This window comes from Vitis riparia, chromosome 10 (assembly GCF_004353265.1).
Source record: "Vitis riparia cultivar Riparia Gloire de Montpellier isolate 1030 chromosome 10, EGFV_Vit.rip_1.0, whole genome shotgun sequence".
In the NCBI taxonomy this organism is placed as follows: Eukaryota; Viridiplantae; Streptophyta; class Magnoliopsida; order Vitales; family Vitaceae; genus Vitis; species Vitis riparia.
The window spans coordinates 5,813,989-5,886,077 of record NC_048440.1 but is presented as its reverse complement, the minus strand read 5'-3'; the positions used below and the strand labels follow the sequence as shown (position 1 = coordinate 5,886,077).

At 32.1% G+C, this 72,089-nt stretch overlaps 2 protein-coding genes across 4 annotated transcripts; one reads left to right on the top strand and one right to left on the bottom strand.

Annotated features, from left to right (window-relative positions):
• Positions 1-28,101: 28,101 nt before the first annotated feature.
• Positions 28,102-44,096, bottom strand: LOC117924331. Of its 2 annotated transcripts, XM_034842943.1 has the most exons (4): positions 43,907-44,096; positions 43,184-43,286; positions 37,055-37,238; positions 28,102-28,675 (listed from the first exon to the last, which is right to left on the bottom strand). In XM_034842943.1, exons 1-4 carry the CDS (start codon positions 43,982-43,984, stop codon positions 28,597-28,599), a joined length of 444 nt encoding a protein of 147 aa, XP_034698834.1. In that variant the 5' UTR covers positions 43,985-44,096; the 3' UTR covers positions 28,102-28,596. The 2 variants fall into 2 exon arrangements, with proteins under 2 accessions (XP_034698834.1, XP_034698835.1); XM_034842944.1 differs by lacking the exon at positions 37,055-37,238.
• Positions 44,097-68,171: 24,075 nt separating this feature from the next.
• Positions 68,172-68,965, top strand: LOC117924359. Of its 2 annotated transcripts, XR_004652758.1 has the most exons (4): positions 68,172-68,315; positions 68,407-68,594; positions 68,754-68,846; positions 68,930-68,965. XR_004652758.1 is itself a non-coding variant. In XM_034842974.1 (3 exons), the coding sequence occupies exons 1-3, from the start codon at positions 68,214-68,216 to the stop codon at positions 68,794-68,796; spliced, it is 333 nt and encodes a 110-aa protein (XP_034698865.1). In that variant the 5' UTR covers positions 68,172-68,213; the 3' UTR covers positions 68,797-68,847. The 2 variants fall into 2 exon arrangements, 1 of the variants encoding a protein (XP_034698865.1); XM_034842974.1 differs by lacking the exon at positions 68,930-68,965 and having other exon boundaries at positions 68,754-68,847.
• The last annotated feature ends 3,124 nt before the right edge of the window (positions 68,966-72,089 follow it).

Below are 72,089 nucleotides of genomic sequence, written 5' to 3'. Positions count from 1 at the left end.
TTACATCTTATTGATCAATAGGAGACTCTCAACACCATTGAATTATAGAATCCCATAAGAGGTTTGAATAGCTAAAGAGGTAAACCTTTCTTATATTCATATTAACTCTACTACAAGAAGTAAACTAAATCCAAAATATAAGAAGTGTTTTTTTATTGTTTATGGTGATATTGAGTTTGGTTATTACTTTTGGGATGACCAAAATTGAAAGATTATCAAGAGCAGGGATGTTATTTTCAATGAACAAGAGATGTACAAGGGCAAATTGAGCATAAAGTCTAAAAGAGAATGTCTTGAATTTAGAAAAAATAGTTTAGTTGCAAGATTTTCTAATGAATGAGTTATATAATAGTGATTGAGAAGATCAAGAAAATATAACTATAGATATGAACCATAAACTCCTTTGATTGAACTTAGGAGATCTTTTAGGAACATCTGATAATGGAAATTTTGCATCGGTAGAGTGGATGTAACTCTCACATTGAGAATGAACCATTATAGATCTTGTGTGCTTTAACTATTTTTTCTTGTGTTTTATTACTCTTATAAATAGGGATTTTCTTCTAATAAAAAGAAGATATATTATTAATGATAACACTATTTGATAATATATTTTTCTTGAAATTTACATAACTAATAGAAATATCTTTAGTTTCAGTTATGTATATTTCTTTATGGTTATTATTCAAGTTAGGGTTTATTACACTTTACCCCGTCAACCTATAACGTGTTTTGCATATTGCCCTCTCGAGTTCAAAATCGAGCAATGTACCCTCCATCCTTTATAATTGCATGCAATGTGAATTTTTTTAAAGATGACGTTATTTTTTTGGGACGGAAAGGCACGCTCTCCATGTGCTCGAGGGCAAAATTGTCTTTTTTTTTTCCATAAACCCCAAATTTGTAACCCTTCTCTTCCTCGTTCTTCTTCACTTCCATCAAAACCCTAAAATCCCAATCCCACAAAGATGGGTCTTCTCAAGAAGTGGAAAACAAACATTATATATTTGGTTAAATGTTTTTATTAGTCTAAGAATCAAATACAATACTTGAATGAACACCCTTATCTTCGTACAAATTATTCTACTCAAAACCTAGAAATCATTGAAGAACAAAATCAATCAAGCAATGCCTTGCCAGGAGCTAAACATGTCATATACCAAAAACAAGCTATTTCTTCATTCAATTCTCAACCCAGAAAAAGCATACAAAAAAAAAAAAAAAAAAAAAAACAAGTTGAGAAATAGGGCTGACAACACCTCTCAGCTTCCCACCACTCCCTCTTTCCCAAACCTCTCCTTCCTCACTGCCAGCTTCATCGGCACCTTTCATTCCCACACCTTGGGCATCATCATAACCAACTCTCCATCCACATAGTGCTGGCCATCCACAACCGTGTCGTCGTTGAAAGCCTAAACCTCTACATATCAAGTTCAAGCTCATCCATCGCCAATTCAACATCACTTTCTTTAATCACAATCTTGGTAACCCCATGATGGATCTCAACCATGTGTGCCCTAATATTGTCGATATCATCTGTGACTGCCACAAATCAGAAGCAGTTGGAGTTAGCGTTTGGGATTCTAGGGCCTAGAAGGAAGGAATGAAGGAAGGAAGAACAGGGAAAGAGATAGGCTGCAATTTGGGATTCCTCAAATCGAAAGCAATCGAAGCATTCCTCAATGGTGATTGGGATTCTAGGGTTTCAAATGAAGGAATGAAGAACAAAGGAAGAGACTTTGCAATTTGGGATTCCAAAAAAGGGTTGCAAATTGGGGGTTTATAGCAAAAAAGACATTTTTGCCCTCAGACACACGGAAATGATGTGCCTTGTCATCCAAAAAAATAACGTCATCTTTAAAAAAAATGCATATTGCATGCAATTATAAAGGATGGAGGGTACATTGCTTGATTTTGAACTCGATGGGGCAATGTGCAAAACACACTATAGGTTAAGAAAGTCAAGTGTAATAAACCCTTCAAGTTATTTCTCTTTTGAGACTATTTGTTCTAAAAATAATTTTAATCAATTTTAAAAGTAATTTGATTAATCAGTAATCAAAATTCTGAAAATAATTTGAGTAGATTCTTTATTTGATAATCTCATAAAAAAGATAAAAGAAACCTAGTATTTTCATATTGTTTTCAATATTTGTAACCCGTAATTTTTAACATTAAATTCTAACATATAAGTCAATTTTTTTTTCTACATAAGAATTTTTTTTTTTTTTGTACATGCTTCTTAGAATATTTAGAAATAGAACTTGAGTACAAACATAAAAAATTATTCTTTAAAGTTTCCAAAATATAAGTAAATGTTGTCCAAAAGTTTTAACTTTTTATACAAATAACACACTTATTTCAACATTATATATATCACTCTCAAATATTGAAAAACAAAGATTAAAACTAATTTCAGCCTAGAAATTAAGTTCATAATCAATAGAAGTCTTAAAACCAAAAATGTAAAGATAATAGTAAAGGAGTTTTTGGTTGACGTTAGCCTCGTATTGATAACATATTGTTTTATCATTAGCAAGTCACCCTTTTATTGATAGCTAAAAGGAGATTTACATTAATTATCTATACCGAGAATAATGATATTTTTGTTTATCTACAAATTCCCATAACACGACTTCCAATTTTATATCGTCCTCTAACTTTTCAAACATATTTATATAATAATGTTATCCATAAGTTACAAATTCATATTAATAATTCCATTTTTCTTATCCTAAAATAAGAAACTATTATTATATTTGAAGGAATTACTTTTTGTCCTATAGTTTACTTTTTGTTTTTTATATAAAAAAAGTGTTAATATAAAATAACATTGACTAATTGCCTATTGGATCCCTTAACATTGTTCGAAAATTAAATATTAGAAATTAGAAAGAAAATCCTCAAATCAGACATAATAAAAAGCAAAGCTCATGATGAGATGCTCAATGGTAAAAGATCTCAAAGTTGGTGGTCCAAGTAATGATTTAATAGTCTATGGTGGGTCTACTTGTAGTTTCTCAATCAATATGCATGCTTAAAAAATACTCATTGGAATTCCACCAGACCCTAAACAAAGGGAAAATGATAAGATCTCACCAGTTCTCAATTGAAATGGAAAATAATATGGCACTTTGAGGGTCTCAAAGCCTCCCAGTTCAAACTAATTGTTTGACAAAAAAAAAACTTTGTTATTTTCCATTCCTTTCTTAGCTTTAAATACATAACAAATTGTGGAACTTAAAACCTTGAAATTAAAACTTATGCATTAAAACATAAACTTGAAATCATACATCTTAAAGGAGGGATAACTTACAATAGGAGGGAAAGAAATGGAAGAAGGGGAAAGCTTGCACCTAAAGGCTTACATTTGGAAATTCTTGAGAGATAAAAAAAAGAGAATTACAAAGGTAGAATGAGATTTAGAATAAGTGATGATTACAAATGTCAAACGAGCCTCCTTAAAAAGGCAAACTAAGAATCTTAAACAACACAAAGCAATCAATGACTCACTATTGACTTTTTCACTTCTTGCATGAATAGTAACCACTCGTGATAGTGAATAGTAAACAATAAAAATGACTTTTTACTATAGTACTTTTGACTATTGCAGTAGAATCTTACTTTTGGTTGATCATTGTGTTGCTTTTGACTACTTTTGATTGGAATCTTGACTATAGCATCACATTTTAGAGACAAACTTACTTTCGGTGCAAAGTTGACTTAAAGATGAGTTGACAAGGATTGTTACTTTCTTGACTTAGCAAACTTGATTTTGGTGAAATAACTTGCATGATTATCTTGATTTCTGGATGAGAGAGAGAATACCTTCACAACCGTCTCTGTTATCCAAGAGATAGTTGGTGGAAGAATCATTTGATTCATTAGCACCACGATCATTTTCAGAGAAACTTGAGTTACTCATTTATAAAATCTACTGGAACTCTTGAGAAGTCTTGGCCACAACAAGCATCACTTGAAGTTGTTGCTTCTTGAGAAGGAATTGAGACATTCCATCTAAAGTTGGAGCTTGTGATGTATGCTTATGAAAATATTGTTGCATAGTTGGGATGGATACATCATTTTTTAAGTCATCCCACCACTTATTTTAAAATTTCTTCCAAGAGAGGGAAAATTTGCTAAATCATTAGCAATTATGATATAATCCCATTGGATTATCCAAACAAAGGTAAATTCACTGAAAAAGAATAATGAGGGGGAGAAAGCTGAAAGGTCTTTGGGGGAAACAAAGGATTTTTTAAATAACTTAAAACCCTCAAGAATAGGTATTGGAAGGATCTTGATGGTAGGGCCAAAATAAATCCACCAACTATAAAACTAAAAGGAAAATGAAAGTTGATGTTTTGACTGAAAATAGAACATTCAAGAATGTTGGAAGTTCTTGTTTTGAATAAGAAAAACATTGAATTAGGCTCTCTGGTAATCCCAATAGTTATAAAATCTTAGTCTAGAAGGTTTGGAAAATTCCCTCGATACATTAAGGCTACCATCTCACTACTTAACTGTGAGAATCTTATAGATATGGTAATTAGAATATGCCAATTTTGAATTACTGAATTTATCTAGATTATGTTTTATCTTAACTGAACCAATATCCACAAGGATTTGTTCATAAAATTTCATTGTTCTTAAAAGATCACCAAAGGGATAATGAAAATTTTCATGAAAAGTTTTTCTAACTATCTGTCTAGGGTTTTCATTGAAAAATTCTTTCTCAATAACTATAATAGGTCGATTGAGATTTTTTTGCCAACAATGTAATTTTAAAGAAAGTGGTGTAGGGTTTGCAGCCTCCACTACTTGATTTTTTTGAAAAATATGAGCTTGAAGTCACTCCTTGATGAGAAGAAAAAGCTTTAGTAACCTACTTGAAGGTCTAAGACCGAAAAATTACTAGAAAATGTGCAACCTTAATTGGTTTTGAAGGATCCAAAGGATCATAATAAAAGGACAACATTCGATTAGAGAGGGTTGGAATACTACTACAAGGAGAGGGGATAGAAAAAGAATGATGTATTACTTTTTCTTTTTTTTGCTCAACCTATTGACTCTAAATGAGTTTTTTAGGAAATGAGACTTGACTATTCTTGGAGGATTGGGATTGTTATGGCTTATTAGAGGTCTTAGAAGTTTAGGTAGCCTTTTTAGGGGCCATGATCCCTTGAATCCTACAAAATTCAAGAGTTAGGAAATCAGGGATCGAATTATTTTCTCATTTGATAGATTCGATTTGAAAATCAAAATGACTTAAAATAACTTGTCATTGTGCAAAAATATGCTTAGAACCTATGTTCTTAACATCCTTTTGCAAAATGAATTTTATTGATTTGCAATCAACTCTTACAAAAAACTTTTGATTTAAAATATCATGTTGAAATTTTGAAATGCATAAAACAATGCTTAAAATTTATTTTTTGATGGTACTATAGTTGAGTTCAGACTTTAGTGAGAAAAATATTCCCACTAAAGCAAGACCAATCTAGATGAATTAAGAATTGTTAATATATTGTGAAAAAAAATCAAGATTTTCTTGATAATAAGTTAATAACAAAATCCAAGTCTCCTTGGAGTTGTCCAGCCTTCAATATTAAAAAACAAACAGAACTAGAAAAAGTAACATCTAAGCTTGTAATTAACTACAAACCTCCTAATAATGCATTAAGATGGATTAAATATCCTATTCCAAATAAGAAAGACCTTCTCCAAAGGTTAGATAAGTCCAAGATATTCTCCAAGTTTGAAATGAAGTCAGGATTTTGACAAATCCAGATTGTTGAGAAAAATAGGTATAAAACAACCTTTGTAGTGCCATTTGGACATTATAAATAGAATGTAATGCCCTTTGGACTTAAGAATGCCCCTTTAGAATTACAAAACATAGTGAATGAAATCTTTAACCCGTTTTCAAATTTCATCATTGCCTATATTGATGATGTTTTGGTGTATTCTATATTTGTTGAAAAACATTGGAAATATCTCAATAAGCTCATCCAAAATGTCAAGAAAAATGGATTAAGTTTGTCTACTTCTAAGATTAATATTTTCCAGACTAATATAAGATTCCTAAGTCATCATACTTACCAAGGAACCATAACTCCTATTCAAAGGTCAATCCAATTAGCTGATAAGTTTCCAGAAGAAGCAATTGCAACGTTTCTTAGGAAGCCTTAATATTGTGTCAGATTTCCTTAGGGAAATAAGTTAGTTTTATGCCCCATTTAGGCAAAGACTCTTGAAAAACCTCATACCATGGAATGAGGAACACACCAAGATTATCAATATTATTAAGTCTAGAGTTAAGACTTTACCATGTCTAGCCTTAGCCAATCCCGAAGCCTTTAAGATTGTTATAACCGATGCTTCAAATATAGGTTATGGTGGGATCCCTAAGCAAAATGGTGGTAACTAGGATATATATAGAGTTCAAATTTTGACACAATTCGATACCAAATAGTGCAATGGGGAGCTATATTGGGTATGTCTTCTCATTACTAAGAAAACTATCCATAAATTTTTGAAATTTTTGAATGGTCGAATGATTTTGAGGCTTAGATTGATGAATAGCTAGTGCTTTCACCATCTTCTTCTTTCATTTATTCAACACATATGAAAAAAAAGAAGGAATGTCAATAATATATGCTCCTAAATAATAAAATACCAAGTTACAATCAAATCTACTACAAGCATAAAATACATAAAAAAAAAAGGATGTTCATTTTCCCAATAGCATCCCCAACATTGATAGTCTCATATAGATTTGGAAGTGGGATTTTAGCATTTAGATTGTGTGCAATATTTATTGCAACCAACCTATTTGATCATTTTCTTATATTAGTGTACCGATTGAAACAACATTTCATTTTCTTTCCACTACTAATTTACATTTAATTACCTTCAATACAACAAATAATATCATTTATACAGGTTGTATATCACTTATATCAATCTTGTATTATTAGTAAGTGGATATATAACTTGCATTTAAGTGGGAGTTCTAATGGTTGAGGTTCCCCCATCACTTTAAACATTGGTTTATGTGCTACAATAATGGGGTATGAAGGACATAACTTGTCTTATTGCAGCATCTTGCATCTCCTCCCACATCATTTCCCACTCTTCTCTAAGTTTTTTCATGTCATATGATAGTTGATGGAATTATGAGTTAGGCCTAACCAAGTGGTCTTGAACGCGTACACATCTTAGATGATTAGACTTACCCAATATTTAACATAATATATCATGTAGACCAGGTGTAGGTAGCCCAGTCTCTATAATAAGTTATTGAAGACAAGTTACATATCTATAAAAAATGACCAATTCAAGGTAACTAGAAAATGAATTGTTTTAATATAAAGGATAATATACATATTGATATATACTGTTTCAAAATTAATGTTCAAATTAGACTACTACATTTGCCCCAATATAACATGACTACTTATAAAAATAATAACATTAAGCTTGTTCCTTGTTAACACCTAATGATATCATTATATACCATAACCGTTAGGGTAAAGCCCTTAAAAGCATGACATGACATAGCAAATTTGGAATTTATTATTCAATTGATGATATTCCAGGTTCACTTTTATCTATCCTTATTTCATGCGTTATACTTTATGAGAATTCTAGTCTAACATATCTTTCATTGTACATGACTTAGGTGCATTAAGAATTGTATAGAAGATCCAAGTCATGAGTTCCTTGCAAGTAGATGATTTGTTCACAACCAATTCATGGACTTAGCCGATCAATTTAAGGCTATAGAAAATCACTTCCTAATTGAAGGGATGATTAGTCTTAACAATCAAGATGAGGTTCCTATGGTGAGTGCACTAATGTGTATAGTTACACATTGGACAAGACTTATAGTGAGTTATGACATAAGACTATTAGGTAATCATGACTTCACAAAGTTGCTACACTGTATTGTCTCTCAACCTTGAGAGAATATTGAGTTTGTGTAGACGTTAGTAGCGACTTTGACCTACGGATGAGATCGTAAGCTGATTACATGTTCCTTATGGATTGGATTATTGTTGATGGAAGTTAGCCGCAATAAGTATTCTCCATAGAGACACCATGATATCTTATGGATTTTGAGACAATGTGTCCCCTTTGGTGGTCCTAAGGATGTGTGATCATGAAATTTGTGGGCTCGTAGTAATTCATTTACTAGAATTTGACATATGCTTTTATTAAGTTAGAGTATGTCAATTGATCACATATTAAGAGGATTTGAACTTAATGATTGTAGAGGTAGTCTTGAAAGGTTGATAACTTTCACTTTATTAGACTATAGATGACCAGGTCATAGGGAGATTATATATAGTGGATAGCAAGTTACGAATTCGAGCACATGGTGTCTTGTTGTGGTATATATAGGGTATTGGAATGCAATTAACTTTCTGTAGTGGGATGTTGAGTCAAATTCAAAATTGGATTATGAAGGAGCTAGTATTGTCCTATGAGTTCCAATGGTCTCCGTTTAAGCTCATATTGCTTGATAGCATAGTTTATGAGGGTTTGATGAGTTTTTAGTTTACTTGTGTGCATAAGGGTGTTTTGATAATTACATAAGTTTGCACATGGGTAAGTGATCAGTACCTCTAGGTTGAGCTTATTAATTAATTAGAGTCATATTGGGTTAATTAATCAATTAGCAACCTTTTTAGGTTATATTAAATGACCCAAGTCCATGGTGGGCTCAAGTCACTTAACCCTAATAGGAAGCCTATAAATACCCCACTTAGTGGTTAGGATTTTAAGTCTTATCATTCTCTCACTACAATCTAGAGAGAAAACCTTAGCCTCCAACCTTGAGATCTCCATGATCTTAGTACCTAGACTCAAAGAGGAATCATCGGGTAGATGATTACTAAGTTTACGAGATCGTTTGTAGATTTGGAGTATTCTACACTAACAAGAATTGATCCGGGAATATTTAGATCACAAATATGACACGTTTTCTAGATCTTTGGTTTGTTTTTGGTTTTTGAATACCAAAGTTTTTCACTGTGCTTAGATTTAGAAAGCCTAGGATAGGATTGCATGCTCCTTAATGATCTAGGGCTTGGGAATAGAGTAATTCAAGGTTTCCCAATAATAACCACATAGACATGTTAACATTATAGGCTCTAAAAGGCATAAATATGCTAACTTTCTATCATATTAATCACTAGCTCTATAACCTTATTAAGCTTTGCTTTCTTCTCAATGCTTTCTTCCATAAAACACTTCCATCAATCATACCAATAGCTCCTTCTGCTTGTAATTATAAGATTTTTAACAATAAAACTTATTGGTGCAATATGATCAAGTTAATAAATTATACTAAAAAATTGGAGTCATTTTTCTATGAACAAAATATATACTTCATTTTTTATTGATATTGATAACTTACATCTTGCTCAAGAAGTGCATATCCTTTTCTTCCAAGATAGTGATTGTAAACATGTTTATCTCTTATAGATTTTTGAACCTTGTAATATTCCTACAAAGTATAGACACGAAATTAGTACATTGGCCAAACTGCGTAAATGTGAAAATTGAAGATGTAATAAAAATAATGCTTAACATTAAAATATTTGAAAAGTCTATCTTTAACAAACTGTATTCCAATGATCCTCTTGTATTAATGGGTAGATAGTAGGTGGCTTTTTCAAAATTTCTGGGTTATTCTTGAAAGGCAATATATATTTCTTTGTCAACTTGTGCTTAAAGATGAGAAACCTAATTCCCATTAATAAGAAACATTTTTTTTTTTTTTGGAATTTTGATCCACATTAAAGCTTGTCTACACAATAGCAACTCATGATAATGAATGTATACAATAATTATATATTAAAGCTATAGATGGACTTACTTGATCAAATCCTACAACTTCTCATTAGTCTCTTTAGGGAGTTTCCTCCAACTCTCACTAATTATAGGCACATGGGTTCTAGTTTTTCTACCAAGATAAATACTTAGTTCAACTTAATTTTCCTCAATATGACTCCTAAGACTATTGTATTCAATCTTCAGCTTTATCGTTTTGCTTTGATTTTTTGCAATCTTTGATTTCAATGTACTATTATGACAACATTGAGATTGTCACATTTTAGTGAAGCCATTCCATGATTTCAAATAGAAGTTATCAATCAATTATGGAATATCATTGCAATTTCATTACAGAAAGAACCTCTCAGAAGTGTGATAAGGCAATGAATTATGCTATAAACCATGAGTTTAGAGACATTGATCAATACAACATTTACACACCATCTTACATGGCATTTCCAAATAGTACTAAAAGTAGTATATGATCTCTATGCCTCAAGAACAATCTTGTACGTAAATGGATTTCTAGACACGATCCGTGTACTCAGAATTATGCGAATAAATACTATAATCAACTTGAAGTGTATTACACCATGCATGCACATTGTATTGAAATTCCTTACAAATGGACTACTTGTAGATTGTTTTCACAAATTGACTCGATCTTTTTGAATTTCTTATGAGAAATCTTAGCACGTGATTTATATATAGAAGCCACCCCCTTTTTGTTTTGTGTGTATGTTGGGCAAAGATGCTCTTATTAAGAACTTAAATGACTCTCAAGGCTCCATGTTACCTACATACAAGGAGCTAATTGAAGTTGGTCTCAAGATTTGGGTTTTCAAGTACACATCTCATAAATTCCAACTACAAAGAAATAAGATTATTTGAAAATAATTCAAAATAGTAAGAAATTATTAATAATTTTATCTAATACATGTTATAGGTAGGTGTGTCTTTCTAGGTGTTTAAAAAATTAATTTAGCAAAAACTAGTGTATTTTAATTTTCAACTACTTATTTTTGGTATAAACTTAGTAAAATTTGATATAAATATTCTTCAATTTTATATTAAAACAAATTAGAAACAATATGCCCCTAAAGTGACCCAAAATGCAACAAAGGTGAGTTGCAACTTGCTACAAGGCAGTACCATCATGAGGATTGGTATCCTATAGGGTTAAGTCCTTAAGGGTAGAGTGAATCCAAAATAATCCAAAAAGTAAAAGATTGAACGAGGAATTTTCATAGAGTTTAGTGCACTTGTCCTAACAAGGGGAGTTACAAAAGACATTGGATTTTGAGAGGAAGAAACAATGTCCGATTACATGAATTTTTATACATGATTCTTATTCTTACTATTCATGAACCAAACGAACTCTTAGAGCTTAAAATTAAGTTTACTTCTCATATAAGCTTTATTTTTGTTTATGCATAAAATTATTTTATATTTAACAAAATGTTTATAATACCAATATTATCTTTTAAAAATGATAGTTTTTTTTTTCTTCAACCCTAATTAAAGAAAAAAAAATACTATCTCAATTGGTGCCATGGTGCTTCATGAAACTTATATAATATAAACCTTGCCCTTTTAAAAATTATTACTTTGACATTGACTTTAATTTGTATTTATGTCATTAAAATATTATTATTTGTGTAAGTTTTATTTTTATTTATAAATTATTTTATTTTAATTAAAATTTTATAATATTAATATTTCGTACATCCGATTGAACTTCTGCTTTAAGTTAAAACTAAAAAAGCAAAAAACAAAAAACGAAAACAAATATATATTAGAACTGTGGAATCTTATACATATATCATGGTGCAATATATATTAATATTTTGTTTATATGATAACTTTATATATATATATATATATATATATATATATATATATATATATATCATGGTGCAATATATTTATCAAGGGGTGAGCTTGCCCTAGTGGTGGGCAAAGTTTATTTCAAACCTTTTGTTTGGGGTTCAAATCCACTTATCTGTAGCTAAAAAAATTAAGGTATTTTGAGCTTTGACCGTTGACCGTGTCCGACCCACATTGCAGTTTGCACCTAGGCAACCTTTTTTTACTGAAATTTTATCGCAAAATGCCAGTAGCTATAGATATTTTTCCTATTTCATTGATTAATCAGAAAATGCTGAAATTTCGCCAATTAATAGGCAAATGCTGAAATTTTACCGAAACTCACTGATTTTTCGCCTACCTGTTTCATGTCACCGATCGCTAATATGCGAAATTTCAATGAACTTTCATCGAAATTATCCCAAATTTTCATCCCTGCATCTAACTACCCTAATCGAAGATTTCTTTATATGATGTGTCCCCTTTATGAATTTTAAGCCTTATGTTGTCATTATTTTAAAAGCAACACCATAAATTATTTTTATCATAGCGGTTGGTCTCAAATTTTCAGAATTTCCATAAATTGGAAGTTTTCTATTACACTAGAGTTTCAAAATTGGAAAATCAATATATTGAAAATTTTCACAAAAGATAATTTAACCTTAAAGGACATTATTAAAAAGGTTTAAGGAAATTTAGTAATTTGATGGAAATAAATTTCTTTAAAAATATTTTCAAGATAAAACATTTGTTAAAATTGGAATTGTGTAAAGGAGAATTTTATGAAAATAGATTTTAAAATTTGAAAGTAGAGATTTTACCTCATTACTTTTTAGATAAAATACTCATAGAAATTGTAAATTCTTCATTTTTATATTCTCCAATTACATTAAGCTTCCAATTTACAAATAGATATTTTTTGAAAATTCTCATTGAAAATAATTTATTTGTCAAGATAATTACTAAAGTTTTAAAAACTCTTAATTATCTCAAAAGATTAAGTGGGAGATGGTCATAGGGAAACCCATAGCACCTAAGATCAATTTCATTCTGATTTCAGTCATCACCACCCCAATGGTGGGTTAGTCCAAGGAATCCAAGGATGCGAACTTTTATTCTTTGTTATATATATCATGTCGCTTAATTATTATCACTCTCATTCTCACAAATAATTAATGGACCAAGCCCAATTGTATGGATTGGAAAATAATATGGATATAGTAATTGACAACAAAAAAGCTAAAATAGGTAATACTTAGAGCCAATTATTCCATTTTGAACAATCCTAACATGAAGAAAGAGAAGTATATCAAAGGTGACATAAGATGGATCGAAAGACTAAGTGTTTCATACTTGGGTCTTTAGATAATGTATTGCAACAACAACACTTGTCTAATGTCATGGTGTATGATAGTTTCTTTAAGTTTGAAAGTAATATTTTATGATACCAACAAGTCAACTAGATAAGTTAACCTTATGACTATTATGAATACCAAGGTTGTAAGGTCTTAGAGAGCTTATTAGATTCCTTCAAGATGGCAACAAGGATTCTTAAAGATCAGGGGGTGTTTATATGGGAGTAAATGGTTTTTTAGTCTCTTCCACCAAGAAGAAGAAGAAGAATAACACCACATAAGGAAAGCTAAAAAGAGAGAATGAGAGAGCAAGCACAAGGGGAAGTGATTTCTTTATGACCTTTTAGGGCATTGGAAAATGAAAACTCAGATTACTTGAGAAAAAGGAAAGTCCACATTATATTATAATTATCGAATATATAGTTGTGGACACAATCTAGACTCACTATTTGTAATTCTTTACATAATTTTCAATAAGTGCGAAGGTTACATGATGGGGATGTACTTGTCTTAACTTCAGTTACAAGGTTAATTGTGAAACCTAGTGAGAGATATTACTTTTTCTATGGATTACTTTATTATCACTTTTGTCAAGTAATGAGAATAGTTAGATCTCACTAAAATGAAATAACCTAGCCCTAATCAAACATTTGGTTTCTAGACTTAGGTCATATTAATCTAAATAAGATTCAAAGATTGGATGTCTAGGACATTGGACGATTACAAAAGAATTTCTAGTTTGGGAATCCTATATAGAAGATAAAATGGCCAAAAGGATCTTTACCATTAAAGGACATATAACAAAAAAATATTGGAAATTAGAACATGTCGATATGTATGGACCTTTTAGTGTCATGCATGAGGGTATGAGTACTCTATCACTTTTACTAATGATTATTGTAGGTTTAAATATATGTATCTAATACATAGGTATCTAATACATAGGAAATTTGATGCCTTACATAAATTCACTGAACTTAAGAGGGAATTGGAAAACAATTGGATAAATATATTAAGGCATTTTGATCATATCAAGGTGGTGAGTGTATGTTTAGTAGATTTTTTTTTTCCCTTAGGGAGTATAGGATTATATCTCAATTTAGTGCACCTAGAACTCCATTACAAAATAGAGTAGAGGAAAGAAACAAATCAAAATTTGATGAACATGTCGACTTCAAAATGTTATCTCCAACAAATAATAGTCATAGTAGTAGTACTAACAGAAAAAATAATAATAATGTTAATAAAAATTATTATGACGGTGATGATGATAACAACAATAACAACAACAATAATAGTAATAATAATAAAAGTTATTATTTTTATTAATAATGAAATAAAAACTCATCAAAGCGATTATAGAAGATCAAAGAGAGAGAGAAAGAGAAAAGGAGTTCCTTCACTTTGCTATAGATTTTTTTGCCTATTTGGGAGAGAGTAGGACTCTGTTAAGAAGATGGACATTTTGAAAGTTTCACTAAACCTCAAATAAATTTCTCATGTTTTAGAAAAAATTAGGCCTCCCGATACTTCTGAAATATGGCTAAATAACGACTTATCATCTTATATTTAAGAAAGATTTTCATCTTTATAATGTCTTAATCTTATGCTTAAGTCATAAGGAGCTTTTAGGTCATTATGAAAAAACAAAATTCAAATCTTTTGAAAATTGCCTCCATATAATGCATGTGCTCGACATATAGGAAAAAAAAAAAATCTTTCAACCAAGTTTTGACATTCTTACAAGTAAGATATTATTTTCTCACCAAGGACTTTCATATACATCGACTCAAAGACAAAAAAAAAAAAAAGGAAAAATAAACAAATTAATACCTATAATAAGAACATTATTAATATAATCAAACACAAAATAAAATATGCATCTATCACTATTTTTACTATATATATGCCCAAGTATTTTCATTATTTACCATAACAAGTATAAAATTGATTTTTTTTTTCTTATTCTTTCTCATAAAATCATAATAATAATGATAATAATAATTTAACTGGTTTACAAATTTATTCAACTCGTATCCATATTACCATTTTTACTTCTTTACAAACTTTACTCTCTTCTTCAAGAAACTCGTATCAGTCTCATTAGCAAAGGGTCAACTAGCCCCCATGTTAGATAATTATTTTCTTTGAAAACCTGAGGCCAGGGGTAAAATTTCACCAACTGTCGCATTCTGAATGGGCCATGGGGGTGGTTAAGTGGAATTGACTTTAGTAATATGGACAACCACTCACCTTTGTAGAGGCAGCAAACAGAATCCAATTTGGCAGGTAAATTAGGTGAGGGGGAGCAAGTTACAACCAACATTTATGATGTTTGACTATATATATATATATATATATATATATATATATATATATATATATATATATATATATATATGTTTCAATTAATTTTTTCTAATTTACATAATCTTAATGAGTTATATAATAAGTAATTTTATATAGAAATAAAGATGTTGGTAGTTATATCCATCTTATATACGCTTTACAAGTCTATAAAAAAAATATTGATCTTACGATGATACTGAATGATTAATCAAAATCCAATAACTATGATCGGTTATATAAAAATATACGACAGGATGAAAATTTTAAGATGGTCAACTTACAAAAGAAGAAGAAGCGTTTTAGAAAGAGAGACATTCGCTTTCGGTTGATAAAGAAATGGGGGGAAGGAGAGAAGAAATAATTCCAAAATAGAAGGCAAAAGAGGCAAAAAATTCAAAAGAAAGGGGGTCCCAATTTAGAAGAAATAGTGCACTTTATGTCCCCCTCAAACACCTTCCACAATAACAAAGGGTTTCATTTTAATTATTATAGGGAATGGACAAGGAGGGGGCATATATTACTGTTGGGGATTTGGAAATGCCTCAATGTAGAGGCATGAGTAGAAGTAGCCTTAGGATGTTCTTTTGTGAGGAAAAAAGACTAAAAGTCATTCCAACGTATTTAGTCTTTTGTTTGGATTTGTGTCTTCATGCTCATGTTACATGTCATATTTTTTTAAATATTTCAATAATAAAAAATCATGCATGCCATGTCATCTTTCTTGCTATTTTCCTTTTTTTTTTTTTATAAAAAAAAACCTTAATTTATATGTAAAAATTTTAAAAAATAATCCTCTATTGGACCTACTGCTAACATGGTGGTCATCTGATTTACATGTAAGTTTATTTTAATATTATTTAAACTTTTCACAAGACCAATGAGGCCAGGTGAAACATTTTGTCAAAATTTTATCTAAATTTTCTTCCATCCTTTCTTCCTATTCAAACACTGTTTTTTAGGGTTTATGAGGTAATATTTTGTCATTTTCTCAATTATAAATTATTTGAAATTCAATTTTGACCGTTAAGATTCAATAATTAAATAAAAAAATTAAGCATAAAAATATTCTTTATTGGGTTTTTGTGTACTTGGAATTCATTGTGAAAAATTTGGGATTAATTGATTAAAAAGATGAAAAAAATCTCAAATTTGTAAAATTAGTCTCTCTCATTTTTTTTTTAATTTGAAAAGTAACTTATTTTTTAAAATAAATATCCTTTAATATTTTTATTATTTATATATGTATTTTAAAAGAAAATATTATTTTTGTAAAAAAAAAAAAGAGGGTATTCTTCTCCAAAATGAAGATTTTTTTAGTAAAAAAAAAAAAAAGAAAAGGATAGATTTATAATTTCATATTTCTTTTGACCATTTTAATTGGTTATCCCAAAAAATTGTACAAAGAAAAGTTGAGCAGAGGAGGCATTTTGTCAAACTTTGAGTACATTAAAATCAAAATTTTGTTAACATTTTTCTATTCAAACTTTGATTATCTTGCAACTGATAGGAGTAGGACAATTTTGTCTTTTTCTAATCATAAAATATTTGAAAATAAATTTTAAGGATTAAAGCAAATTTCAAGCATCCAAGAATAGTGATTCAAACACTATGATACCATAAAAATGACATGAAACTTTCTTAAAGTTGTAGATCCAATCATTTTTATGAATTTATCTAGTACAATTTACTATTTTTCTTTTTTCTTTAATTTTTTTTAAATTAAGATTTTGTTTAAGAAGTATTTTTGAAAACAGTTTTAAAAAATTGTTTTTTGATATTTTATAGAATAAAAGTTTATTTAAAAATTTAAAATATTCTTAACACGTTTTTTTATGATTTAATAATAAAATTTATATGTAATGTTTTATTTTTAATTATTTTTTGTATTTGTATAATTATCTTTTTAAAATTTTGTCAGAAAAAACAAATGAAAATAATTAAAAGATATTTTTTGAAAACATTATATTTTTTATTTTTTAAGAATAGAAATCTATGCATGTTTGGGAACTATCTTTTATAATAATTTTTTATTTTCCAGAACAAAAAAATACAAAAAATACATTTGATAGTCAAAAACTATTTTTTATTTTCTGTTTTTAATAGTACAAAACAAGATATCTTTAGATAATTGTTTTAAGAAATTATTATATAAACATGTAGAATGAATAAAAATAAAATACTAAATATAAAATTTGTTTTTAAAACATATTTAAAAATATTAAAATATGTTTAAAATATTTTAGGTTTTCAAATAGACTTTTGTTTTACAAAAATTAAAGAGTAATTCTCAAAAACTATTTTTCAAAATTGTTTTCGAAAATAATTATCAAACTGGTCTCTATTCTTTGATTTTTTTTTTACCGTGTAACATATTTTTCTCTTTTTCGAGAACAGAAATTATTCTTAAAAACGGTTATGTTTGTTCTAACAATTTAGAGTGTGTTTGATAATGATTTTAGAAAGCGTTTCTAATATTTTTAACACTTGAATAATAAAAAATTTCAAGTATTAGAGATATTAAAAACGTTTCATAAAATCACTATCAAATGGACTCTTGTTTCAAATTAAGAAATATGTTGGTAAATTTTCCAAGATGTTTTATCCTCACGTACAAGACAGAAATTCACGAAGACCCGTGAGATTTTCAAGTAAAAAAAATAGAAATTTAGCAAATTAGCAGTGCACTGGCACTTGCTAGACTTCACCAGCTTCCCTCCCTAGAAAAACCACTTATGAATTATGCTTTCCTTTTTTCTTTTTTCAATTGTTTTTTATGACAAATTCTAACCTACCATGATACCATGTGCCTCCCCAGAAGAAGAAGAAGACGATAAGTAATAATTTTCAATTTTGGTCATGATTATAAGTAAGATATTCTCTTTTTCCTAACTATTACTTTGGTCACGCCTGTTTATAATTTTTAGTGGAGTATTTTAAAAATGTAAGGAAAAAAAATGAAACTTAAATTATGACTTAATAAAATTTTAAAACATTTAAAATATGGTTTAGTCTCTCAAATTATAATTTTAAAAGGGTATCTTTAATATTACCAAAATTTTATTAAATATAAAATAAATAATTTTATTTGAAAAAAAAAATTAATGAAAAATAATATTTTTCTAATTTTCATATTTAGCTTTATTTTGAATCAAATCTTCATTAATATAATTATATAAATATGTAGAGATATTTTTAATAAACTTAAAAAGTAATTTGCATAAACAAGTAAGAATTAAATATCTTCTTTAATTAATAGTTAGTCATATATATATTTTATCAATTAAAAATTAATTTTAAAAAACTAAGAAAAATTATTAAAATTGAACCTCAAAAATTGGTGATTATTAGTTTCTTAGCAAATGCTTCCTTTTAACATTGCTTGTTAAAAGAAGAATTTATGAGACTTCAAGAAAACATTTTTTCACTTTTGATTGGCCATTAATGCAAATGATTAAAATACATTATTTTATAAGTATGGAAAATAAAAAATCAATATGATTTTCATTCATTTATGTGTTTAAATTGATTTTTTTAAATGACAAAAAAATAAAAATTCATTAATATGAAAATCAAATCTCACTTTGATTTCCCATTTAGATCCACATTCATTCACATCCCATGAATCAGACACACCCCACATATGAAATTGAAATACAATAATGATAATTTGGAATGTTCCATGGTTGGCTTCCTTTCTCCGCCTCTTTCATAAAAAGTTTTCCCTTTTTAGGAAGTCCACACCTTTTTTAAATTTTGTGGTACCCTCATTAACTACTATATGCTTATATATATATATATATTGGTAATCATGGATATATCGGTACTTCGATTTTATAGGCATATCGACAGATATTTTGATATAAAATATCAGTAGACCTAAAATTGATCAGAACTTATAAAAATGTAAAAAAAAACTTTTAGAAATGAAAATAGAAATATAATAAATATTTTAAAGTTGTTTTGTTAAAGAAATTGATATGTATATATATAATTTATAATATTTTATAATAATGTTGTATGAGTCGATAAAAAATATAAATTATATAAGTATATATTGATTATTAAATTACATCAAATATTATTCGATAATAATATTATGATATTTGATTATAATATGTATAATTTTAAAATATATTTAATTCAGTTGTATTAAATGATATAAAATAAATGATGATAAATGTATAGTTTTTAAATATTTAATTAATATATTAATGATATTAAAAGTATTATAAAGAAAATTATCATGATAATTTTTATATTTTTGTTAATCATTAAATAAATTTTTTCATTTAATTTTATATATATATATATATATATATATATATATATATATTTGGTGCAAAAACATTTACCAAGGGTAAGCTTGCCCCAATGGTGGGCTAAGTTTGATGTCAAACCTTTTGTTTGTAGTTCGAGTCCCTTCAACTGCATAAACAAAGCATTGACCACCCCATGTTTATCATGATATATTTTAATCCCTATGCTTGATTTATTATTTCTTAAAATAACAATATATAGTACGACCCTCAACTATCTTGTCATATCTACATCATTGTTATAATTAAATGCAAAATTTTCTAGATGTCATCATTTTCCCAAACAAACTTTTTATTATCAAAAAATATTTTATAATTATCGAAAAAGTATCTATTGTAGTCCATATGACTAAAACTCTATAAATAGGGCCAAAATTACTAGAAATAGATAACTTCAAAATTTACTTTCTCTATATTTCTTCTCTTAAATTTTTTTATTTTATGACACATTGGCAACACAACACTCTACTTGGAAAAAGAAGAAAGGAGTTCATTCACAAGCATTTTTGCTTACATGAAACACTCAATCATATACCGAAAGGTATGCTATCTTACCTTATTCAAGCACTCTAATTTTAAAAGATATATAAAAAATAGTATTTATTTGTATTGTTACAATTTTATTTTTTTTTACCTCATAACTGAAAAATATGAAAAAATTTTCTAGTTAGGATTTGAAAAAAACCATTGAGTGGAAGATTGTTGAGTCTATGATATCATTTATGCATTTGGCATTCTTTACTGAGGAATATCCAAATATGAGGTAAGGATTGTTGGGATCTAGAGGCTTGGGAAGAATAGCATGTACCTTAACTGGTCCAGGGACGAGACTGAAGTAATCCAAGAATCCCTTGCAACTGGTATCAGAGTCACAGGTTAAGGTTTGAGCATGTTAGTGTTGTCACCTTAGATCTAAGCAATGGATGAAATACTAATTTTTTTTTTTATAAAAAAAAATTGATCTTTTAGGGTTAAAGTACTAACTTTTAGGTTTGGATGTTCCCAAGCCTCAAATTCCAAGTGTTGAAGACGACTTTAAAGTTGTTGGAAGTTTTGTAAACCCATGATCTTCCGCTCGATGAATCAACTTTGTTCTTGGCACACTTATGATGGAGAGGAAATGAGGGTGGAGGCTATGACTCTTTCTCTATGGATGGTGGAAAACAAAAGTTATGGAAACCTAAACCCCTATAAGGTATTTATAAGGTTCCTAATTGGGCTTAAGTGACTTGAACCCACATGGGTTTGGGTAACTTAATCTAGTACAAAATGGGTCCTAATTAATTAATTAACCCAATAGGGTCTACTAATTAATTAATTAGCCTAATCCAGAGACCTTGTTCACTTACCCCTATACTATCTTACGTAATTACCAAAACACTTTTATGCACAAAAGTGAACCTAGAGCTAATCCGACTATCATAATCTATGCCAACAAGGTATATGAGTTCAAAGCGGGGACCATTAGAACCTATAGGAGTACTGGCTCTCTCAGAATCCAATTCTAAAGTTGATTCAACATCCCACTACAGAGAATTAACTGAATTCCAACATCCTATGTAAATAACAACAAGACACTACGTGCTTGGTTCCATGACCTACTATCCATTGTGTTCAATCTCCCCATGAATTGGTGTCCATAGTTTAATAAGGTGAAAACTATCAACCTTGTAAGACTACCTCTACCATCCTTGAATTACAGATCCTCCGATTGTGTATTCAATTGACATGCCTTAGCTCTTAAAGAGCCTATGGAAAGTTCCACTTAAGGAACTACTATGACCTCAGTTTCCATGAACACACCTCTTTAGGATCACCCAAGAAGACACATTGTCTCAATCCCATGAAATATCATGGTGCCTATATTGAGAATACCTATTGCTACCAACTTCCATCAATAGTGACCCAATCCATAGGGAATACATGATCAACTTACAATCTTACCTGTAAGTCAAAGCCACTACTAACTTTAACACAAGCTCAATATTCTCTCAAGGTTGAGAAACAACATAATAAAGCAGCTTGGTGAGGTCACGACTACTTGAAAACCTTAAGTCATGACTCACCGTAGGTCATGTCCAATGTGTAACCATACATACTAATGCACTCACCATGAGAAATTCATCCCGATAGCCAAGACCAACCTTCCCTTCAATTAGGTTGCCTAGACCCATGAACTGATTATGAACAAGTCATCTATTTGCAAGGAATCCATGACTTAAATCTTCTATGCAACTCCTAATGCACCTAAGTCACGTATAATGCAAAAGATGCAGACAAGAATGCTCATAAAGTATAATACATAGAATAAGGATAGATAAAAGTGAAACTGGAACATCATTAAATAAATAACGAATTCCAAATTTATTACATCATGTTTTACTTTTAAGAGCTCTATCCTAACAATTAGGACCCTTTATATGATGTGCTAACTTTAGTTTGTAAAGTTGTGTATTCATCCCATGGCCCCAAGGATGAATGTATGATCATTTAGATGTGTTATTGATTAGTTGTTACTAAATGTGTTTGTTGTTGTACACCCTATAAGGGGTATATGATTTTTGTTTAAATATAAAAATTCGTTTTTTGATTTCATAAATTGGATGTAAACTTCGTTTTGAAGGGGTATAGGGATTTTTCATTTTCAATGTAAAAGTTTAAATTTTATCCATTCTATGTAACCCTTGAGATGGATGGGAGCAATTCGGACCATAACAACACATCCATAGTGCAGTTTATGATGGAAAATGGTAAGATTTTCTGATTGAGAGGTGATCGGAAAAGGAGATCTCTTGCACTTGGATCTACAATTACAATGGGGCACTTGAGTGGTTAATTAGCACTCAAGCAACCATTGACTACTTAAGCAGACTTCCAATGGTTAAGCACTACATCTAGTTGTAGAAGAGAGTACCTTAGGGTTTTTTTTTTGTAATTTCTAACCATATTTATGTTGTAGTGGTATTTTCGATAAATTAGATTTTTGGAAAATCCAAATTCTGGACTTACCAAAATTATATAGTAGGATCCCTAAGACTCATGGGGAAAAAAAAAATTATTTTTTTCCCATATTTATTGTATTTCTTTTTTATGCATATTTATGTATTCTTGGAAATTGTAATGTGGTTAAAAATAATTAAAGGCAATTTTGGATTTTCTTATGAAATTTAAATTTTCATGAGAGGATAATTTCAAAATAAAATATTTATCCATTTTTAAATATGCTTATTGAAATAAGGAAATTTTATGAAAAGTTTTTGAAAAAGAATACAAGGATTTACTTTCCTTTTGAAAATATCCTAAAGAGATCTTTTTCAAAATTTAAGATCTTTAAGGATAAAAATTTTTAATTTTGGGAAAGTCCTCTTAATTTCAAATATTTGAAAAAGGATTTTCCTTATGAGCATAAGATTCTAATTTAGAAAAATAAATTAATATGAAAATTCTTATGATAGAAAATTTATTTTAAAAAACTATCAAAATTAAATTGAAGTCTCTTATTCCAAAATATTAAGTGGGAAAAGGTCACTAACAAGCCCATAGTCTCTAAGATTGCGCTCATAATTCATGTAGACACATTTTATTTAAGGGATTTGGTTCATAAGTGTGCATAAGGGCATTTTGGTAAAAATATAAGATTATGCTAGATCTTATGAATTGACTTTTGGGATTGAGATAATTAATTAATTGGAGCCTAATAGAACTAATTAATTAACTAGAACGCAAGTGGGTTGGATTAAGTAATTAACTTTAGTTCAATTTGGATTCAAGTCACTTAAGTCTATAAGAAGCATTATATAAACCCTCTTAGGGATTTAGGGTTTAAACTTTTACCATTTTTTTGTCTTCCAGAGAACTATCAAAGAGAAACTTTAGCCACCCTCAAGGAAAAAGAGAAAAGTCCACACTTTTCTCATGCTTAAACCCATGTGAGGAGAGATCTAGAAAAACACTGGGAAGACAAGTTTTACGACGCTTTTCAACATCTTCATCAACTTAGAAACGATTTGGGAACATTTAAATCATAGATATATGCTCTAACATCTATATATAATATTTATTTTGATTTTTATAGCCATAGTTTATGTTGTGTTAGATCTAAATAACTTAAAGATAGATAACATGCACCTTACGAAATCCAAGGTTAGAGAATGAAGTAATCTCGAGTTTCCAATGATATATACTTTATGGATTGAGTCACTATTGATCTAGGTAAGTAGCAACGGGGATACTTGATAGAGGCACTATGATATCTCATGAGCTTGAGACAATGTATCCCCTTAGGTAATCGTAAGGGCATGTGGTCAACAAAACTATGACCGTAGTAATTCCTTGATTGGAATTTTGACATATGTTCTTTGTGAGCTAGAGAATATTGGTTGATTATAAAATAAAAGGATCTATAACTCAAGGATTGGAAAGGTAATCTTGAGAGGTTGATAGCACGTACATCATTTGATTACAAACACCAGTTTATAGAGAGTTTGCATGTACTGGATAGTAGGTCACTAACCCAAGTTTTGTCCCTTTCTAATATCATAGGATACTAGAGTACAATTAACTATTTATAGAGGGATATTAGGTCAACTCAAGAATTGAATTTTAAGGGAGCCAATATTTTCCTATAGGTCCCAAAGGTCTTGCTTAAACTCATATTTCATGGTAGTACTTTCGTTGAGGGATTTTTAAGTTCCTAATTCATGTGTGTAAGGGTGTTTGGTAAAAATGTAAAGTTGCATTGAATCTTATGAATGACCTTTTTGGATTGGGTTGATTAATTAATTGGAACCCAATAGGGTTAATTAATTAATTTGGACTTAAGTGGGCTAAATTAAGCGACCTAAGCCCAAGATGGGCTCAAGTCGTTTAAGCCCATAGGAAAGCCTATATAAACCCCTTTTAAGGGTTTAAGACTTCTTTCTGTGCTCTTACTATCAAACTCCAAAGAGGAACCCTTGTCTTCATCTCCTCTAAAGAAGATTCCACTACCTCTAATGCCTTGATCCAAGAAAAAAGAGTATCAGGCAAAGGATTGTCGGGTTTATGAGACGACGTCTATAGAGTTTCTTCATCAAATTTGAATTGATATGTGAATATCTAGATCACAGGTAAAGCATTCCTTCTCTCTAGATCTAAAGGTTTTAATGTTATTGCTTCTATTGTGATTAGATCTAAAGAGGCTTAAAAGTTTTTGCATGTATCCTATCGATCCAAGGAAGGGAATGGAGTGATCTAGGTATTCCCTACAATGGTATTAAAGCCTTAGAATCTTTTTAGGGTATGTTAACTTTATTTTGCAAGGTTGTTTTATTCATCCCATGGTCCCAAGGGATTAATGAATGAAATTTATTTAATTTGATAATATAAAAAATGATAATTAAATACTACTGGTTCTTAATTTTTTTTTTTATATATTTTAATTTTTTATAAATATTTTTAATTTAATAAAATATAAATTATATATTTATGGCATCACTAGTTCAATTGTAGCTCAACTACCAATTCGACCACTGAACCATGAATCAATAAAATTTTCAATTCAATGACAAGTCAATTCTAAAAACATTAGATAACAAATTAATACATATGTTATTATCAAGGATAAAAAATCAGTTTTTACATATGTAACAGTAACTCGCTTGATTTTACAGATATTTTGGTAATATCAATGGATATTTTGATACAAAATATTAATGAGACAAAATTAATCGAAACTCAAAAAAATATGGGGAAATTTTCAAAAAATTAAAAAAAATAATTAAGGGTGTTTTATTGAACAAATTGACATATCAAAATTAATGATATTAAAAACCTAGAAGAATATTAATTTGAAAATAAAAAATTTATTTCATTGAAATTATATTTATATTTTTGAAATAATTTTGTTGGAAAATATTGATAATATTTTTCTAAAATAAGATTTTATTACAATCTTTCTTTTTTTTTTTTTACGTAATAACAAATCTATATTTATAATAAATTAATTATTGCATTGAATTCTATTTAATAATTAAATTAAGAGTATGATTAACAATTTGATCTACTTCTTTGAAATTGATTATTATTTAAGTAAATAAATAAATATCACTTCATTGTCATATTTCAAACCCAAATTTTTAGGTTATGTTTGGTTCCTTGAAAGTATTAAGAAAAATGGTTTTCTTATATTTGGTTTCAATATGAAAAAAAAAAAACATAATTAAAATTAATTATAAATTTATAAATTTTAAAATTATTTAATCTTTATATAATGAAGGAAAGTAAATGAAACATGTTTGAAAAAACATACAAAAATAATTATTGATTTTAAATTTTTTATTTTTTACATTTTTCTCCTCTATTTTTCTTTTCCTTATATTTTCCCTCAAATTTTCTTGTAACCAAACATAACCTTAGAAAACGATGGACCCGATAACAGTTAAACTAAAAATTTGGTACGATTTAAAATTGTGCAACTACCCTAATAGCGGGTGACGATATCATTGGGTGATGTTTTCTCTTGAATGAGGCAGGGAATGGCATTGAAGATCAATCAGTGAGGCATAGTGAAAGAAGAAATAATAATTAAAGGATGTGATGTAATTGGGGTTTATTTATTTAAATGAATAGAGATTATGATGTTCACCAAAGATTTTGTGTTGATTATGGATGAGAGATCTTGCCTGGAGCTGGACATGAAGAAAATCAAGGACTGATGTGATGACACTGACCCTGAAAGCTCTTTAACATTGAAAATAAATCCATAGTCAATAACAGCAATGGATCGTATAATAATTGAATCTGTGGTTGCAAAAGTTGGAACTCTCATTGGTGGAAGTCTTTTATCTGGGCTTTCAGACAAATCTCAATGTTTGGTGATCTCATTGAGGAGAAAATATTGGTTTGAAGCTAACATCATTGAGAGTGAGAGTGAGAGTGAGAGGCTTGATGCTTAAGCAAAAAAACTTTTAGTACAAATGCCCCATTATGCACTAATTAAAAGCAATTAGAGTTTGATTTGTTTAATTCGTAGCAACCGACATGGGCTTATAAACTTAAGCATGGTTATGATACGATAAGATTCTGCAGCAGGCCATGGTAGACCTAGCTACTTTTGAACTCATTGTCGTGTGCATGAAGCAGCAGCATCATCTGATCTAAGTCAAGATTGTCACAGGGTGTCTGCCCCAATGAGCATAGATTGTTGGTGGTCCTAGACATGTAGGATACTATAGTTGTGCGGGTTAGACTCGGATTGATTTGGAGGTACGTGTGCATATGGGTGGAGAGGGATAGGGGACAATTTAGAGCACCTTTAATGATTATTTGGGGCCTAATCACAACTTTTTGAAGTATGCTTGCTTTAATGTTTCTGCACATCCTTTGGAGGTTACAAAGCTTGATAATGGAGATGATGAGTTTGACTTTGTGGAGAAAATGTGTATTGTTTAGTGGACTCAATTCTTCCAAAAAGTGCCATTATCTTTAACAAATGTTGAAGCAAGGTATATTTGATCATGTTGAGAGAGAGAGAGAGAGAGGGAGAGAGAGAGAGAGAGAGAGAGAGAGAGAGTAGTGAATGAAAAGGAGAAATGACAACACCTCTTTGGATGATTCTAATTTGAAAATTGTGAGGGGCCCTTGTGAGCTTTACTGCCAGGGGTTTGTAGAACAAACAAACAAGCATGGCCAACAATAGAATCATACAAAATTCAACTTCCCCCCAAAAAGCTGTGTCATCTCTTTTTAAGTCATTGATCCTTCAACCATCGCCTCTACACTTTGTCCCCCCCTTCCCTCTAAGAATCCCATGAACCCCATTATGGGGTTTCCCTTCACCAAGCCATCCATGCCCGCAAAAACCATCCCAATAAAAAAATAAAAAAAAGACAGTCATAAACCTTGCTCCTAATAATTTTCTTTTCTTTCTGCCTTGGACCCATCAACCACTTCCCACCCTGCCCTATTACAACTTTTAGTGAACTTCTTTCAAAAGAAGATGTAAATAAATGAATTCTGTTTATTATAAAATCTATGCAGCCCCATGTGGTAAACTATTTTATTTAAGGAATTCTCACCCAATGACTTCTATTTTAAAATGGTTTTAAGTCTGCTACATATGCTATAAAACTCTTTTCGAAGTCAAAATCGTTTTTGGTTTGTTTTCTTTCTTTTCTCTTGCCCAATGCTTTGCACACTCAGGACGATAGCATCATAACCCACACCATCCAACCCTTCTCTCCAGACAGATATCCAAGAAAATGATTAATTTTTTAGCAGTTTGATGAAAACATTTTCACTTATGTGCCTAGGTTGACCTGAGCCTGTGACAAGCATGCCCAATGGACTATGCACTTCTTGCTCGGCCCTTAAAGAGAACGACAAGAACGAAGGACAAAAAATGAACTCAAATCATTCCAAATGAGATGTAAATGAAACCAATCCACTCAGCTCAGCTGTATATTATAGGTTCGATTGAGATCAAATGTGTAACAAATGAACCAAGCTCAGCTGCCTGCTCTTCATCTCACTGCAACTCTTGAGCACTCTTTAAGAAAATGGACTTGGCTTCAGCTATATCCTACTTTGGAACTCACTGACTCATTTACACCTTCCTTGTAAATTTTTTAAAAAATAAAAAATTAATAAGGCCTCAAACCAGGGGATGGCGATGCAAAATAGCCCAGGCTAACAAATACATTCTTGAGACCTTTACACCATCATCCAAGCCAATCACGGGACTTCATTGGTTTTTGAGAATTTTTCACTCAATTTTCTGTTTGGACCCATCTGTTCATCTGGCTTCAGTATTCTGGTTCTTGTGATTAGAGCCACATCTTCCTCTGGTTTCAGGTTTCAGTTTGCTGCAACATCTTCTAGTTTCAACCTTATTCAGTTTGATCTGAGTCACTTCCTCTGGTTTCAGTTTTCTGTTTCTTTGGATTAGGAGCCATCTCTTCACATGATCTATATACACAATGAAAGAAATTAACAAATAAATGAACAAGATAAGAGTCCAAATCCAAACACTAACCCATAGCATGTCATCTCATCATGTTCTCTAATTATGAATTTACAGAATTAACTCTATCATGTTATCTCATCACTTGAAAAATGGCACCACACTCACTTTCCACTAGATTTGCTAAAAATAGGGAAAATTGGTGAACATGACCATGTAAATAAAATGAAAACGACAATAATAAACGGTAAGCCTCATATACTCAATAGCACACAGCAAGACCTTGATAAATGTATCTAGCATACAATTTTTTGCATGTGGTTGGGTGTCAGGGAACTAACTCCTAGTCAAGGACTGATTTACCAACTCCAAGTCAAGGACCATCCTAGCACACACAGAGAGAGTAGACATGCTAGGATACATGCATGTAACATGCTAGTGTTCGTGTTTGGGAACAACTTTTTGAATGTGATTGGTTGGCGGGGAACTAACTCCTGGTCAAGGACTGGTTTCTCTCCAATCCTAGCAAAGTGGGAACCCTGTCTCGATACAATGAGAGAGAGAAAGAGCTTTGTGCTGGAGTATGCTATTTAGTTCACTTTACTGTTTAAGGCTTCCACCACTGTTGTCAGCAAGATCCAACCAAGCTACTATCTTTACTGCAAATAATCCTCTTTCACAAGTGTACCAAAGCATAAAGAAGTTGATTGTCATTTCATTTGAGTTGTGTTAATGCAAAAGCAAATCATTACTCCTTATATTCAATCAGATGATAAACTGTCATTCACCCACATATATTCAATGGGATGACCAACTGTGATTCACTCGTAATACCTTTCATAGATTGTGTTCCAAGCGAGGCATGTTTAATTTCTAAGCTCCTACTTAAGGGGGAGTGTTAGAGTTTATTTTATCTTGTTATGTTTTGTTAAGAGATATTTATTAGGTATTAGTTATTTGAGGTATTTTTGTAATAACATAAATAGGTGAGAAGGAAAAGTCTAGTCAAGTTGGACAAACCTAAACCGTTTTACACTTCTTTATCCTCTTCCTTTTCCTAGTCTAAACCCTAATCTCACAAACTTTTACTTCTAACTATAATCACATTAAATACAATGTCAATATGTATTAAGATGAGAATTTTAAAACTTCAGATTTTATGTAGAAAATGTGATGGCTTCTCCTTTCTCTTAATTTCTGATTAAATAAATTGTTTTATTGTCAAGACTTCAAAGTTATTGCATATGATAACAGTCTTCAAATGGCATAAGTGACTAAAGACCAATCCAATAGGAGGCTGAGAACAGGTTATTTCAGTTAGCTAAGATGGATTGGGTTCCCCCAAGGAGCATATATGACATGATGTCCATCAAATTTAAAGGCTTCGGTAATTCTAAGAGAGGGATAGTTTTGTGGCAAGCTGCGAGCATCGCTCTAATTCGGGTTGTGTGGTGGGAAAGAAACGAAAGGATTTTCGAGAATAAAGCAAGGAATTCAGAGTTCCTTTGGGACTCTATTGTTTTCCTTGCTTCCCTTTGGGCTTTCTGTTCCAAGGCATTTAAGGAGACTCCCCTTAATGTGATTCAACTGGATTGGATAGCGGTGTGTACTCCATAAGGATTGGTCCTTAGTGGGAGTTCGTTTGTTTTATGTGTATTTTCCTGTAATTTAGTTGTCTTTGGTGGGAGGATTTCTCATCCTTCTTCTTGTACTTCTTTTTTCTATCAATATATCTTTGTGTCGTTTCCAATAAAAAAAAAATAGGAGGCTGAGAAGACCGGGTGGGGAGAACACATCTATTAGTAATGAATTCTAGAGCTTAACTAATTCTATATCAGGATAAGTTAGGATTGCAGTATTAGTGCTTACTTTATAGGCTGATTTATAGTAATTATCTTTGTATAGTTAACCTCCTAATATAGGACTCTTGTACATGTATATATCAGCTAGGATGTAACCTAAAATGATAACCAACAGAATATATGAGTAAAGTTTCTGTCGTGTTTCACTATTCTAAACATGGTATCAGAGAAGGTTCAACTCCAACCCTAGCCACCTCTTTGTCTTGGTGATCCTTTCTTTTCCTTTTTCACTCCTAGTTTGTTTGTTGTGAGGGTAGATCAATGCCCTCTTGTGTGATTGATCACTTTGTGCCTCTGTGTTTGAGGTTGTGTGCCTTGTGGTAATTGTATTTGTGATTCAAGATGATGGATAACATGTCTACTTCAGATCTGTGAGTTTCTATTGGTACAACAATGAAGTTTAATGGAAGAAATTACGCTCTTTGGTCCCAAGCATTTCGTACTTTCCTGGGTTCCCAAGGTCGTGACCATCATCTTGTTGATAAAATGTTGGATCCTAAGGATTCCAAGTATGCAGCATGGCATCAATCTGACTGTGCAGTGAAGACATGGATGTTGAATTCCTTGGAACCTGAGATTGCTGCCTCTGTTGGTCTGGCATCAACTGCTAAAGAGATGTGGGATGCCATCAAAGAGATGTTTTCTAATGATGGTAATAATTCTCATACATTCTCTTTGTTTCAACAACTTGTTGATAATAAACAAGGTGAGAGGCCCCTTCCAGAATTCTTTGCTGCCTATAGAGGGATTATCAATGAATTTCGCAGGCTTCTACCTCTTTCTACAGATTTAGAGACTCAGAAGCGTCAATGGGAAAACCTATTCATATGTGGTCTTTTAATGAATCTAAATGAGCAGTGTAACACTCTTAGGAGTCAATTGCTTGGGGACAGTACCATGTCTACTCCAGTCTGGTTTCTCTCGCCTACAATCTGTTTCTCTAACCTTGTCCTCCCCTGGTGTGGATCTTGAGCATTCTGCCATGGCTGCATGTGGCTGTGTGGGTGACACTGGAAAGAGCAAAAATCATGATAGGTTATGTGAGTTTTGTGGTAAACAAGGGCACACTGTGGATCGATGTTGGGATAAGCATGGTAAGCCCGATTGGGCTTCCAAAGGTGCTATGTTGTCCAATATCCCTAAAGCAGTAGCTGTTACAATTGCTTCTAATGGATCTACTTCTTCTCCAGTTGTTCCTGAGGATGTTATTCAGATCTCTAAGGAGGAGTATGATAGGTTGCTTCACTCTCAACCAAGTTCTATTGCCTCCCATGCCCTCCAGTTAGGTACTGGGGCACTTGTTGCCTTCTCTCGTAATTCTTGGTTAATAGATTCAGGTGCATCAAATCATGTGACTGGCGACCAGCATCAATTCAACAACTTTACACCTTGTCAGTCTCTTTCACCTATTACTGTTGCTGATGGTTTTGTTTCTAATGTGTCTGGTTTTGGTAGTATTCATACTTCATCTCTTGAACTTAACCAAGTCTTACATGTCCCAAAATTGTCATTTAATCTTCTTTCTGTTAATCAAATTACAAAATCTTTGAATTGTTCCATGACTTTCTTTCCTACTCATTGTATTTTTCAGGGTCTCCATACGAATACAGTGATTGGACATGACTCTGAGTTAGGGGGAGTCTAATATCTTACTCATGATTCTTCGTTTGTTGCTACTGCTGCTGGGGGTGTGTCTCCTTATTATTGGCATTGTCGGTTGGGTCATCCTAACCTTTCTCTAAAAAAAAGTTGTCTTTTAGTGAGTCTGTTTCTGAAATAAATTGTGATGTGTCAATAAGGAAAACATCAGTGTCTTTTCCTTCTAAAGAAAGTTGAAGTTTACATCCTTTTGATTTAGTGCATTCAGATGTATGGGATCCTTGTCATTATTCTATCATGTCAGGTTATAGGTATTTTATTACCTTCGTGGATGATCATTCTAGGATGACATGGATTTACTGGTTAAAAGATAGATCATCTGTTCTTGATGTATTTCAAACCTTTCACAGTGAAATAAAGACTCAATTTTCTTCTAATATTTGTGTTAAGATCTGATAATGCTTTAGAATATATGAAATCTGGCAGAGCGTAAAAACAGACATCTTCTTGAGGTTGCTCGCACCATTATGCTTCAAATGACTGTGCCCAAATCTTTTTGGCATGATGTTGTACTTACTGTAGGATTTCTTATTAATAGGATGCCATCTTCTACTCTTGGAGGTGACATTCCTTTTAAATGTCTTTTTCCTGACCCTCTGCTTTTTCCTCTTCCTCGTATTTTTGGGTGTGTGTGCTTTGTTCATCTTTTTGAGACTGGTATGAATAAGCTTTCTCCTAGAGCTATTCGATATATTTTCTTAGGGTATTCTCGAACTCAAAAAGGGTACAAGTGTTATGATCTGGTGGCTAAAAAGAGATTTGTTTCTTCAGATGTCACCTTCTTTGAGTCTGAATCGTTTTTCAAAGTTTCTACTAACAAAATGTCTTTCCCTCTTCATACTCCTATGTTTACATCTATTCCACCTTCAAAACCCTTATAGGTTTACACTAGGTGAAAAGCTTTGCAAACCCCTTGTGCTCCAGAGCCATCTCCTTCTCCAATGTATTCTACTGGTGATTCTGCTGATTTGCCAATTGCTCTTCGAAAAGGTAAACGCTCTTGTACTCAGCATTCCATTGCTAGTGTTGTTTCCTTTGATCGTCTTAGTTCTTCTTTTTGTCGTTTTGCTTTGTCTTTGTCATCTATATCTAATCCTAAGGATTACCAAGAGGTTATTTAGAATCATAATTGGAAAAAGGCTATGGATGAGGAGATGTCAGCTCTTCTTATTAGAGGCACATGGGATTTGGTGCCATTACTTGAGGGGGTTCATCCAGTTGCATGTAGAGTCCCAATGGTTCTATTGAGAGGTATAAAGCATGGTTGGTTGCCAAAGGGTACACACAAACATAGGGTATTGACTTTTTTGAAACTTTCTCTCCTGTTGCTCGGCTAAGTTCTGTTCGTGTACTTATATCTGTGGCGGTCAATAAAGATTGGCCGATGTATCAACTAGATATAAAAAACGCATTTCTTTATGGATATCTGACTGAGGAGGTTTATATGGAGCAACCACCTGGATTTGTTGCTTAGGGGGAGACTCATTTGGTGTGTAAACTAAAGAAGGCTATTTATGGTTTGAAGCAAAGTCTTAGACCTTGGTTTGACAAATTCAGCCAAGTAGTTTTTGTGGCAGGATTTATGCGAAGTCAAGCTGATCATTCAGTCTTTGTGCGACATAGTTCATCTGGCATTGTGGTACTTATTGTATATGTTAATGATATACTCTAGCCAAGTAGTGATGTGACTAGTATTGAAGAAACCAAGAAATGTTTACAACGACAATTTGTTACAAAAGACCTTGGTAATTTGAGGTATTTTCTTGGTACTGAGGTTGCTCGTGGTAAACAGGGTGTAGTGCTATCTCAAAGAAAGTATGCAACTGATCTTCTACAAGAAACAAGCCTATTAGGGGCAAAACTAGCAAATGTTCCGATGGAACCTATCCTAGACTTGTGGAAGGAGAATGAAGACTTTGAGGACAATGCACAGTACAGACGACTTGTTGGGAAGCTTATTTATCTAATAGTGACTAGACCAGATATTGTGCATGTCGTGGGACTAATTAGCCAGTTTATGGAAAAACCTAAGAAGTGTCATTGGGAGGCTACTTATAATATTTTGAGATATATTAAAAAAAAATATCTAGGAAAAGGGTTGTGGTTCAAAAAGAACTAACATATGAATTTAGTTGGTTTTTCAAATGCCAATTACGTTGGTGACAAAGGGGGATAGAAAATCCACATCAGGTTATTGTACTTTTGTAGGAGGTAATCTAGTAACTTGGAAGAGCAAGAAGTAGACAGTTGTGTCTAAGTCTAGTGCTGAAGCCGAATATCATGCCATGGCTCATACCACATGTGAACTGATATGGTTGAAGGCACTTCTTGAACATTTCGGTATCACATATACAGATCTTATTCCTATGCATTGTGATAATCAAGCAGCAATTCATATTGCGAGTAGTTCTGTCTTCCACGAACAGACAAAGCATATTGAAGTTGATTGTCACTTTGCGAGAAATGTTGTCACCAGTAAAAAGATTTGTACTCCATTTACACCTTCAAAGGACCAGGTTGCTGATATGTTCACCAAGGCCCTTAAGAAGGATGACTTCACTAGATTGAGTGACAAGCTTCACATGATGGACATTTATGCTCCAGCTTGACGGGGAGTGTTAGTAATGCATTCTAGAGCTTAACTAATTCTATATCAGGATAAGTTAGGATAAAAGAAAGGTTTAATATAATTATGATTTAACAAAACTGAATGAGGTTTTGAGTGATTCTTTTACATGTATTTAAATGCAAATTTTCATATTAGAAATGATTAACTATGCATGCAAGTTCATAGAAATGACAAAAATGATGCATTCAAGCTTATTGTCTGAACCTAACCGTGACAATCCCTAAACATATACTTCAGCCTGTAGAAAAAGAAAGGAAAAATAACTATGGTGTTCCTAGCACCAGAATGCACAGGCACAGGCACGAGCATGAGGTACATGAGGTTCCCAACTTGTCAATCAATTTATTGAAAAATGCAAACTACACTCATGAAAGATGTTTCAAATTTTAAACCTGAATTGCTTAAATGGATGATAGAGTTGCTTGAAAGATAGAACCAAAAGGAGAATTCAGGGGAGACTTCGATGAAGAAATGGATTCTAATAAAACTTTGCATGCTAGGCCTACTTATCCTTCGGGGGGAGGATAACTCTTATCCAATCTTGTCTTACCCATTTGCCAAGTTACTTCCTTTCCTTATTCAAAATTCCCACTTCAGTGGCTGCAAAAATCGAGAGGTTGCAAAGGGATTTTTTATGGTCAGGGGTTGGGGAAGGCAAAAGGAATCATTTAGTGAGGTGGGATGTGGTGTGCAAACTGAAGACAATAGGGGGTTTGGGTTTGGGGAATATTTCTTGGAGGAATCTCGCTTTTCTAGGGAAATGGTTATGGAGGTATCCTAAAGAGGGTTCAGCTCTTTGGCATCAGGTCATTTTAAGCATTTATGGTTCACACTCTAATGGTTGGGATGCTAACACTCCAGTCAGATGGTCACATCGTTGTCCTTGGAAGGCTATTGCTCAAGTCTTTCAGGGGTTTTCTTCGATTACTCGGTATGTGGTAGGAAACGGGGAAAGAATTCGGTTCTGAGAAGATTTGTGGCGGGGGGACCAACCTTTGGGAACCCAATATCCAAGACTATTTAGTGTAGTCGTGGATAAAAACATTTCTATTTCTTCAGTTCTCGGTCCATCTCGGCCTTTCTTGTGGAATTTGAATTTCCGACGTAACCTGTCAGATTCTGAGATTGAGGACTTAGAAGGCCTCATGCGCTCTCTTGATGATTTGTATCTCTCTCCTTCGGTCCCAGATGCTAGATTATGGCCATTATCCTCTTCAGGGCTTTTTTCAGTCAAATCCTTTTTTCTAGCATTATCTCAATCTTCTGGATCTCCTCAGAACTTTCCTTCAAAGTTCGTGTGGAAGTCTCAAGTTCCTTTCAAAGTGAAGTCCTTTGTCTGGTTAGTGGCACACAAGAAGGTGAATACTAATGACATGTTGCAAGTGAGAAGACCCTACAAAGCCCTTAGTCCTGATATTTGTATCCTGTGCATGAAGCACGGGGAATCAGCAGATCACCTTTTTCTTCATTGTTCCTTGACGATTGGGTTGTGGCATAGGTTATTTCAGTTAGCTAAGATGGATTGGGTTCCCCCAAGGAGCATATATGACATGATGTCCATCAAATTTCAAGGCTTCGGTAATTCTAAGAGAGGGGTAGTTTTGTGGCAAGCTGCGAGCATAGCTCTAATTCGGGTTGTGTGGTGGGAAAGAAACGCAAGGATTTTCGAGGATAAAGCAAGGAATTCAGAGTTCCTTTGGGACTCTATTGTTTTCCTTGCTTCCCTTTGGGCTTTCTGTTCCAAGGCATTTAAGGGGACTCCCCTTAATGTGATTCAGTTGGATTGGATAGCGGTGTGTTCTCCATAGGGATTGGTCCTTAGTGGGAGTTCGTTTGTTTTATGTGTATTTTCCTGTAATTTAGTTGTCTTTGGTGGGAGGATTTCTCATCCTTCTTCTTGTACTTCTTTTTATTTTAATATATCTTTGTGGCGTTTCCAATCAAAAAAAAAAATAAATAAAACTTTGCATGCTAGGATCGTTGGACCAAAAAAAGAGGCATCTGTTTTTATAGTCCTTTTTTATTTTTTATTTTAGTTATTTATTTTTTGTTTATTCTGTACATGGAATTGAACCTGACACCTACGTTATCCCTAATCCACCCCTTGTCAACCCTGCTTCAGGGGCCAAAAACAGTTGAAACATCTTTTATAACCAGAACAACTAAATGAATCATGATTTATACATGACCCAAGATATTGTGAAGTTCCAACAGGCCACAGATATTTAATTTACCTTTTAGCTGTTCTCCTTTTTGAATTGGTGGAAATGCATGCCTTTAGTTCTTCAGTGCTCATAGGATCCTTTAGACTACACTTTAATAAATTGCATTCATTTAAAAACCTGTCCAACCCCGCCAAGCCTGGAATAGTTGACAAATCCTTAACCCGTCCTCTTAGATATTCCATCAAAATGAACCTTGCACAAGTTCCCACAGGGAAAAAACCAATCAGCAAACAAAATTATAAATTGCAACTCCACATCAAAACGACTCCAGTAAAAACCATAAGACTGATTAAGCTTCAGAAAGAGTATATCACAAATAGAAACTTGATAAAATTAATACATTTCAATTATTTGAGTAACATGTAAAAACAAACTTTATTCACCCAAAAAAGCAATAGAGTTTGTGCAACTGTATGTTCTGCATGCTAAACAATAAATGCCTAAGATAGAGCAGATCTTTACAAGTCATGCAGATGAAAGAGGGCAAAAATCACTTGATGAATTCGCTTTTGCAAAGTTGGTACCTGTTTTACTTAGTCACTTTGCATGTCCACCTACTGCATGAACTTTGGATCTTTTCATTAGAGTACATTGAGAGAGAACTCTGTGATATTAAGAGCACCTCACCTAATTGGATTTTGGTTTTCAAAATCATTTTGAACAATCAATTCAGAACCCCTGTTCAAAGTGCCTTTGGTTGAGGCTTTGACCAAAAAGCCACTCTGGAACCAAAATGTCTTCCTCAAGTTTGAAGAATCAAAGGCATCAAAGGTTTTTGGACTATATTCGTCACATGTAATTCTTTATATATATATATATATATATATATATATATTTATAGTTAAATTTTTGTCCCCATTGGGACTTGAACTTGGAACCTCCTTCCACAAGCCCTCCCAACCCTTTACCACTTAAGCCAATCTTAATGGCTTGACAAAGGTCATTCTTTTAAAGTATCTTCATTTAAAAAATAAAAAATAAAAATAAAAGAAACAAAACATTTTAAAAAAGAAAAGAAAGAATGAAAATTGATACAAAAAAGACAGTTTGAATTAGATGCAACACATGATGATTGATGTTGTATTGTGTGTAAGGATATAATTAGGAAAAATTATAGCTGTATATTATTGTAATTAAGGAAAGGATTAGGACAAGCCTGTAATCAAGGGGATTTGATAGAATTAGGTTGGGAAAGTTTCTATTCTTTGTACTAGGAATATTAGTATAAATATGTGGGTATCTACAGATCCAGATTAAAAGGAAGAAATTTATTCTCTCACTTTCAAGTACTTCATTCTACATGGTATCAGAACCCTAGGCTTGTAAACTTGGGAATCAAGAAGAGAACCTTTGTTTGTGGCCTTAATCGCCAAAGTTCCAAGTTCAATGTCAACCTTTATTGTCGACTTTTAAGGGTGTCTCTCTTATCTGAACCGTGCCACAGTTGGAAGCACAGATCGTGCCGCACTCACCTCCACCTCGGACTGCTGTTGTCTCCTCCTTGCACCGCAGACATCTCCTTCTCACACTGCTGGAAAGGTCGTGCCATCACCCTTGATCTCCGCGCCAGCACGGTCATTATCACTGATCGAGAGACAGAGCCCTTGCCCTTACTGCAAACAAAGATCGTGAACACCTCGTGTGCGCAACAGATTCACCTTATTCACAATTTATATTATATACGTTGGATAAAATATATCATTGGATGCTCTCTAATTAAGAATTTCAGACCTAAACAATATGAAGAGAGAATAATCTCTGCTTAAATTCTCTTCGGATGAAAAAAAAAAAAAGGTTCCCCTTAACTTCTGATAAAAAGAGATTCCTCTTAACACAACCAGCATATCATGTAATTCTAAGTTGTAAAACTTATTCATGTTCCCTTTATATTGAGCAGTCCACTTTGGCAGAAATTTTTATGAATCTCAAAGAGGATAAGTTTGTCCAGTAGGTATACAAACTGCTCCTTCAACTTCTCTTCTTCAGATGCTTCCAAGTTCAACTTTACGACTTTACGATGCAGGGGCAGTGGCTTTCAGTAACTGCTGCCACCAAATCAGAGTGGACTCTCTCAAGCTCTTTGCTATAAAATAAGGATATTTGGTTAAAAAGGACTGAAATACACTTGAAATCAGAAAAATGACCTTCCTTGCTCATTCTTTAGAGAAATGGCCCATTTTGGGCATTTTTACCCTTCTTTATTTCTTCCAAAAATGCCATTTCCTCCCATTCCAAACTCATTTCCTCCCAGTTCTGGTGCCTAGCTCTCTTCCTCTCTATATGTTCATGTTCTCTCTTTTTCTAGTGAAGTCCAAACCTTTATAATAGAGATTAATGGATAAAAAAGATCATAGCTTTATCCATTTCAAAAAACATAGAGCAAAGTTTTCTTCTCCATTTCAAAAATCATAGAGCGAAGTTCTCTTTTATTTCTTTCTTCTCCATAATCATTCACACTTTCCATCTTTCTCTTTATTTTTATCAGGGTTTTTTGCAGTTGTTTTTTGGTGAGGTTTTTCGTAGTCATTTTTGGTTGAGGTTTTAGTAGTTTCATTTGAACTTCTACAATGTCAGATGAAATTGGATAGAAAGTTGTTGATAGCTAAATCTCCGATCCAACTTTGTTTTTGTCAATATCTATGATCTCGTATTTAAGTCTAAATGAACATTCTAATTAAGAATTTAATTTTAATCGAGTTCTAGTGTTATCAAAGGCAATCGCATGGGTCGCCTAGGCCACCAAGTTAGGCGGGGTAGATAAAATTCACCTCTTGAAGACCTAGGCAAGGTGGCTTCAAAGAGGCAATGCTTAGACGGTTGCCTTGGGATAAAGTGAAAGGCATAGAGGGTCTCACCTTTAACCATGGGCTTAGATTATAATTTAATTCAATCTAACATTAGATTAAACAAAGTATAAGATGAAATAATATATTATCAATCATAGTGATAATAAAATGAAGGACTATCAATCTAGCCTTGGTGGAAGTGATGACTATGATGATGATGCCCAAAGATTCTCTAAGATGTTCATTCTCTTATTTTATTTTTTATTCCGCTTTTTAGATGTTCGGAAAATTAGAATATGCATTTGGATAAGATGGATTTCTCTAAACAATATAATGTTTCTTATGATGTAGGGTATCATATTTAACACTTTGAATAATTATTACTATTTTGTCAATCTTATAAAACGCCATGAGGGATGAAAAATTATTAGTATTGATTGTTGAAGGCGACTCTTATTTTGGTCAAGTATTGAATAGGTACATATATTTATATTTTTTATTCACCTTACTATATTAAGGCCATTGCCTTGTTTTTTGCCTTTCGCCCTAAGTTAAAAGGAGTCCTATTGCCTTGAGATTGTCTTTTGCTTTTAACAACACTGTCAAGTTCTTTGTATAAGAAACAAAAACTTAACCATAATTAAGTTCTTTTTAAATGAAATTTAACCATAATACAATTCAGGTGGCCATAATCAAGTTCTATGTAGATGAAACAAAATTTAATCGTAGTCAAGTTTTTGGTAAATGAAACTTAACCATAGTGTAGTTAAAATTATCATTATGATTGAGAACTTAATCCTAGTTAAGTTTTTTGCAAACCAAACTTAACCCCAGTGTAGTTCACCTGAACATCCTTAATGAGAATTTAACCTTTGTTAAATTCGTAATAAATAAAGTTTAATCCCAATGTAGTTTAGATGAACATTTGGAATGAGAATGAGTTGTTTGAGAGATAAGAAAATGGGGTAGGGCATCATGAGATAAAATATGGTTTTCATAAAGTCTCATCAACTGAGAAAGAAAGAGAGCAAGTTCAAGAGAAGGCTTAAAGGTCACACTTAAAGATGAAGTCATGGTGTGCAAGAGTGAGGTGGAGAATTAGGGAAAAAAGAAGTGAACTGAAGAGATATATGAGTTAGAAAAATAAGTGGAAAATGATGTTTTTTGAGGAAACGAAATAAAGTGGAGTAAAAGTATCCAAAGAGAGTCATCTCTTAGAAAAATTAAAGGGAGATGTCTTTTTTGCAATTTGATAGTTATTTTGATCCATGTGTCCGTATAACCCATAAAATAATCACTCTTTTAGCATGGTCTTCCACTTCAAAAATTCCAGAGACTGATTAACAACTAATCTTAAGATATTCCAAGTAAAAGTACGACAATAAAGCACCATCCAACCTTCACTCCATTGAATCTCTTGCTCTTGTTGGCCTCAGCAACAAGGAACTTAACTTACTGAACCTGAGAATCAAGCCTAAGATCATCTCTCACAGTGCAATAGATTTCATCTATCATCTCCTACATAACATCATCATCAAGTGACTCTATGCTGTCAACAATTTCAAATTGTTTGTCACCATTCAATGGACAATAGCCAATTCTCAAATGGCATGCAACCCTTATTAGATTGCTCCTTGAACAATACAAAAACTATAGCATTAGGACAGCTACTTTTTGGTCCAAAACTGGTAGAAGACCATTTCTATCCACAATTGGCCAAAATATTTTGTAGATGTTCAAGTCTTCTAGATAAACAAAAACTAGCATTGATACCAGAACTTTTATGAACAGACAATAAATAGTGCAAAACCAACTAGTATAGACAGAAATTTCATGACAAGTTTATGTGAAAATAACCAAAAGATTGAAATAAAGAAATATATAATGGATTAACCAGTCTAAAAGTTATGGTTGCTCTAATGGGGAAGAAAAGCCTTAATACAAATTACCATTAAGCTATGGAATGAGATTTATATGGTTAATAAACATATAACAACTTTTAAGCAATTTCAAATATTAAACAAATCCAGATTAGCTCTCCCAATATTTTTTTTTTTTTTTTTTTTTCTTTTTGATAGGTTTTACCTCTCCCAATATGAAAACTGAAACTAACAGCAAACCACACAATTCTTTAAAACTAAGAATAGAATCACCAAGGTTGTGTTGGTAAGTACATTAGCCCCATGCCTAGACCAAGTAAGAGGTACTAACAAGGCCACAATGATCATGGAAGATGTAGGGGCAATGGACCCACAAGTGTACTAACCTGGTCTACCTTACTACATAAAAAATAAAAGCATGGTTATAGAATTGGCAAACTAGCACGGGCAATCTCACACCATGGGTGCCAGAGACCCATAAACAATGCCATGAAAAGCATTAGGCTGGCACTGATTAGGGCTCCCATCTTGGAGACTATCCTACAAGGGAATATGTTCCATCTTGGTTGCTTTGGATGGATATGAGATATCAAAGCATGTCAAAGGTTTCATGTGCCTTACATCCTCTCTAGGTGATTTGGCCACTCTCATGGGACTCATGCCTCAGTGGGCACAATTTAGCGCTAACAGTGAATTATGCTTCTCTTAGCATGCTTGGAAAGTATGTGAATAGTGTGTTCATGTGGGCCAAACAAGCTTGTTGTGGGTCTTAAGGTTGATCAGAAGCTTGATGCAGACTTAAGCAAATAAGGGTTTGGGAAGATCCAAGAGAGGCCTAGTATTGTGGCAAACCGCATGTATTGCTTTAATTTGGGCTATGTGGCGGGAAAAAAATGCTAAGATATTTGAGGATAAGACAAGGAATTTAGAGGTTCTATGGGATTCTATTCACTTCCTTGCTTCTTTTTGGGCTTCTTGCACCACAATTTTTAAGGGCATTCCCCTTAATGTGGTTCAACTAGATTGGCTAGCGGTGTGTAGCTCCAAGGGTGTGGACTAGTAAGGAGAAATTACTTTATGTAATTACTAAATAGCTTTTTGCTCTTGGTATTCAATGTGTTTAGCTCTCTTTTGTGGGAGGATTCCTCATCCTTCTTTTGTACTTCTTAAATCCTTTTTCAATATAATTCATTGTTGTTTCCTATAAAAAATAAAAAATAAAAATAAAAAGGTACTTGCCTACCAAAGAAAAGCAGGTTTTGAGTTCTCAAAGAAAATTGACAAGCATGTCCTAGATTTGCTCAACACCATGGAAACAAGTTAACAAATGGGGCAACACATAGAAATCGCATTGTAGTATGAGTGCTCAGTATCTAAAACTGAATATGGTCAGTGAAAAGGAAAGATAAACCCATCAAGCGTGACTACTAAATGAAATTATTGCAAACAAGAACATGGCATAGATAACATACAAAGGGCTCGAAGCATCTTCAAATCAAACTTCTCAGCAAGATCTTCATGACCAATTACTTTTGCACGTCGGAGCACCATCATTTTTAAGCTAATCAGCATGTCCTGCCAAAATGCTTAATCTCTGTCATTTGAGTTTAAATAGCTTTTCTGCATGCAGAAAACCCAATTGCATTGACAACAGAAGCTTTTATTTATTTTCTTTTTCTACACCCACGCCACGCCACTCAGAAATATATTCTGGCCCAACAAAAACAAAACAGAAGCCAAGCACTCATTGTTAAGAGGTCACCTCTAACACCAACTTGTCAAACAGTATTGTATAACTTCCAAGTAGAAATTGGTAAAATTTTAAAAAAGAAAAAAAATTACTGCACCATGTTTGGTTGCCGAGAAAATTGAATCAAAATAAACAATAAAAAGTAAAAAATAATTCCCCTTCCTGTTGTTTCGTTCTTTGAAAACACCGAACTCAACTATGATCTAACTCTTAATTGCTTAATTGATTATTCCTAGTTTGGTTGCCTAGAAAGTTAAATCAAAATAAGAAAAAAAAAATTCCCTTTTTGTTCTTTCACTGTTTAGGAACGTCAAGTTGAACTATTGTGCAATGCTTAATTGATTTATTGGAGCGGAGAAAAAGAATGGAGGACAAAGGGGCCACAAATTTCCTTTTTGCTTCCCCGGAGTTTCTCAGCAACCAAACAAGTGGAATTTGAACTCACAAGCTCAGACTCTGCAAGAGAACATAGCCAATTGACATCTTCAAGTCGATTAATCCCCAAAACTTGTTGAATATCCATATGCTTGGGAGATCCTTGCTTCGATCAATAAATCTTCTGCGTCTTCCAAGATAAACCCTAACCTAAGCCCAAGCAGAATACCACGAAGCAAAACGGCGTCGTATTTATGACACGGGAGTGAGTACGAGCAAAACCGTATCGTTGTCGGGTCGGTTTATTCATGGTGAAAAGAAAAGGCTTTGCCGTTTTGGTCACCCTTTTAAATCATAAAATATAACATTTTTTTATAAAAACTAGTCTTGGTGGGATTTTTTTTTTAATAAAAATTTTATTTTAAAAAATTATTATTAAAATAATTTATTTAAAAAATAAATATAAAAATACCGGGGAAAGTTAGGTTTTAGGCTGTTGATGTGGAAAATATATAGTTTTGAAAACCCAAATATACAAAATATGAGATCCAACTATTAATAGGTAAAATAATATCCAAAACGTGCACTATATCTTGTTTACTTTTCCTCCTCCTAGATTACCCCTAAATTTCTCCATGTCATCAGCAAATCCTCCCCATGTCAGTAGAATAATTTGAAACTTGAACTCATTCTCAAAGTTGAAACACAAAGAAACCCGACCCGAGAATCAAAAGTAGGGAATCTCTCTCTCACTTCTGGTCATTCTCAAAGCTGAAACATGTTTCTTTGTTCACTTGTCCGTACTCTATGGCTGGGTTTTTGTATTTTTTTTTTTTATCGAATTTCCGCTTGTTTGTTTGTTTATTTTGGCTGTATGATTTGAGAGATTGTGGACTCTGTGTTTGTGGGTAATAAATGGGGTTTCTGTTTATCCGGGTCATTTCCTTCTTATTGTGTGTGTGTGGGTTTTTTTTTATTTTGGTGAAAATGTTTTACATTCTTGGTTGAAATGGTTGTTCTTGGTTACTCTCTCTCTCTCTTATTTTTACCTTTTGTTCTTTGCATTTCTGCATTTGTTTAGTAGCCTAAACTGTTATGTTTGAGATGGGTTTGCTTAAGTGCATTTTCTCTCTCTCTCTCTCTTCTTTTTACCTTTTTTTTTTTTTTTTTTGATCAATCTCTCTTATTTTTACCTTTTGTTCTCTGCATTTCTGCATTTGTTTAGTAGCTTAAACTATTATGTGTGATATGGGTTTGCTTAAGTGCATTTTTCTATATTATTTTTGTTTTGTATTTTGCATTCATTCTTTAGCTAAAGACTGTTACGGGAAAAAGTATTTTTTTTTTATTTTCTTGTTATTGATTGATTGCTTGGTTTGTTTTTTTTTTTTTTTTTTTTTTTGGCTTCTATGTTTACTTGTTTCATGTTAAAAATTATTATGGTGAATGAGATTTGCTAGTTAAGTTATTTCTTTATAATTTAGAATTGTTAGCTTGATTTTCCTGTGATGGGTGAATGGGTTTTACTTCATATGGTTGATTTTCATTTTCTTAGTTCTTTGCATATTTGCTCTCTTCATTTGTGGCTTAAATGGTCTTTTTAATAAGCTGATAATTTTACAACTTTGTTCTGGTATTAAGGAAAGGAAACAAAGTGTTGTGATTTTCATTTTATACTTGATTTCTAAAATAAACTTAATATTAAATATTGGATCCAATTTTTTGTTGGATTGAATATGATATTGAATGTTGCATTGATTAATTGAGATAGTTTGCATTATTTGATTTTGGAGCTACCCATTTGAAGGTAATATGGAAATCAAACCCCAAGATTGTGGAATATGGGATTTGACCGTGAATGGGAAAACTATTATTATTCTTGTGCACTCTATGCTTAGTCTCTTTTATCTTCCCAGAGTACCCTTTTACAGTCTCCATGTCAGCAACATTTAATGTCTCCATGTTAGCAGGATACATCTGAAATTGAATAAAACACAAAAATGTAAAAATTAAAGATGTTGGGTTACATCTTCTCATGCCCGACCTGAGAACATAAAATTTCCCAAACATCAAAATTTGTTTCTCTGATTTTAGCAAAAGAAACCATAAAAACGTCCAATTTATCTCCATTGTTTCAACAACCAAACGAAGCACTTCATCGTAAGAACACTAGTAACTAGCCGGGTTGAAGAGGTGTAGCTGCGAGTCTCTCGGAACCATTCATTTTGGCTTGAATTATTGAGATAAATCGATGTATATGAGCAGCTAGAATCAACGTCTAGTCTCAAATCTACAATTTCTTCTTACCATGTTGAATAATTTTATTTTGGGTTTGGGCCTGAGCATCAAAAACTTCCACTTCTAGTAGCTATTGTTTCTTTAGAGTATAAGATTTATTAACCAAGAGTAAGAGAGCCTTAGCATGGCAAAGTTTGAATATAGAAAAGGGTGGCATGTCAAAGCATACTCAATCATAGGTTTTTGAAAGAGCCTTGGACATCAATGGACTTAGTGAGCTCTAACAAGTGCAAAAGGTTGTAAGTGGCATTATTATTTTGTGGATTGTACCTTAGGTACTACCTTAATAGCCCTTAGGTACTACCTTATTGTACCTTAGGTACTACCTTAAGGGACCTTAGGTACTACCTTAGTTAAAGTTGGGTTCTACCTTTCCCAAGCCTCGATCATTCCTTTGTGACCCTTAGACCATGCCATTATGTGATTCTCTTGTGTGATCAAGTTGTTCACCTTTCGTTTTTTGGTATTGTACCTTAGGTACTACCTTAATAACCCTTAGATATTACCTTAATGTACCTTAAGGGACCTTAGGTACTACCTTAGTTAAAATTGGGGTCTTCATTTCCCAAGCCTCTGACCTTCCTTTGTGACCCTTAGACCATGTCATTATGTGATTCTCTTGTGTCGTTAAGTGGTGCACCTTTGGTTTTTTGGGACTATACCTTAGGTAGTATCTTAATAGCCCTTAGGTACTACCTTAATGTACCTTAGGTACTACCTTAAGGGACCTTAAGTACTACCTTAGTTAAAGTTGGGGTCTACCTTTCCCAAGCTTCGAAACTTCCTTTATGACCCTTAGACCATGCCATTCTGTGATTCTCTTGTGTGCTCAAGTGGAGCACCTTTGGTTTTTTGGGACTGTAACTTATGTACTACCTTAATATCCCTTAGGTACTACCTTAATGTACCTTAGGTACTACCTTAGTTAAAGTTGGGATCTACCTTTTCTAAGTCTCGGACCTTCCTTTATAACGCTTAGACCATGCCATTATGTGATTCTCTTGTGTGGTCAAGTGGTTAACCTTTGGTTTTTTTCAACTGTACCTTTGGTGCTACCTTAATAGCCCTTAATTATTACCTTAATGTACCTTAGGTACTACCTTAAGGGACCTTAGGCACTACCTTAGCTAAAGTTGGGGTCAACCTTTCCCAAGCCTCAAACATTCCTTTGTGACCTTTAAACCATGTCATTATGTGATTCTCTTGTGTAATCAAGTGGTTAACCATTAGTTTTTTGGGACTGTACTTTAGGTACTACCTTAATAGCCCTTAGGTACTACCTGAATGTACCTTAGGTACTACCTTAGCTAAAGTTGGGCTCTACCTTTCCCAAGCCTCGAACTTTTCTTTGTGACCCTTAGACCATGCCATTATGTGATTCTCTTGTATGATCAAGTGGTTAACTTTTGGTTTTTTGGGACTGTACCTTAGGTATTACCTTAAAAGGCCTTAGGTACTACCTTAATAGCCCTTAGGTACTACCTTAAGGGACCTTAGGTACTACCTTAGCTAAAGTTGGGTTCTACCTTTCCCAAGCCTCAAACCTTTCTTTATGACCCTTAGACCATGCCATTATGTGATTCTCTTGTATGGTCAAGTGGTTCACCTTTGGTTTTTTGGGACTGTGCCCTAGGTACTACCTTAAGAGCCCTTAGGTACTACCTTAATGTATCTTGGGTACTACCTTAAGGGACCTTAGGTACTACCTTAGCTAAAGTTAGGTTCTACCTTTTCCAAGCCTTGGACCTTCCTTTGAGACCCTTAGACCATTCCATTATGTGATTCTCTTGTGTGATCAAGTGGTTAACCTTTGGTTTTTTAGGATTGTACCTTAGGTACTACCTTAAGAGCCTTTAGGTACTACCATAATGTACCTTTGGTACTACCTTAAGGTACCTTAGGTACTACCTTAGCTAAAGTTGGGTTCTACCTTTCCTAAGCCTCGAACCTTCCTTTATGACCCTTAGACCATGTCATTATGTGATTCTCTTGTGTGATTAAGTGGTTAACCTTTGGTTTTTTGGGATTGTACCTTAGGTACTACCTTAAGAGGCCTTAGGTACTACCTTAAGGGACCTTAGGTACTACCTTAGCTAAAGTTAGGCTCTACTCTTCCCAAGCCTCTGACTTTTCTTTATGAGCCTTATACCATGCCATTATGTGATTCTTTTGTGTGATGAAGTGGTTAACCTTTGGTTTTTTTGGACTGTACCTTAGGTACTACCTTAATAGCCCTTAGGTACTACCTTAATGTACCTTAGGTACTACCTTAAGGGACCTTAGGTACTACCTTAGCTAAAGTTGGACTCTACCTTTCCCAAGCCTCATACCTTCCTTTGTGACCCTTAGACCATACCATTATGTGATTCTCTTGTATAATCAAGTGGTTAACCTTTGGTTTTTTGGGACTGTACCTTAGGTATTACCTTAATAGTCCTTAGGTACTACCTTAATGTACTTAGGAACTACCTTAAGGGACCTTAGGTACTACCTTAGCTAAAGTTAGGTTCTACCCTTCCCAAGCCTCGGACCTTCCTTTGTGACCCTTAGACCATGCCATTATGTGATTCTCTTATGTGATCAAGTGGTTAACATTTGGTTTTTTGGTACTGTACCTTAGGTACTACCTTAATAACCCTTAGGTACTACCTTAATGCACCTTAGGTACTACCTTAAGTGACCTTAGGTACTACCTTAAGGGACCCTAGGTACTACCTTAGCTAAAGTTGGGCGAGACCTTTCCCGAACATAATTTGTTATATTTTAAATTTTTTTAGTTTATAATGACTGTTATTATCCTAGAATGTGGTACACATATGTGAATTATATAAGTTTCACTATATTTTTCAATATTTATTACTTGTTTGATTATCAAAAATTAACCAATAGCAATTATGTCATCAAATGACAAACAATCAAACATACTATGTAGTGTTTGTCGGTCGTAGACATGAAGTGTACAATTCATGGGTTGAATGTCAAAAGAATGTCCTCCTTTATAAGGGGAGTGTTTACAAATCATATACTTCTAGAGAGGAAGTTGTCCGAGCTTGGGTGTTCTATGCACCAAGATGGAATAGAAGTGATGAAAGTTCAGCAGCTGGCGAACCAAAGATTGAACTTCCAGTTGATGATCAACATTCCTTCCAAATTATTTCATATCCATATGTAATCACTTTCTTTGTTGGCTTCTTTATAGCATGTGTTTTGCTTATTGTAATATCTAGCTTAACATAGGTTCTAGAAATGTGTTATGAATATCAATGTGTAGTAATGTATTTGTCATAGTGTGAACAAGGGCCTCTGTGATTATTATTATTAGCTTTGTTAAACTGAAAATGCTCACTCAACCATTTTGAGCATAAGACAATTTGTTCATTAAAGGTCATAACATTAGAGAAATTTCACATTTTAGACACATGATAAGCTTTGGAATCTATTTTATTTGAAATGTAAAGCTAACAACTATATCTATGGAAATTAAATTTTAGCACTTTCCAAATTAAATATTATCATTTTCCAAATTTGAAATTAGGCTAACATGTAATGCTAGATGTGCCATGAATTTCTCGATTTCCATTAAATCTAGTTAGAGCAGTTGAGAAATGGTTCATGGCAATTTTAGTTCAAGTTTCTAAGCGTACCATATTCCAAATAACATAGCAATTGTATGATGGGTGGTATGATGATGAGTAGGTGCTGATTATGGGAAACATGTTGCACTCTCTATCCCTGGATTACTAAGTTTCACCCTATATTTCTTCATTTTAATTTGTCTGTTCCATTTGGGAAATAAATTTGTTTGCTCACCATACTGCCACAAAAATTACAAGCACAACCTTCTCAACCCTGACAATTTTCCTACATATCGCTTTGGCAATCAACAAAGACACCTGCTCAATCAATTAGGGGAAAAGAGAGAGAGAGTGATGTGTAGGGAATCATCAACTTCAAGGTAGTCATAAAGGACATTTATTGCATATAGAGAATAAGAAAGAGGGAAAGATTGAAAAAGCAAGAAACAAAGAACCTAAGAAGAGGAAGAGATAAGCATGGAGAAGCTGAGTTCCAACCCAAAAAGGAACCTTTGTGTCCCCTGTCATGTTGTTGGGGATTACTGTTTATACATATATGTCTGTCTCAAATAACCATTATGCTTTGTTTTGAACTTCCTATTTGAAAACTGTATCTATTTTTTTTCCCTATCAATACCATAAGAGATATTCCTATTGGCCAGACCAAAATACAAAATTGCTTAAAATTTCATCATCTCTTATATGAGATTCTGTTCTTGTGGTAGTGTGTGATTGGGAACCAAAAAGATTATCTAAAGTTGTTGTCTTCCAGAGAGGTACCCATGTAATGTTTAGTTCTCCACATAGACACACACAACCAAGAGAATCCCAAACAGTAATTTCTCAGCAAAGTGAAAGAAATGAAAAAAAGGTTTTGGTTTTTGTTTTTGTTTTCATGGGAGAGGGCTGAAAACAATATCTGTCACATCTTGTAACTTCAGTCCCTTAGCTTAGATCTAGAAGCCAATTGCCTTGGGATAAGGTATTAACAATGGGGAATAAAGGGAACTGTGGGGGAGTTTCCATCCAAGGAATATGAAACTCCATAAAAAGAGATTGTTGGATGAAATATGTTAAAAAAACCCAAATAAGATTTTAACACTTTTTTTACAAATTGAAAAAGTTGGGGGATAAGGTAAAACTTTAAAGCACTTGGCAATAGAGATTTGTTTTCAATGAAAACTATTTATCCCCAATTGTGAACAAAAAATTATTTGCTTCACACTCTATCATATAAGCATTATTCAACATCATAATCCATCATAAAAAACCCGAAGAAAACTCAAGCTACTGGATTGAAACAAACAAGACCAATTTCAATTAGATCCACATTTACATAGTTACAATGAGGAAGAGATTTCAGAGCATTATTTGGATTTTGAGAAATGTGGGGGAGGGGATGGTAAGGTAAGTGAAAAACTAAACATAGTTCACTAATACAAAATAGTTACAAAATCTAATCATGTTGTACTAGCTCAACACAAATGCAAATTTTATTTTATTTTTTTTCTTTTTGAGTTTTACCCCTGGGACATATCTGCTTTCTTCCAGAAATTTAATGAACTTCTCCTGAGCAGGAACCACCCTCACTAGGCTGGTCAAAATTTCAAAAGATACCTCAGGCTCCGGCTTCTTCTCTGAAGGACTTGAGCTCAACCATTTTCCTACAATCTTCATGATTCTGGATTAGTAAATTTAGAAACTGAAAGCAAATGCAAGTTCAATTAAATTGGTATAAGTTTTAGCTTATTTGATATCTGCACATTTTAATGTTATCAAGGCATTTTAATGTTATCAACCTCAAAATAATACCTTAATTATAATTAATTGGACAGACACATACCAAAGCTGATGCCTTGAGTTAAAAGCACGCCAACAAGCGACTTGACTTTAAATAAACATTTTCTTCCTTTTGCTGAAATTTTCATTCTCACTCATGCTGTTACAGGCTCCATTCTTCAAATTCTTTTCCAGAATTCATACTTCTAAAATATTAAATAACTAAGAGGATGAAGTTATCTAGTTAGAAGGCAGTGATATAAAAGGTTCACAATAAGATTATATAATTCTAACACCAATAAGTTTCATAGCAATTTAAAACTGACTAGGCTACATCAAGAGGCCTCCTATAGAGCAACAATATTTGTGCACTAATATTGGATAATTCTTGTAGAAGCTTCAAGAAATTCCACAAAATTCAACAAAACTTTAATCCCAAATGCCTAAAGTGGAAGCCTCGAGTAATTCTACAACAATATCAAATAAATCAATGCAGTCAACAATAAGAACTTGTAATAGATGGTTAATACTTTGAATAATATTTATCTGCTGCATCTCCCATAACAAGCCATTTTATATTCTTTTGAGCAATGATTTCCATTATCCTTTTCTCAATATTTTCCATTTCAATCCACAGTTTATAAGCTCGCACCTGTAGAAATAAGCCACACAGTCAAATTATATTTAACAACATCTAATCATTTGGGTGAAAATTAGTCTTCTAGAAGGATCTCCAAGATGAAGTAAACATGGTTTAGAATTTTGAACTTTCCACTGTTTTTCTTTTGGACAGGTTAGAATTGTAATCCCTATAACAAGGAAAATAATGCGAATAAATAATACCCTCATTTGGGCAAGAATAAGAAGGTATTGATTGAGAAGTTTCAGCATATTTTGCCTTTCATGTTCGTAGGAAGCCTTGCCTACCTGTTGTTTCCATTTGTTAGCTCAAACCTTTTAGTTCACTACAAATAAAAGAAAAAATAATAGTTATTATCTTAAAAGTACCAAGAAATCTACCAAATAAAACCTATGCAATAAAATCTACAAAAACTAAAGATTTTTTAGCAAAAACTTATCATGTATTGCATGCTGAAACAACCAGTCTCACTCAAGTAAATTAATTGGAATTATATTAATGTATTAGCTTGTTTGATCATAAAAAAATAAAAATAAAAACTAGTGGAATAGCAAATCCCGAAATTTCTGATGTTATTTGTGATATATCTCTATATACAGTTTCGATAGTCAGTCAACTTTTTTTGCTAAATAATGTAAAGAATTGTATTACGAAGATATGCTAAAATATCGACACAAAGATGTTCAGTATAGAGACACTCACTCCCTTACAGTTGAACCCAAAGATATTCATTCCACTTTGTGACATTAAATATTGATAAATATTCTTTTACCTTTTATTCAACTAAGATTTTCGTAACATTCCTTCCTTTGTTTACATTACTGTATGAGAATAGTTGCAAAGCAAATAAATAATAAAAATGGGAAAACTGAATGAATTTATGTCTATGATTCGAAGCTCTGTCAAAACTATTAAGGTAAAACCACAGTTTAAAATCAAATCTCATAAAGAGTTCAAGACAGTAAGATCTTATGAAGATACTACTTAATCCAACCATTCATGAAGGTGTCAATAATGAGACATACCATCCCCACAAGGAAAAAATGGATTTTAGTAAAAGGGTTGGTCCCCAATTCAATCAAACAACCAACCGAATAAGACTATACTCATAATACAAGACAATTTAAAAATAAAAAATAAAAATTAATCAATTCAATGGCATATCTTTTTATTTTTTACTTGGTTTTTGAGAAAAATGTAGGAAAAGGAAAATAATTGGAATTCCCAATGTTAGTTAGATCACTTTAACTAAAATTTCGAATCCAAACATATGTTGCTTGCTTAACCTGATCCTTATAGCAACATAAACAACATAAAACATAATTCTCAAAATTTTCGTTCCATTTATTTTCCTTCCATTTTCTTGATGTGCATACAGGGTCTCGACAAATTATGAATGCTGAGATCAAATATCATTTTCAACTCAAAAACTTACCAATTGCAACCATAAGCCCCCCAAATTCTAATTCCTCTCCTTTATGTTCACTTTCCCGATAACCAAACGTAGCATTTTCAACAAATATTAACACCAAACAGATCAATTCTCAATACAAAAAACAACAAACTTACCGGACGCGTATGTTTTCTCAGGTTGATGAACATGAAGTACACATACTCTCTTCCCTAAAAAGTTCTTCACAACCCAAAATAGCGTCGTTTTGTTCTTCTCCGCCCTCTTACCAACCACCACAAAAATCGTGTTTTCCACATCACCGACTGGCCTATTCTCGATCTCTGCACAACTCTCCATTGATCAAGGATGATCTACAAATAGGGTTTGTCAATTCGGCTTGCTTAACGTACACCCCAGGACGTGTTTCTGGAGCTGAGTCACTACTGAGTCAGTAAAATATAATTATTTACCAATTAAATTATATCAATTCCAATTGGGAAAAGGAAAAAAAAAAAAGAACACACCCAAAGTTCCCATGTAAGAGAAGGATGTAGTGCATTGATACAATCGAAACAGATGGTATGTCATATTTACCTGCATAGAGTCTCCATCCCACTCAGCACAAGATTTCCCCTTCTCTTCATTCTTCCTCAGACTGAATCAGGGTGCTGGTGTCCATGGACAAATTTTTAGATGATGGCTTTCCAATGTTGTTTACACATGACTCAATAAAACCTACTTTCTTTTTTCCTATTTCATTTGATAAATGAAAAGAATTCTCAATTACAAATTGAACAATCAATATAACAACATGGTCTTGTATATGTATCAGGAAAGATTTTTGAAGATATACTGACAATCTTCAAGCTGTAGAGCTGCTGCTTGTAGCAATTTGGCTTGCATAACATCCCACCAAGTAGACCATTGACTAGGATTGCATAACAAATAAAAGTGAGGTGAAAAATAATTAGAGGGATATAGAAAAGACAGATTGCTGCCAAAATATTAGTAAATGTTTAACTCATCATATAAAACTAGAAGCACTTTTATCAAATTTCAACCCTTTTACTATTATAAGATACCCTTTTCTCAATAATTTTTCATTTTTTCAATTAAGAAAGGATGATAAATGAAAAAACTTAACAAGACATAATCCCCAAAATTAAGTGTGAAAGAAACTTTGGATTTTATAGTTTTTCATCAGTTCTCTCTCATTGTCATAATATGGATGAGAGGGGTTATCTTACCAAGACAACCAAGAGAACCACATTAAAGATAGCAACCACTGTCCATTCAGTTTTCATGTATTGTGCAACTCCAGCCCTAGAAATGTGATACAAGAAAAGCAAACAACAATGACAATCCTTTTGTAAGAGGAAAACACAGAAATAGAGAACATGAAGATGATGGTGTTTACTTGCAAGAATGACAATTTTAGCACCTGATTGCTAGGAAAATCTTGTTGAGTTTCAGTCTTTGTTGGAGCTGATGGGTTGAAAACTCAAGTCATAGTATGAAGCATTGACATCTAGATATCCACATCTAAAGAATATGTTGCATCCTAGAAAAAATATCAGATATAAATGCTCATTAATAGCCAACTTAATCAGTTTTTTTTGTTTGAATAGGACAAACACACACATACACCCACACAGTAACATATACACATGCAGATAGACCATAAAAAAAAAGGAACCTACTCAGATGGTGCTCGGCAGCAACCAGCCTCAATGGGGGTTAATTTTGCAATCTTATATTGCTTAAGATTCTGCATGGAATGAGTGAATACACAATAATTGGAGTAAAAGAAAACAACTGGGCGGTCACAGCTTCTAGTTGAAAAGTGGACCTTATATTTTTTTAACAGGTTATTGCAATCTTCAAATTTCACGAGACAACTTTTCAAGTGTTTCCAATTACGTGTACTGTACCGTTGAAATTAAAGAGTAAAATTGAGTACTCTAGAGTTGATACTTTGATAATGATACTCTATAATGCTGATAAAAATGCGGTCACCTGTTTTAAAAACCATGAATTGTAATCTTGAAGCTGATACTCCTTGTACTTGGCCAGACAAAAATAGATTAACTACTGTTGTTATGCGATTACTAGCACACTCATGGAAAGAAGAAAAATAAGAGGAAGAGAAAGATGTTTTCCATTTTTTTTTCATAGTCTCTGACCTTTCACAAATAGATTAGGTTTTCAAACATGTTCCTTTCTCTTATGAGAGAGAGGGATGAGAGAGTGGGATTGTTAAATGTATTTTTCTTCTTTTACTCCTCACTATAGCTCAAATTGAGAGGTCAAGGAGTGAATTGATAAAGCAGACATATTCTTTAACCTAAAATGAAAATGAGACATGATAAGATTGATGCTCTCAGATAGTACAAGTGCTTTTACCTCAAACCAGCTACATTATGACCAGATCCATTATGTGTTATAATGAATGTATAAGAGAAAAAGCACAATATCACATTATAATAATTAGATGGCAGTAACAAGATCAAATTATAATAATTCAATGACAGTTAGACGATCCATGATTGGGAGCTGTGTACACGTCCAAACCACAAATTCCTAATGCAAGTAGGGGTCAATCTCAAATCTCTAGTACACACTAGAAACTTTACCAAGAGTATGCTAGCACCTTATTATAACTATTTCTTACAACTTGCTCTAAAACACCAATTATGATGTATCTAGATAGTTTTTAAAGAGCTCTGGAAATGGGCATGCCTAAATTTACAAACCAAATGCAAAATAAGAACAGTTATATTATAAAGTATGAGTGATGATGAGAAAGTCTTATGGTCACATTCCTTCCACCAGTAGCCAGGATTTCGGAAAATTGCTCCCATCTTGCTCATGGTGTCTTCATACGTCTTCATGCTTGTCAATAATTATTTTTTCCAATTGTCGCCTGCAATTAAGAATAATGAGAATAAAAAAAAGGGAAAAGAAGGTGACAATGAGCTAAAAAGGAGTTCTTTAAAAAACAAACAAAAAATTGTAGATAATAATAGTGCAACCTGAATCTAATATGAACATCACAAGAAATAAACATAAAATAATAAAATAACAAGCAACAACTAAAAAAGAACATAAAATGTCAAACAAAATAGGTGCAATACTTGAAAGTTCCAACACGGGAATCACTACTTGCATTGATCTGGACCATAACCTTAGCCATTGTAATAAGGGCACCTTGATGAACAAAATCAACACCATATGATGTTAGAGGCTCTAGCAAAGGTATTACCTCGCTCAAGACAGTATTGACATAAGATATTTTGACTGCAATAGCAGCACCATATCGAATATGTGGGTTGTAGGACTCAGATAACAAGGAGACAATTCGAGGAGTCTACAATTGAACAACACCATGGGATCATGCAATTCATCATACAAAGAAAAAATTGACAGAATATCCAAATGACAATTTGAATAGAGAAGAGTAGGAAACATAAAAAAAATTTGGGAAGACATTTAAACCCTAACCTGCTCTAGTTCAGAGTATAGGACAAACCCAATTGCTAGAACAACAGTTCTTCTGACATCATCACTCACATCTAATACAACAAAGTGCAAAAGCTGGTGAATAGGTTTGTTGTTTGCTGTTTCTTGGTAGGCCAAGGCCAATGCATACATACCACCATAACGTAGTATAGGATCCTGATCCCTAGTCATCTGCTCAATTAATGTGTCAGCTTCTTCTTCTCTTCCATACACCGTAAGGGCTATTCTCAATGCATTACCCCTGTAACACAAAGCAACCATATAAACAAGAGGAGAAAATAAATAAAGCAAAGCACTAGTACAACACCCAAACAGCATAAAATTTTACCTAATAATCTTCCCATGATGTGTCTCATGTGCTTAAGCAAGCATCTCAATTGCCTTCTCACTTGTAGTACCAACCATTAGTAAACCGATATTGATGCCAGCCACTTCACCAGCAACAACATTGTCAGTATAGAGCACGCTTTTTATATCATCATAGATATCTTCATTAGCAGTCCTAAGAGCAACTCAACTAAGACCCAAGCCTACATCATGCTATAAAACCTGAACAAACAAAATATTTGACCAATTTAGATTCAGTATTGACTTGTAGATTGCTCTAAAAAGGCTAGAACTGTATTATACAAGTAAACACCTCAAATTGCTGCTACGCAAGCTATCACAAAGGAATTGCTTGAGTCCCTCTCCATGGTTGGCATGAATCAGACCAATAGTATAGAGGCCTCCACCTTCTAATTATGGATTGCCGCCACCACCAGGCCCACTTTGAGGCAAGTAAGGTGCCATCACACTACAAAAAAAATAGATTTTTAATGACGAATCTTTAGTCACGGCCACAAATATCGTGACCAAAGATGTTATTTTGTCACGGCTAGGGTAAGGCTGTGACTATATGTGTTAATCAAATTTGGGAAAAAAAAAACATGTTTAGTCACGGTGATTTTATCAACTGTCACCAAAAGGATTGATAAGAGGTATTTTAGTCACGGATTTATTTAAAACCATGACTATTTGTAAATTTATGGAGGGAAATTTTGGCTCCAATAACTTTAGTCACAGTTGTTTTATCATTCGTGACAAAAAGTGTAATGAAAGATGTTTTAGTCACAGGTTTTTGTGAAACTGTCACTAAATAGATATTTTGTGACTTTTAGTCACGCCATTGATTGACCGTGACTGTATGAGAACCTATAGTCACGAATTTCGCTTGACCGTGACCAAATGCATAGAGGTTTTTTTTTTTTTATATAAATAATATATATATATATATATATATATATATATCATAAATAGAAATTATCATTAATAGTAATAATAATAGTTCTTATTAATTATAAAAAGTTTAAAGTTATATTACTATTTTTTTTTTAAGTTAAGAAACAAATTAGTGTGTTACCTATTTTTCCTTAGTTAAAATTATTTAATTTCCTTGTTATGATTAATGTTTTAATAATTTCCTTGTTATGATTAATGTTTTAATAAGAAGCAAAATAAAGTTTAATATATTAGTTTAAAAATATGATGGTTCAATTTGATATTATTTGATAAAAAGTTTAATGCAAGTGAGTAAGCAAATTAAAAAACAATTTTGATTTTACATATGATAAATAATTCTTATTATATTTAAAGTATCAATAGTCATGATAACTAAATTTTACTATGAACAATTACTAGTAAAATTGTTTATAGTTTTATTTAATTTTCAATCATAAAATATTATTTAATCTTTATGATTTTTGCAATACAGAAACAATTTATAACTACAAAAATAACATTCTCTGTTTATGATTAAAAATAAAAGTTCTAAACTTCTATAATTCTTAAATTTGTAAAATTAACAAATTTATAAAGTTAAAATTCATGGAAAAAATTTCTTAAATGCACCATTCTCTGTTTATGTTTATTATATTTAGTACCAAATGGAAGTCTGAAATTTTGTTGTCTAAATGTATGATGAAATTAAGCTACAAGCATATGGGATAAGGTAGAAATTAATATCATCAAATATGAAAAAATGATACCATATGACAAAATAATAATAAATTGGTATAAGATATAAAGGAACACGTGACTGAAAATAATGAAGACAGAGTAGGAGTAGGATGCACATGTAACATTTCTTAGCACCTAAGGCCCACAAAAATACCAATAAATTATAGTTTTATTTGTGAAATATTTTTTATTTTTTTATTTTTTTTATAACCGTGGATGTCCGGGCTAGCTTAAGCGCACCCCGACTAATCCCACGGGGCCCTAAAGTTAACGATCGGGTAAACCTCCAGTGGCCCTGAGGGGACTCGAACTGGTTTAGTTGTGAAGTATTTTGACATTTTCATAAACAGTTATACAAAAAACAGTTTTTTAAAACATTTTTAAAAATTTGTTTGCCGATGTATTTTAAAATAAAAGTTGATTTAGAAACCTAAAATATTCTTAATATATATATTTTTTTATGTTTTTAAATATGTTTTAAAAAATAAATTTTATATGTTATATTTTATTTTTAATTATTCTTTGTGTTTATATAAAATTTTAAATTTTAAACTTGATAATTTTAAAACTTAAAAAACTTAATAAAAATTTTAAAATATCACTTTGAGTAAAACATTGAACTTTCAAAATTAATTTTAAATTTTAAATTTTAAATTTTAAAAATAATTGTAAATTTAAAATTTTAAAATAATTGTAAATTTTAAAAACGTGATAATTTTAAAACTTGAAAAACTTTTAAAATTAATAGTTCTGAACACAGAACAATAACAATAAAATTAAATTAATTTTTTTCTTTTTTGTGTGATTAAATACACATGTGATAATTATAAAATATTCAAGAGATATATTGGATAAAATAAAAAGACAAAGCAAAAAAAATCAAGACATCAAATTTTTTATAAAAAAAAAAACTCTACAGTGAAAAAAAAGCCATGAGACATTTTTTTCTAATTGAAAAATGTCTTTCTTTTAACCATGTGGGTATAACCCACGGCCACATCACTTTCCTAATTGAATATAAAGCCTTTCTTTCTCTCTCTTACCAACTAACCTACCCATTTTCTCTTCCTCTCCAAAACCCACGGCCATAAAACCCACAAAACCTACCCACAACCCCCATTGCATGGAGGAAGCTATTGCCGAAAAAAGCTTATGGAAGCCATGCCGAAGAAGCCCCATGGAAGCTATAGTCGGTAAAGCCGAAGCCACCTCCAAGAAACTCCTGTGAAAATCATTTCTCTCTAGGTTTTGGTGAGTTTTGGGAATTTATTTATTTTTGGGTTTTGTTAGTTGGTATTTTGGAAATGTTTGTGATTAGGTTTGAGATTCCATTGTTATTAGGTTTATTTCCATTGTTATTGGGTTTATTTTCATTGTTATAAGGTTTTGGTGCTTTTGGAAAAATAGAAAATGATATATGTTATGAGTGTTTGAAATGTTTTTATACATTAAATTCTATTAGAGTAATTCATTGTTCTTAGAATAATTAAATTTGAAATTCATAATATAATTAAATTTCTCTCTGATTTAACACTACAAAAACCACACTTAATAGCTTCCCTAATTTGATACCCAAATAATATTTCCCAGCAATCGATTGGGCATGGTTTACTTCTTAATTTCCCTAATTTGGTACCCCTGCTGCCGCATGTAGTGGAAGTTCTTGTTGCTGTATTTATGATTCTTTTTTTCTTCATAACTTGGAATTCTTAGTAGCTATGACCATGAACAATAATGATAAGAAAGGTTTGTGTTAGGTTTCTCATGACACACAACTTCTTAAGCCTAAGGGTTGAGGGCTGAGGGCTAAGAGAGAGGCGGAGTAGGGCTTCCAGATGATGTAAACATCTAAGTTTTTTGTTTGTGTAAAAAGCTCATGGAGATTACTACTTAAATATAAAATTTGTTTGTGTATCTCTATTCTCTACGGTATATCCTATATTTCTTAAATATAAAATTAATATCTATCCCAAATTACTACTTAAATCTTTTTATGGTATACTCAAGAAAGGAAAGATATAAATAAGATTAATATTAATTGGAATTAAATTAGGATTACTATTGACTTAGTAATTGAAAATTTTTTTTATTTATTTTTCTTTATTCCTATAACCATAAAACATTCATTTTTATCTCATTACCATCTTATATTATTTAAATATAAAACTAATATCTTTATCATATATTATTTAAATGCAAAATTAATTAAATATAAAATTATATTCTATAATATTTAAATATAAAATTAATATATAGATACACCTCATGACTGGATGTATCCCAAAGTAAGACTTTCTACCCATGTATTTATTTACTACTTAAATCCTTTTATGGTATATTCAAGAAAGGAAAGATATAAATAAGATTAATATATTAATTGGAATTAAATTAGGATTACTATTGATTAAGTAATTGAAATCTTTTTTATTTTATTTTTCTTTATTCCTATAACCATAAAAACCTTCATTTTTATCTCATTACCATCTTATATTATTTAAATACAAAATTAATTAAATATCAAATTATATTCTATAATATTTAAATATAAAATTAATATATAGGTACACCTCATGACTGGATGTATCCCAAAGTAAGACTTTCTACCCATGTATTTATTTACTACTTAAATCTTTTTATGGTATATTCAAGAAAGGAAAGATATAAATAAGATTAATATTAATTGGAATTAAATTAGAATTACTATTGATTAAGTAATTGAAATATTTTTTATTTTATTTTTCTTTATTCCTATAACCATAAAACATTCATTTTTATCTCATTACCATCTTATATTATTTAAATGCAAAATTAATTAAATATAAAATTATACTCTATAATATTTAAATATAAAATTAATATATAGGTACACCTCATGACTGGATGTATACCAAAGTAAGACTTTCTACCCATGTATTTATTTATTTATATGAAATCGAGTTTTAATTTTTTTTTTTCCATTGTCTTTCTAAGTTTGCCATAGAAAGCTTTTGAGGGTGTATGGAAGTCTATGAAAATAATAGCTAGCAAAAAAATTGTTATGGTATATTAAATTTACTAAAACGAATTTGAATTGATTTTAGGTAATAAATGATTCAAATACCAAAGAAAGACTTCCTATACGTGATTTATTAAAATTTTGACCGAATACATTTAATTTTCATTGATTCCAAATTCCTTTAATATATACATATATATAATTTTTTTATTTTTATTTGGATAGAGTTTGAGTTGGCAATCAACCAGATCCCCATTCCACATGAGCTACACGTTACACCCACTAATGTTGAGTTGGATATAGGCCCTAAATCTGCATATATATTATAATATAAAATTCATGATATTTTAAGTAGATAAAAAAATAGAAAATATATATAAAAAATTATAATTTAAGAACTATTAATTATATTGTATGTACCTTCATGAAAAATAGATGGAGAAAATAATTTTTTTTTTTATCTTTGAATTCCCAAATATAATTTAAGAACTATTAATTAAACCATGCTTGACTTTAGTGAAATATTTACATTTTTAATTATTGTCAAAAGTAAAAAATAAAAAATAAAAATTTTAAAAGTGATACAAATAAAATTTATTATCAAATTCATATCTTTCTTTTTATGATTTAATTTATAAGTTGTGTTTTTTTTTTTATTTAAAATAAAGTAATTAGTTTTTAAAGTTTAAAGATAGTAAACTTATATTATATTTTTAATTAAATATACTCTCAAATAATATCCTACTTCTAAAACAACTTCTCAACAAAAACCATTTTTTATTATTATTAAAAAAAAAACAATATCAAACCTATTCTAGAAAAAGAATAGGAACATTTAGAAAATTTTTGTTTTGTACCCAAATTAGAAAATTATGAAATTTCCAAATACTTACAAGTTTGTGCATATTGAAAATTTGAAAATACTTATAACTTTGTACACTTTTCACAATTCGATTTTAAATCAAAATTATTGAAAAAAATAAAAGAGAATAATACCAAAATATAATCTTGATTCCTGAAATTACTTGGGGTGTAATAAAGGTTAGGATTTTTAGTTACAAATTTTAATTTTGTTCACACTTAGGATTATAATTTCTTGTTTGGTATTTTATTTAGACTAATTTTTTATACTGCATACTTGTTAGCCAATTATGAATTTTTAAGTATGTTTATTGTATTTTGTTTCATCTTATTCATACCTTACCCCTTCGTTACTTCATGATCTAAGATATGCATATGTTGTATCTATTGTGAGGCCTTATTTATGATTTTATATTTTATTATTGTTATATGTGAACTAACCTCGTTGATTTTATGCAATAGAAATATTAGTAATTCATTTCTATAAATTATCGAATGTGTTAGTCTCATTGTGTGTTTTTATCTATTTCTTTTCTAATATTATTTATCATTAATTTTATCATTTACTCATTTTCATTTTAGAAAACCCTAGAATTCCCGTTCAAGTATCCTTGCTTGACAAATGTCTCTTTTATCATATACTAAAAACATATAAGTTGTAGAATTGTGGATATGATTATTTATTGTGGTCATATTCAAGTTTTCAACCTATATGTTTTGTATATGATTGGTAGAATTGTCTGCAAATGATGCTTGAATTGTCCATTTGGACAGTTTGGAAATACATAATATCTATGAAATCGAACACCTATGCTTTAGCATATTGATAAGTTTTGACAGTGATTCCCCTTGTTCTCTGGGTGCATATTTGGAGAAGGTATGTTTATACCTTAGCCAATTCGTGTACTTGGAGAATTATGGGGAAATGCTACTGAAATTTTATCAAAATGAAACTAAGCATGTTAGTGATTGATTCATAGGGATTATGTATTTCTAAATGGGATAGGAACTACTACCAAATATAGGAATTTGAGACGATAAAAAACATATCACATTCATTATAAGTTGATATGAAGATTCATTGTTATGTGATTGAAGGGTTTAATTTGTGGAAGTACGAGAAAAATGGCAATAGATAAGAGTTGGATGCAGAAGTCAAGAATAAGTAGTGAATATCATAAAGGAGTTTTAGAGTTCTTAGACTTTGCCTTTAGCAATGCACCTGGAAAATAAATGCTCCCATGTCCTTGCATTCATTGCAATAATTGTCTTATGCAGAAGCGAGAAATCATGTATGACCATTTGTTGGACAATGGGATAGCTAAAAATTATGTGTGATGGTTGATGCATAGGGAATATGAGTTTTGCAAACCTACAAATACTAGCACTAATGAGTCTGTTATGCATGATGAGATGCAAGAAATGTTAAATGATGCATTTGGAATGCCAATGCCAAATGAGGAATCTGAAAGAAGTCCACATGCGCATGAGGAGTTTGAAAAACCAAATGAGGATGCAAACAAATTTTATAATTTGTTAAGAGAAGCAGAGTAGGAACTATATCCAGGGTGTAAAAAATTCACAAAGTTGTCTTTTATCATAAGATTATTTCATATGAAGTGTCTTAATGGTTGGAGCAATAAGTCCTTTACAATGTTGCTTGAATTGTTGAAGAATGAATTTCCTGAGGGTGAGACATTGCCAAGCAACTATTATGAAGCAAAAAAAATACTTCGTGACCTTGACTTCATTATATCAAGATTGATGCATGCCCCTTAGATTGCATGTTGTATTCAAAAGAGCATGCAAATGCAAATGAGTGTGTTGTTTGTGGTGTCTCTAGATGGGAATCAAGTGATGATCATTCTACAGATGAGTTCACTAATTCAGCAAAGAAAAAGAAAATTCCTGCTAAGGTCTTGCATTATTTTCCCTTAAAACCAAGGCTTCAAAGGTTATATATGTCATCTAAGATAGCTTCTCACATGAAATGGCATGTTGATGGTTGCATGGAAGGTGAGATGATGAGGCATCCAGTGGACTCTTTAGCTTGGAAAAACTTTGATAACGTACACCCTTCATTTGCACTAGAACCTCGAAATGTTAGGTTCGGTTTAGCAGGTGATGGGTTCAATCCTTTTGGGAATATGCCAATTTCATATAACTTACCACCTCGGATGTGTATGAAACAGACATTCTTCATGTTGTCACTACTTATTCATGGTCCAACTATACCTAGGAATGACATTGACATATACTTACGACCATTGATAGATGAGTTGAATGACTTAGGGGATGTTGGAGTTGAAACATATGATGCTTCAACAAAACAAAATTTTTGTATGCGTGCAGCTATATTATGGACCATCAATGATTTTCCTGCATATGCAAATCTTTTAAGTTGGAGTATTAAAGGGAAATTTGCTTGTCCTATTTGTAATAAGGATTGTTCTTCATTTCGATTACAAAATGGATGGAAATAGTGTTACATGGGTCATCGTTGATTTTTGCCAATTGATCATAGATTTCGACGTGATAAAAAGTCCTTTGATGGAAATGAAGAGCATAGAGCAGTACCTAAACAATTGTCTGGGGAAGATGTTTTACATCAATTAGATGGAATGGAACATATTACTTTAGGGAAGACATCAAAAAAATAAGATGTCAGCAAAAATAAAAAGAGAACATGTTGAACTTGAGCACAATTGGAAAAAAAAAAAAGCATTTTTTTCCATTGCCATATTGGAAAACCCTCATTTTGCTTCACAATTTGGATGTAATGCATATTGAAAAGAATATATGTGACAGTATAGTTGGCACCTTGTTGAGTATCGATGGTAAATCAAAGGATAACTTCAATAGTCGTCTTGACTTGCAAGCTATGGGTATCAGAGATCAATTTCACCCCATACAAAGAATGAATAGGGTTATATTGCCTGTTGCATGCTATTCACTAACTTCAAATGAAAAAAAGGAATTCTGTAAATTTTTGAAAGAAGTAAAGGTTCCAGATGGTTATGCTTCTAACAACTCTCGGTGTGTACAAGTGAATGAAAGAAAGATATTTGGGTTGAAGTCTCATGATTGTCATGTTCTCATGCAACAACTCCTTCCACTTGCAATTCGAGGAGTTCTACATAAGGATGTTTGTGCTGTTATAGTTGAACTATGTATTTCTTCAAACAGTTGTGTTCTAAAGTGTTAAAGATTGATCAATTAGAGCACCTTGAGAATGACATAATGGTCACACTTTGCAAATTATAAAGAATATTTCCTCCATCATTCTTTGATGTTATGGTGCATTTACCTATTCATCTTGCAAGTGAGGCAAAGGTCGCTGGACCAGTGCAATATCGATGGATGTATCCTATCGAGAGGTATGTTCTCATTCAATTAATCTTATGTATATTAGGTTTCATATAGTTCATGAAACAAATCTATCATGTTGTGAAATGATAGGTATTTACGTACATTAAAGTCTTATGTCTGTAATAAGAGTTGTCCAGAAAGTTCTATTGCAGAGGGGTACATAGCAGAAGAATGTACAACCTTTTGTTCAAGATATTTGCATGATGTTGAAATGAAGCATGACCGTGAAAAGAAATTATGTCATTGAAAATAACATAACAAATGGTGGAGGGTTAACCATTTTCAAATGCATGGGACGTACAATAGGAAAGTCAACATCTCGTGTTCTTAGCATAGAAGAATGGTCCCAAACACATTTATATGTGTTGACTAATTGTGAGGAAGTGACGTCATTTATTGAGTAAGACATTTATTTGAATAAAACTTTATACTAATTCTCATACAAAAATCTAATTTTGGTCTTTGTGAGCATTATAATTAATTTTTTCTTTTTTATCAGAGAGCATAAGCAATCTATAAGGGTTAAGCCTCGTATTCGTGCACGAGATGTAGATTTGATTCACACAAGAGAATTCATTAGTTGGTTTGAAGAACGTGTAAGTTCATTTACTACATAAATTGTTTTATTATCTAATACACATGTATGTATTAACATCTTATATTTGAATCTATAGATTATACAAATGCGACATGAAGGTCCAATTTCTGAACACATACTATCATTGTCTCGTGGACCAAGTACATCAGTTACATGTTATAAAGGATACATCATTAATGGGTTCAAATTTCACACAAGAGAGCGAGAAAAAGGAAAAAAAAACTCAGAATAGTGGAGTTGTTGTGACCGCAGAGGTATTAAGCTTTGCAAGTGCAAGAGATAAGAACCCAATTCCTGGTCATGTTTCTTACTATGGTGTGCTAACTAATGTAATTGAGTTACATTACCGAAATAGAGTTATTTTATTCAAGTGTGTGGTGGGATGTAATCAATAGTGGAAGGGGAATAAAAAAGGATGAATATGGGTTCACGTGTTTGAATTTTGAACGTACCATATACACAGATGAACCATTTGTGTTTGCATCTCAAGCAAAACAAGTCTTCTATGTTCAAAATTCAAATAAGGAAAATTGGCACACCGTTGTAGAGATACAAACTTGAGGGGTTTATGATATGAATCAGAAAGTATCTACTAATGATCCAGAGCCATATCAACAACTTATAACACTTCATAGTCAACGTGATGTGCATGAGTTGGTCGAGAATGATTTAATCAATTGGGATAGAAATGATATTGCAGGAGAAACTATCCAAACGGATGTTCTACTATCACGACAAGAAAACATTATTGAAAGAGATATTGAATTTATTCATGATGATGATATAGATTATGTGTAGCTAATAATATTGGAAAGTACATAAATATATACTTACCAGATATACAAATTGTAATTTATTTCATATTATTTATGTAACTTCTTTTGTATTACTTTTTCTAATTTACTTTATTATGTAGGAGATGTCACATCGAAGAGGAAGAGTACAAATAGTGTCTCCAGAAGATGAGTTGGACAATCTACAACAACTCTCAAACATACAACCTGCTGCAACTACTACTCCTAGTAGTCCTGATCCTTCCGATTCTTCAAATCCTTTTGTTGTTGGTATGATTAAGAAGATTATGTTTAACTTTACATATAATAAATTTACATGTGTTTAATTTCTTGAATGATAGGTTTTTAATGTTTAATTTTATATAAGATAAGTAAATTATGTTTCTTTTAATTTCATTATTACTCTTAATAGGTTCATCCTCTAGCAAAAAGAGGACACGTGGCCTAACGTGTAACTTAGATTTACTTAGTATGAAACCCAGGGAAAAAAAAACTACATGATTCAATACCAGATGGCAAGTTGTTTATGATGGAAAATGGGAAAGATTGTCAAGCTATATGGGAACATTGGTGCGATCTCAACACAATGTACCCATCCAAGTTCAAGATTGGAATCATGTTAGTGAAGATGTGAAGGAAAAGATTTGGGCCTTAGTATTGGTATGTGTTAGTTACTGTTCAATCTAAATTGTAATGTTATTGTTTAAAAATGATACCTCTTATTTATACATGACATTTTAATACAATACAGGAAAAATATGAACTAGAAGAAACATGTAAGAACTACATTCTTCAATGTTGTGGAAATTTGTTTAGAAGCTATAGAAGCAAAATGAAGGCCAAGTATTATAACCCTTATAATACAGATGAGGAGAGATTGTGTTATCAGATGATGATTGGAGGTGGCTCATCCACTTTTGGGGTACACCGGAGGCCAAGGTAAAGGTAATGATATTTTCTTGATAATGTATCTTATGATACTCATATTCACATAAAATGATATTTATTAGTTATATCTAACCTAATACTTCATGTATATAAATTTTATTATAATTCTATTATCTATATAGGTGACTTGCTATTTTTTAATTGATGTAGGATATCTCAGACAAAAACAAGGCAAATAGGGCAAAACAAGTGATAAAGCATACATCGGGATCAAAAAGTTATGCTCAAATTCGATATGAACAGGTTGAAAATTTATTATTAATATGATTTGTTTGTACACAAATAATTCATCATAAACAACTCAATTGTTTTACTTGTAAGAATAGACACAAAAGAAGGAGGATCGAAGTGAGCCCAATAGAATTGAAATGTTTGCCTTGACACACAAGAAAAGATGGGACACCTGTTGATGATCATTCTAAGGAGATTATGGTAATGAAATAAATAAATTTATATACTTGTATTTCAATCATAGCCACATACTAAATTATTTTAAAAGTCTAACAATTTTTTTTTTTATAATTCTTGGATCAATTTTAGCAATTACTATCCCAACCTGAGGGGACATCTTCTTCTACTTCCGCATCATCTGGAGCATCTACATCAGTATCTTCTACATTTGTAGCATTTACATATGTAGATGAGATATATACTCAAGTCATGGGTCCAGAGAGGCATGGTCGTGTTCGAGGGTATGGATTTGGTCCTACTCCTACCTCAATCTTTGGTTCTACTAGTAGAAGGCGATCAAGAGTTATTCTTTCAACCCAAATTGAAAATGCCCAAGAGATGCTAATAGCTGTAGAACAAAAGTTTACAACTGCAACTGAAGAACTCTCAAATGTGAAAGAGGAACTCTCACACATGAAAGAAACATTTGAAGAGAGGTTGATAGAAGTTTAAAGGAAGACACGAGAAGAAGTGAAAGAAGAGTTTGAAGAAAAAATGATGGAAATGCAAAGAAAAATGCAAGCACAAATTCAAGAATAGATGATGCAAATGATGCAACAATTTCAGCAAAAGCAGTAGAAATTTTAAGATTTTACTACATCTTTATATGATAGATTCTCTTAACTTTTTTTAAGATTATGCTACTTATTTATATGATAGATTCTCCTAACTTTTTTTGCTTTCTATGACTATTATGTGATGTTTGTTTGGTTGATTTGTTATATTATGTTAGAATGTGAAACTAAATTTGAATCTCTTTGTTATTTGTTTGTTTGGTTTTTTTTTTTTTTGTTATATTATGTTTTTTTTATTTAATGACTTGTATTGATATATAAGTTTTTAACTAGCTTGGGATAATTGATTGTAATATATTGAAATTGTTTTAATTGCTTAATTGCATATACAGGTCTAAAATGGGTTTGTTTGGGTTTATAACAGGTTTGGGAAATTTGAATTTATAAAAAATCAATTTCCAAATATAACAAATTTTAGTCACGATCAATAATGAACTGTCACCAAAATTTGGGGATAGGACGACCATCCATTGATTAATTTCAGTCACGGTCATTAATAGTCGTGACCATAAGTGTACATTGTGTGATAATAGGCCTAATAATTAGTCATGGTCACTTAATTTCTGTGACCACATACCTATATTTAGTCACGGTTAGGGCATTGATCGTGACCATAAGATTACATTTAGTCACGGTTAAGGCATTGACCGTGACCATAAGGTTACATTTAGTCACGGTTAGGGCATTTGACCATGACCATAAGATTACATTTAGTCACGATTAGGGCATTGATCGTGACCATAAGATTATATTTAGTCACGATTAGGGCATTTGACCGTGACCATAACATTACATTTAGTCACAGTCATTTTTATTAACCGTGACTATAGACATACATTTAGTCACGGTTTATTACCTGACCGTGACTAAATAAACTTAATAAATAGCAAATTATTCTTAACTTTTGGTCACAGTTTTTGTCTGGCCGTCACAAAAAAGGAAATCATATGGTCACGATCACTTAGAAAACCGTGACCAATACTTTTAGCTACACCTCGTACTGTGAAGCTCGGTCACGGTTTCATAAGACTGTGATAAGAGATTTTGGTCACGGATATATAAGATTTTGTGACGGTTACCAAAAATCCTATTTCTTGTAGTGTCAGTGACCTTCCCTGTTGTAGGTGGCCTCTATGAATCACACCTAGCCCTGCTGTTACATTGAACATAACCCAATTCGTGGCTCTACTCAACCATTCCTGTAAAATAGAATATAATAAGCATGAACAGTAAAATTAATGGAGCATCATGGAATAAAAGACAAAGGGAGGGTTAGAAGTTCAACAAATCCCACCAAATTCTCCCTAACAAATGTATCCACTGTTGTCCTAGCGTGCATAATTGCATTAGCATAAATTGGTGCACTGTGGCAGACACTATTAATAAAAAAATAAAATAAACCATGATTATATACAAACACGTCGTCTTTCCATTCTCTTTGACATTGTCTTTTATAGGTAACCTTTAGTTTATTATAAATTGCAACCAACAAAAGTGGCACAACCCTTATACGTCACATTGGACATGCCTTCATGACCTTTTCTCTAGCATTGTTAGCCTCGTTGGTAAGCAAGTTCACGACCAGTCTCAATCTATATAGATGCATCTTGTCCTGTACAACACACACCAAAATCATAGGTTGGTTTGGAATAACTTCGACAAAACCAAACAATAATGTATTGGTTGTGCTTACCTCTACGATTGAATGTGCTAGTGCGACCCCGTTCCAATATTGCATGTATTTGATTGCGAACATCCCACAATCATATCTATACCACCAATTGCATTACACCAATCATATGCACACATCAAGGAGAAAATACAAATACATCACTACCACATAGTTCATGATACACAAAATTATAACGACGAAAGTAATCTACCCATTTAGTTGCTACACAATCTGGAGTTGCACATGCACGAATTTTGAGACCTCCAATTGCCTGTGCATTCCATGAGCATGGAATGCTTTATCAATCACCTCAGACAATCTTCTCAATAAGACACTTATCCCGTTACCCCTCCGTAGAGGCAACAAAAATAATATTTCGACTCTCGCTATTGGAATATTGATGACGTGGACGTGCCAATGGTTGTTGTCGCAGACTAGAACGAAAAGCTGCATGAGGATTGAGGACATTTCCATTAATAAGTCAGTAGGACAAAATCATATTTTAAATAAATGAAAAAGATAATTGGCTCTGATTCCATTGTAACAAGTTTTTTTATACCAGCTCACAAGTTAAGAAATCATGTCCCACATTTTCAGCATCAAGAAACATTCGACACCGGTCTCTTATTTCATGTTTTTTTGCCTTGTTCGTAAAACTGCCCATCACCACCTGTCCATTTGTTTTTACGGCTCAACACATAGTCTCTAATTAAAAATAATAGAGAAACACATTAAAGAATTCTGATTAAGGCCTCATCGAGAATGATGGGTCAAAGTAGTGTGCTTGTG

Coding starts and splice junctions, on each gene's coding strand:
- LOC117924331 (XM_034842943.1), bottom strand. CDS start 43,984: ATGGATATTCAACAAGTTTTGGGGATTAATCGACTTGAAGATGTCAAT. Junction 43,287..43,906: donor CTCTTGCAGAGTCTGAGCTT/GTGAGTTCAAAT, acceptor GCATTTTGGCAG/GACATGCTGATTAGCTTAAA. Junction 37,239..43,183: donor GAAGATGCTTCGAGCCCTTT/GTATGTTATCTA, acceptor GAACTTGTGCAA/GGTTCATTTTGATGGAATAT.
- LOC117924359 (XM_034842974.1), top strand. CDS start 68,214: ATGGGAACATTGGTGCGATCTCAACACAATGTACCCATCCAAGTTCAA. Junction 68,316..68,406: donor AGATTTGGGCCTTAGTATTG/GTATGTGTTAGT, acceptor AATACAATACAG/GAAAAATATGAACTAGAAGA. Junction 68,595..68,753: donor GGGGTACACCGGAGGCCAAG/GTAAAGGTAATG, acceptor TAATTGATGTAG/GATATCTCAGACAAAAACAA.